The sequence below is a fragment of the Pseudorasbora parva genome, chromosome 25 (assembly GCF_024679245.1).
Source record: "Pseudorasbora parva isolate DD20220531a chromosome 25, ASM2467924v1, whole genome shotgun sequence".
Classification (NCBI taxonomy): Eukaryota; Metazoa; Chordata; class Actinopteri; order Cypriniformes; family Gobionidae; genus Pseudorasbora; species Pseudorasbora parva.
Genome location: NC_090196.1, coordinates 9,367,587 through 9,423,599, shown reverse-complemented (window position 1 = coordinate 9,423,599; position 56,013 = coordinate 9,367,587). Strand labels below are relative to the sequence as shown.

Here is a 56,013-nt window from a genome sequence, read left to right as displayed (position 1 = left end):
CGTTTTAGCTGAGGGGGGCTCTGGGCATTAACTGTAATAACTCCGTGTTGCAAGCACCAATCAGATTTTTTTTTCTCTATAGACCAAGATAAACTTAATACCATTACAACTTAAAAATCAAGTTGATTCTTGTGTAACTATTAAAAGAAAGTTGAAATTACTTAATTTCTTTCTCCGTTTTTCTCCCAAGATTTTTTCTCCATTCTGGCCCTGAAGGAGTTTTGGTTCCTTGCCACCGTCACCTTTGGCTTTTGCCTTGCTCAGTTGGGGACACTTAAATTTCAACTATATTACTGATCGGGCGCATTGACACTATATGATAATTGAAATTAGGTGGATAACGTCACAGTTTTCACCAGAGCGGCTGTGCAGCCAAATCAAAGCTGTATATAAATAAAGGTGATTTGATTTGATTTAAATAATTTTTATTTGTTAATGTAAAACATATGCCATGACTTAGTTATGAATCATATATTTTATTACAGTGCATGAAAAACAAGTATATACCAGTATATACTTAGACATTTCTGTCAGTATATGTCAAGTAGCCTATACTTAAATGCCTTTTTGAATATATTTCTGAGAAGTAGGCTACATAACGTATATGTCACGGTTCTTCACTTCATTGTCTCCTTCTGTTGTGTTGTGTAGTGGTGTTGGAGGCGTGGTCACTTTTGTGGAGCTCATCGTCTCCACTTTTTTACGGTCTATGGTCTCCACCTGCTGCACTCATTACCAAGGAAGTTCTTGGTGGTGTTCCGTGTGTCTTCACCTCTCGTGTTCCCTGGGTGTCCCGTTCCGTTTCCAGGAGGATTTTCAGCCGTGATCCCACTGCTTTCCCTGCATCGACCACTGAGGTCTCCACTGCATGTCTGCTTCCCTTTACCGCGACTGTGGTAGTTTGATCTCTGTGTTCACCGTCTGCTCTGCCTGCTGTTTCCTGCCTTGTTCACGAGTGACTTTCTGTGGTCCTAGGACTTTTCATGAGTATTTTTGCAGACTTGTGTGTGCTGAATTAACCGTCATTCTTTGCTAATGGATTCTCCTGTCTCTTTATAGTGTGTGACAGTATATTTCTCAGAATTATATAAAAAGTAGACTGAAAGTATACTTTCTTATTTTTAGTTTAAAAGAAATATAGGTAACACTTTATAATAACGTTCAGTTGTAAGTAATTTATAAGTGGTTAGTTAATGATGAACTAATTCAAAACATTAATAAATGATTATCAAGTGATATGCTAACATTTTATGAATTTTTTTGTAAATTCTGTTACAAGTCATTGACAAGTGATTAGTAAATAATTAACTAATGATTTATGAAACATGACTACGCGTTCATTAATGATTAATGAGTGATTTGTTAATTAGTTTACATATATTTAGTAGATTCAGTTATAAGTAATTTAGAATTGATTAGTTAATGATGAACTAATGATTTACAAAACAATACATTGCGTCGAAACGATGTGAGAACGCCTCTGCGTGATTGCGTCGTGAAGCGCGTGTAGAACCAGTCCAATCAGGAGATAGAACGTCATAGGCGGGTGACGTCATCGACCGGAAACTATAAAGCATCCGCGAACACAAACAGAAACTAGCTTCTGAAACAGCCTGAAGTAAGTGATCACGGGCATGCCGGGAGTATGGCCGGGCGATGCAGCGTCTCGTTCCCCTCAGGGAACTAGGGTTACATACGTAACCGAGGCGTTCCCTATCTGGGAACTCGAGCTGCGTCGAAACGCTGTGAGAACGCTTATACCCACATTGCCATAGGACCAAGTGCTCGTATGTGTGAAACCGTAGCGCACATGACCACGACAACACCTGTGCCCCAACTGTAGATGCTACGTCCAGTTCGTAGAATCTCACAAAGGTTAGCGGCGAGGACCACCCTGCCGCATTACATATATCTTGGAGGGAAGCCCCCGACAAAAGTGCTTTAGAAGCAGAGACTCCTCTTTAAACTTCAACAGCTGTTCTTATCTTTAGACACCACCATGCCTTCAAATTCTCCGCTGCCATATCTAATGACCTGCAGGATTAAACTCATGATATGGAAATATTAGTTCAATATCACAGTTTTACTGATTCAGTTAATGCATTTTTGTTCTGGTCTCCACAAAAGTTAATGACAATCACCTCATGGTCTCAGCTGGCTCTTGAATGACCTTTACCATCATAACTTTCACTCAGGGTCTTCCCTGGTATTCACAAACCGGTACGGTACTTGAGTGAGCGGTATGGAGGAGCCATTATTAGGGCAGGCCCTGCTGTGTCTTGTCTGGACTCTCGGCCCCTACAACCACAGCGTCCCCCCTTACTGATGCTGCTGGCCTCACAGACATCGGTTCAACTCTCATACACACCTCACATAAAACACCTCCCTTCTTGGAAGTGCCCAATGGCGGTGACCCCCATGTCTTAGGTCGTCCCCCGCTGGCCAAAAGAGGATCTTACCCGTCTTCGGCGAATCACCCTCATTCACATTGGTCATCGCTTGAGATCTTTGATCCTTAAAATGGATCAAATGTTTTTCTGGAGCCTTGGGGAAAGTGCATTCAAGAGTCACCAGCGCCATTTAGTCTGCTTACTATAGGTAAAACATGGAGACAGGTTAATCATAACACTATTTAATCACTGATACCATTTTACATCCTTCAAACCGCAACATATTAGTGCGTAGATTATACTCAGTGAATTTAGCCATAACAACTGTCCATTCAATTTAATGTCCTGCATGTTGACTCTGACCTGATCAATTGGTCCTGTGCATGGTGGCGGCTAAGATTAGACAAAGATGTTACTGGTCATGGGATAATTTATTTTAAAAATTTCAGTTCATTAAAATTATGTATTTGAAAACATTTGATACCTTTATTAGTGCCCTCCTAATGGCACTTTCAATCTTTTTAACAAATCACTGTCTCTATGATTTTCAACTGATGCACTGTGCTTTTACTAGAAATATCTTATCACCTCTGACACAGGCTCAGATAACAGCATTGAGCTGGTTTTGAATGAGAGAGAGACTCTGAGTTATTCAGGATGGTACACTGTGTTTTCATAAACTTTATACTACTCACACTAGCTCAGCATAAGATCTGGCTAGAAATTAAAATTGTTTTCAAATAAGACATCAAACATTTCCTTTAAACTCTATCCTTAGACAGAGATCACATTTTCCATTAATCATAAGTTTATATTTGTCTTTTTTTTTTCTCCATACAATTAATTTAGAAACTACACATTTCTCAGATTAAATCTCTGTTACTGTAGCAAGTTCGGCCATAGCACCAGAAATGGTGGGGCCAGATTCAGATAAGCGAATTGTTTTATTACAGCTCTGCACAAGCTTATCTTTTTGAAACCAAAACACCAGCCTCTAGGTTTTTAACATATTAACTCCAATTTATCTTACAAACAGTGTTTTTACCAACATTCAGACAAATTAACATTATTAGAATTTTTCTAGAGTTAGAGGAACAGGAACCACCTTTTTCATAAATCTGTCATTTAAACCTCTATGTCACTATTTATATATTTTCTCGCCTCACATGTTTTTCGGTCATTGTCTTTAACTTTACCTCAAAATTTTAATTAATTTTCATAGATCTTTCCTTCAAAAATACTTAAGATGTTAAAATCATTAACATTATTATTTCTTATTTTCTTAGACAGAGTGTAAATCTTTGTTTCTTTTTACTTTGTTTTATCTACAAAATTTAATCTGATGGGCTGATTTGCCACCATTTCTACACCTTATGGGTGGGTGGTTACAGTTACATACAAAATGGCCCTGCTGACCACAATTAAAACACTCTGTCATTTAGCAACTGGCATCTTTCAGTCTAGTTCCCAGTCTGTAAGGCAGTGCCTAAAGCGGCACTCGCTCGGACAGTCAGAGAAGAGAAGATTACGCGAGAGAGGAGGGGGCAGATAAGACTGGCTGCTCACACATCTTGGTGTTTTCGCTTTTTCAAAAACAATCTCAAGCCCTTTTTTCAGACTACAACTCAATACCAGTAATTTCAGACAATTTATTACGTTTGGCAATTAGACTATACCATCCCTCAGTAATCTTCTGGGATTTTTCGTTCAGGGGTTAAACCCCACCCATTCTACAAATTCATTAATACTCTTTGTTTGTAGCCAGTCAAGTTGCTATTTAACTTTTCAGTCTGAATTAAAACCTTGCTGCCATGTTTTAATTTTTTTTAAATAAATATGCTCTGCAAATTTCTTTTAAGTGAGGGCTTCAGAGCAAAGCTAGTTACAGCATTTGCTCTCTTTCATTTCAATATATATTATCAAGAACTGATCAAGTTACTGATCATTTCACAATTTATCAGCCATATTTTAGTCAAAGTTCATACTCACCGAAACAGCAAGAGATGGAGGTGGCGATCTTTACCCAACACAGCTGTGGCTTCTGCATGATGAAACTGCAAAGGACACTTGTACAAAAACGTCACATACTGGTCCGTGCCAATTTGGGTCACAATTAACAAAACTAGTAGCAACTTTAAGCCTGGCTTACTAGTGACCTCATACCCTTCCATAGGTATGAGTAGGAGTTATTCTGACACCTTCTGCCAGTGATGGCTTCCAGTGTCCCTCCGACCCTTCAATGGGTGGAGTCCTCCGACCCCTAATGGAGTGGAGTTATCTTCACTATAACTCCACCGTCTGCCTCTGAAGGCTTTCGGCGTTACACCAGCCTGCCAAGGATCTGGTGTTCCACACTCACGTCTGAGTGTGTACGTATACTCACAGTCTCACTTCCCAATTCTCCAAACTCTTCCAACCAGACAGCCCTAACCAAAAATAATTCAAATCTGCCTACCTTGTTTTTAGCCAGGGATGTCACCTAAGAATGATTGCTCGCGCATCCTCCACCAAAACTGTTAGGGGTTAACAGCTTATGACCCAGGACCAGTAGTGAAGAAATGAAGACAGAGTCAGGATTCCAATTAAATAAAAGAAAAATTTACTTAAGAATAGTTTGCAGTTTCAAAAGCAGAAGCCAGCTTCAAGTCTCACAAGGAGTTTGTAGGCCGCGCTCCCTCTCACACCGTCTCGTTGCCTTGCCCTATCGTACATACAATTGTCCCAACAGTTATACCATTTTCAAGGTCTTATCCACGTCATTACTGCAATGTGGATGGTTCTGATTGGCTCAGAGACAATGCACAGTCATGATAATTTCCACTCGAGTCAGTTAATCTGATGCATGTTTCCACTGACGTGTCACTTGTTGATGCTCTCACCCAGAATTAGGCCTGTAGTGACCTTCCAGATCTGGAGCAGGCGCCAGCTTGCCCAGAACAACAAGTCCACCCATCTCTTAGGGTGCCCATTGTACACCATTCTGATCTGGAGCATAGAATATTGCGCACATACACAGATACACAGTCTATCCAAGGTTGGAGCTGATTAAGCTCCAGTTCTAACCAGTTCTTACCAAAACATACTGATAACATGTGCTTTCCTTTAGTGAGAGGGACACACAATAGTGCAGGCAATATTCATCTTGAGTCTTTAGTGTTGCAGTAAAATGAAATATAAAAGGAATAAAACATAATAAATTAAATGAAAGACAAATCCATATTTCATCTCTGGAAGCCGGGCTAAGTGAGCAAACGCTGTTACTGCACTCCTGACATGTTAGGGGTGTGTGATACCTCCAAAATCCAAACACATGACCTTGTTGCCAGTGTTTAGTGACACATCACACATCTCTAGGCCAGACCCTCAGTCACTCCTCAGAGACCAAATACACACTTTAGAAAACAAGAAACTAGAACAAAATCATAACTGGATAGAATCATTATAATAATATAGGTAATATAGGAAGAAAAATATTAATTAAGGTTTTGATTATGAAGTTAATAAGGATATAAATATATACAGGTATATTGAAGCGGCAGTGGATTTCAAAATCCCCCCTTCACTGGAGCCCCCCTTTTTGGGGCTCCAAAACAGACAAACAACTGATCAGTTTTCCTCCACAGGGCAGCTCTGTGGACATAAGTATCAAGCGCCCTAACAGGGCAGAGCAGATTTAATCTTTCCTGGTCTGACGTCACAAAAGGAGGAGGACAAAAGACTTGTAGAGTAATAGGACCCCTAGGGCTCGTAGGAACCTTGGGGATATAACCTGGTCTGGAGTGAAGAAAAGCCTTCACCATGCCAGGCGCAAACTCTAGACATGAGGGCCCTACCGACAGGGACTGAATGTCCCCAATTCTTTTTAGGGACGAAAACGGCCAGCAAAAAGAGAGTCTTGAGTGTCAGGAACTTGTCTGATACTTCTTCGATGGGTTCAAAAGGGGCCCCAGATAGGCCCTGGAGAACAATGGCCAAATCCCAGATCGGGACCCTCGAGTGTACCACTGGCCTCAACCTTAAAGTGCCACAGAGGAAATGAGTAATTAGCGGGTGTCTTCCCAAAGACACTCCACCCAAAGGAGTGTGGAAAGCAGCTAAGGCCGCCACGTAAACCTTTATTGTGGAGGGGGTCAACCCTGCTGAGAACCTTGCCTGCAGGAACTCCAGCACTGTACCAACCTGGCAGTTAACTGGGTCCAACTGGCGTCCAACAGTCGAGAGACCCTCTTCTAAGAGCCTAGCCCCCTCAGAGGCCAGGCCCACAGTTTCCATAACTCTGGGCGGGGATGAAGGAATCTCCCGCCCGCTTGAGAGAGGAGGTCCCTCCTGGTCGGAATCTCCATGGGAGAGCCTTCCAGGAGCGATCAGTTCCGAAAAACCAAACTCTGGTCGGCCAGCATGGAGCCACTAATAGCACACGGACTCCGTCCCAGCGCACCCTCTCCAGAACTCCCGGAAGCAGAGCAATCAAGGGGAACGCGTACAGAGGTAGCCTTGGCCACTCCTGTACCATGGCGTCCAGTCCAGCCCCAGCTGAACTGCCATCTGCTCTGACTGAGCCAAGATCAACCAATCGTCGATGTAATTGAGTATGCGGATGCCCTGCAGATGCAACGGCGCCAGAGCTGCATCCACACACTTGGTGAAGGTGCGGGGTGATAGTGCCAGACCGAAGGGAAGTACTCGATATTGGTATGCCTCTCACCCGAAGGCAAACCTCAGAAACTTCCTGTGATGTGGAAGGATGGAGACATGGAAATACGCGTCTTTGAGGTCTATGGTCACAAACCAATCCTTGGATCTGATCTGTGACACGATCTGTCTGAGTGTAAGAATCTTGAACTTGAGCTTTGCTACAGAGCAATTTAATCAGGTGCAGCCCTCCATCCTTATTTGGTACAATGAAGTAACGGCTGTAAAACCCTGTCTCCCTGCTGAGAGGAGGAACACTTTCTATAGCCCCCTTTTGCAGAAGTGTCTCTACTTCTTGTGCCATAACCAGAGCCTGCTCCGGGCCCACCTCTGCGGTTAGGATACCGCTGAAAGGAGGTGGCCACCTTCTGAACTGAAACGCATACCCCCTTTCTCCTATCTGCAGGACCCAAGGAGATATATTCGATAGACGTTTCCACTCGTCTAGAAAAGGCTGGCCTCTCGAGGCTGGCCTCTGGTGTACATTGAGCAACAAGTGCAGTGCCCTAAAGCAGCAAACCGGCAGGGAACACCTAACTTGACTGCTCGGAAGCCCCCCGAAGAGGGAGCGGACCACCCTCGGGTGGCCCGCGGGGACCGTCTGCGCCCCGGCATTGCGGGTACCGTGTGCTGAGGTAAGCACCGTCTTCCTGCGAAGGGGATCACCCTCAGCGTCATGACTCATCTGGCATCAGGATCGCTTTGACGAGGCCTTCTTGGCGATAAGGACTGTCCTCAGATCAGCCCTACCCCTCGAAGGCCTCGTCTGAGAGGGCCCCCCCGCCTCCCAATCTCTCTGTGGAGGAGTACGGGTGGCGACGCTCTGCTTCTGCTACGCCCTGTGTGAGGAGCTCGTACTCTGCTTTTCCTTGGGCTGCTGAGCTGCAGCAGCCACTGGGACTTGGACCCGGAGAGGGAGGAATTGTTTCAGTGCCGCTGCCTGCTTTCTAGACTCCTGGAACCTCTTGGTGACAGATGCAATGCAGCGCATCGAGCAGAAAGCTCTTCTCCCTCTCCTTAATTTCGGTGGGGTTCAACCAGAGATGCTTCTCCGTGGCCACCAGGGCTGCCATAGAACGGCCCACACATCTGGCCTCCTTGGTTGCCCGGAGAGCAAGATAGGCAGACTGTCTTAATTTGTTAATGACATATCCTCCCACATCATCTCTACCGTCCAAGTCCCTGAGCAGGTCGGCCTGGTATGCCTGCATGATTGCCATCGTATTCAGACACGTCGCGGCCTGACCTGCCGACGAGTACACTTTACCCACCAGCGCTGAGGTTGTCCTAAGCGGCTTGGTGGGTAAAGTCGGGACCTTAAGGGACGATGCCGCTGAAGGAAAGAGATGGCTCGCAAGCATCTCTTCGACCTTCGGCATCGCCCCATAACCATACTGTTTTAGCCCTACGATGTTACTGTATGTCGACGTTTGAGGGCTAAACACTCTATATGAAGCCGGTTTCTTCCACGACCTAGACACCTCGGTGTGCAGGTCGGTGAAGAACGGCAGGCCCCCGACGTTAAGGCTCTGCTGCACGAGAGGGCAGGAATCGCTCATCTAATATACTCTGTCTTCGATGGGATTCAGATCTTTCTGCCGGCCAGTCAATATTTAACCTGGCCACAGCTCTTATGAGCACCTTAACGAGCTCCTCACCAGCGGGTGACTGAAGTCGCGATGCTCTCAACGTCCACCTCCTCAGAGCTGTATAGTCGGAGCACCAGTGCCCCGCCTGGGGAGGAAGAAACCGCAGGGCGGGCTTCCCCGAGACGAGGCACTGGACAGTACAGGTGAGGGCGGAGATAAAGCTGGGCCCATCTCAAACCCCTCTGTAAGGTCCATCTGTAAACCCCAGGACTGAAGCCGCCACTCTGCCTCAGCAGCAGCGGGACCCGAGCCGCGGGGAACACGAGCCGAAGCACCCTCTTCGAAGAGTGCCCGGCGGGAGCGCAGCGTTCTTACACCGCTCACAGTGAAGCCGCTCTTTATGTTACAATATATATATAGATAGATAGATAGATAGATAGATAGATAGATAGATAGATAGATTTAACAAAGGTGGAAAATTCTCTCTAATAGACAGACAAAAACACCAAATAGGCAGACACGTTCACACAGATCGCTTGCTGAAGGCACAGAAGCTAGTTTCTGTTTGTGTTTGCGGATGCTTTATAGTTTCCGTAGGTGCAGTGCTCTCGAAACGCCATGGACAACCAGGCAAGCTGTTCCCCTGTGCATATTTTTCTAGGAAGCTCACCGATGCAGAGTGCAATTATGATGTCAGCAACAAGGAGCTTCTAACCATGAAAGCGGCCATTGAAGAATGGAGACATTGGCTGGAGGGTTCCATTCACCCCTTCCAGGTCATTACGGATCACAAGAACCTAGAGTATATCAAAGGTGCAAAAAGACTAAATCCCCGCCAAGCACGCTGGTCACTCTTCTTCACAAGGTTCCAGTTCACCGTAACCTACCGTCCGGGTAGCAAGAACAGCAAGGCAGATGCTTTATCCAGAAGGCATGATCACCCACAAGCAGAATTCAGACCATTGCACCAGTCATGGGATTTGAGGGAAAACATTCAGCGGGAACAACAGAACGAGCCCATACCACCAGGTTGCCCACCAAACAAGCACTATGTTCCCTCAAATCTTCGAATTCAAGTCATGCAGTGGGTCCACACATCACTTTGCTCTTGGCATCCAGGTATTTTGAGAACCCTTCACCTCACACAGAACTCATTTTGGTGGCCGTCCATGGTCAAGGACGTAGCTAGTTACATCAAATCCTGTTCAGTCTGCGCACAATCTAAAACACCCAAGGAACTACCGTCTGGTTTGTTACATCCTCTGCCCATACCTCAAAGGCCTTGGTCACACCTCTCAATAGATTTTGTCACTGATCTTCCCCTATTGAATGGATTCACGACCATCCTGGTTATTATTGACCGATTCTCTAAAGCCTGCCGGCTCATCCCTTTGAAAGGTCTCCCCACGGCCATGGAAACAGCCCAAGCTGTTTCATCATGTCTTTCGAGTCTATGGTTTACCTGAAGATATCGTGTCTAACAGAGGGACACAGTTCACGTCACAGGTATGGAAGGCTTTCAGTAAGCAACTAGACATCAATGTTAGTTTGACTTCAGGTTACCACCCTCAATCTAATGGGCAAGTTGAAAGACTGAACCAAGAAATCGGCAGATATCTCAGGTCGTACTGTGGTCGTGAACAGCATCGTTGGTCCGAGTTTTTACCTTGGACAGAGTATGCACAAAACTCGCTAAGGCATTCGTCTACAGGACTCACCCATTCGTCTACAGGACTCACCCATGTACCAACCCCCCATGTTCCCGTGGTCAGGAGAACCATCTCTAGTACCAGCAGTGGATGACTGGATTCAACGTAGTGAGAGGGTGTGGGACAGTGCTCATGTGCGTCTGCAAAGAGCGGTCAGTAACCAAGAAATCCAGGCCAATAGACGACGACGCCCACATCCTCCCTACCAACCTGGACAACGGGTCTGGCTCTCTACACGGGACCTCAAGTTACGACTGCCCAGCAGGAAGCTGAGCCCAAGGTATGTCGGCCCATTTAAAATCTTGAGACAGATAAATGAGGTTACTTATCAGTTGGAGCTTCCTGCTAACTATCGTGTCTCTCCATCCTTCCATGTTTTCCTCCTCAAACCGGTCCACCCGGATGCTGACCCCAACGTCGAGAACCGGGAGCCACCTCCACCGCTGGACATTGATGGAACTCCGGCATATGCGGTAAAGGAGTTGTTGGACTCTAGACGGAGAGGGGGTCAGCTCCAATATTTGGTGGATTGGGAGGGATACGGACCTGAGGAGAGATCATGGGTAGCCACTCACGACATCCTGGATCCATCGCTAATCAAAGAATTTCACCAAGCCAGACCCGACCGTCCAGCACCACGACCACGGGGACGTCCTCATAGAGCGCCAGGAGTCCTGGGAGGGGGGGGGGGGATTCTGTAATGCCACGCCAGCAGAGGGAGCCCTCTCCCGAGTACTGACTTTGTGCCACTCCCTCTGCTTCATTGGTTACTTCCTATTTGGTGGACATTTAAGCATGGCTATGCCATCATTCCTGTGCGAAGTATTGCCAGTTTACCTGCCTTACCGAGCGTTTCCTTCTCTATTGTTCTGCTATCTTGTTTTTGGCCATTGCCTGTTTATTCTGTTTCTGCCTTTTGGATTTCCCTTTGTATAGTTGCTTGGATTGGACTGCCTTATTGTGTTTGAACCTCTGCCTGCCTCACGTTTATGCCCATTGCCTGCCGATTTGGATTTGTTTGCTCTAGCCTGTAAATAAACACTGCATATGGATTCTAACGCTGCCTCAGCGTCATTACACAAACAGATCCTTAGTAAATGGGTAAGTTACTAGTTAAAATATTATTAATCACTGAAATGTCCAAATACCATTATCTCAATAAATTGTTAATCATGAACAAATGATGATCAAACCATTAATAAATGATAAGCAGCCTATATAATGTATTGATGCGTATCCCAATGATCAAGACACATTTAATTCTTTGCATTTGTAAAAGTAGACATGATTTTATAAATATAAATAGGTTTTTATTGCAAAAACAGTATAAAAGTATTAGCTCATGTTGCATTCCAAGTTTTCTGAAGTCATACGATATCTTTATGTGAAGAACAGAGTTGATCTTAATGTTTTAATCATTGAAATGATGATCCCTTCATGAACGCATATTTCTTATATTTATAATTCAAATAATACTCCTGACTCTAGCATGATGCAATCGGTCACATGACACATGAGAGCCAATGGCATTTTACAATCAAAGCTAACATAATGACGCAATTGGTCACAAGACACACGACAGCCAATGCTGTCAAAGCTGACGTGACATTTCTTCTTGGCAAATTTTGAAATGTGTTAATCATTAATCGTCGGCCGGTGGATGGACTCGACGCTGCTGATCGCTTCTGGGGATTTACTTAACACAAACCAATCGTTTGGCCTCGGGACACTTGGAATATTTGTACTTTTTGAATAAATTGTTCATGCAGTCGTATCTGCCTGTTGTTTTATTATATAAAACACAAACGGGTAGCTTTAGGGAAGGGATTGGTTATGTGATGAATACGAGTTAAATGCTTTTAGTTATTAGATCAATTACATATTTACACATTTCTATTGCAACAGGTGAGGAATAGCAGAATTTAATTTTCACATTTAACGTAACATTTGTTGTAGCAATCAATGGACGCATTTGTAACGGGTGAGAAATATCTATGAATGATGTGTAAAACATTTACAAGTGATGAATAGTCTACACTTTAGATTAGGGAACGCAGAAAGCGGTGTAAATGCCTTGTATACGTGTACAGATCATTTGTAACTGGTAAGAAAGATCTGCGAATGATGTGTAAAACATTTACAAGTGATGAATAGTCTAGACCAGGGGTATCAAACCTTTTTTCATTTGAGAGCTACTTTTTAAAAATGAAAGTCGCAGAGAGCTACTCATGTTCTACAATACTTAAAACTCTTAAATAATGCATCATAATTATCATATTAACAACTATCCAAACTGTTTTATACTTGAAAGAGTGTAGTAGAAGTTCCAGTAGCCGGTTCCAACACGATAAACATTTTACGGTACTCATTATTTTGGTACCACAGCAAATTGTTTTTTATTTTTTTATTTAAATATTTTAAAAAAATCAATTCAATGTAATATGTTTATTATTTACGATAATAATCATTATAAGTAAATCATACAGAAACATTTAAAGGCTGTATGCTGTTTAAAAAGTAATCATTGTTTATACATAAAATATCAAGTGAAAAATAAGGAACCATCTAGATATAATTATTAATATTAGTAGAGACGTATTATTACGTAGAGACGTAGTTAAATCTACTGTAGGCTCAGCAGTAGCCAAATATATTCGGTCAATTTCTCCACGTTAAACTTCACGTGAAACCAAGCTTTTATTATGACGGGTTGCTTTTACCTTTGAGTGTCTGTGTTCATATGACAGCTTACTTAAATGAAACGTTAAATTCTCATGAAGGGACAGTTTATGCATCCATGTGTCCTCATATAGTGGCACACGGCAGAGACACGCGCCCTTGCTTCTGCGCCTGTTATTCACATAGAGAAGCAGAATTTGCAGGAGTAATATTTAAATAGTAATTTGCAGTTTAATATTTACAGACACTAGTATATATTCGGCTACAGTCTGGAGCCCTGCGCTTGGATTAACACAGAAGCTGCGTGTACCGAATATACTCGGGAGTCGGTAGGCCTACTACCGGTAATACAGAAATGCTGGTATCGTCATATTTTTTAAATTTCACTACCAACATGGTACTAAAGTAGCTTACTTGTGACAACCCTACATTTGCATGTTTACATTTAAATTTGTTCATAAATAAAAAATTGTAAGTCAGTCTAAATTAGCTCAATCTGATTAGATGCAAAGTACGTTCCCTTTCGGGGAACTCGAGCTGCGTCGAAACGCTGTGAGAACGCCTCTGCGTTAATGCGTCGTGAAGCGCCTGTAGAACCATTCCATCGGAAAAAAGATCGATCGTCGGCGTGATGACGTCATCGACCGGAAGCTATAAAGCGTCCGTGAAAACAAACAGGAACTAGCTTCTGAGCCTTCAGCAAGCGATCTGTGTGAACCTGTCTGTCTATTTGGTGTTTTTGTCTGTCTATATCAGAGATTTTCCACCCTTTTGTTAAATATTTCAGTATATATTAACAAACAAAGAGAAAATAAAATAGATAGAGTAAATATGGCAAGTGAAAGCAGTTTTAAGAGGTGTGTTCATCCCTGCCCACGCTACATCACGAGCGGGGATACACACTCTCTTTGTGTAGCCTGCTTGGGAGCGCAGCATGCCCAGGCAGCCCTCGAGGGGGCTGCTTGCGAGCACTGTGAGCGATTGCCATTGAGAACGCTGCGCTCCCGCCGGGCACTCATTGAGGAGGGTGCCTCGGCTCGTGTTCCCCGCGGCTCTGGTCCCGCTGCCGCCGAGGCGGAGCGAAGGCTGCAGTCATGGGGATCACAATTGGATGTTGCAGAGGGGTTAGAGACGGACGCTGCCTTATCTCTGCCCTCACCTGCTCCATCCAGCGGCTCTTCTCGGGGCATGGAAGCACGCATGGCGGTTTCTTCCCCCCCGAGAGAGTCGCCGGTGCTTCATCTGTCCAGCTCTGAGGAGGTGGACGTTGAAAGCATCGAGACTGAAGACTCGCCACTTCAGTCCCCGGCTAGTGAGGAGCTAGTTGAGGTTCTGACGCGAGCAGTGGCCAGATTAAACATCGACTGGCCCACTGAAAGATCTGAGGCAGGAAGAAAGCGTCATAGCAAGCTAGACGAACGATTCCTGCCATCTCGCGCTTCAGAGCCTCAGCGGCGGGGCCTGCCGTTCTTCTATGACTTGCACACCGAGGTGGCAAGATCATGGAGGAGACCGGCATCATATCGTGTTTTCAGCCCGCAGACCTCGGTCTACAGCAACATCAGCGGGCTGAAACAGTATGGTTATGGGGCGATGCCAAAGGTGGAAGAGACGCTTGCGAGCCATCTCTCGCCTTCCTCGGCATCGTCCCTTAAGGCCCCGACTTTACCCACCAGACCTTTAAAAACAACGTCGGCGCTGGTGGGTAAAGCGTACTCGGCAGCGGGTCAGGCGGCTGCATGCCTGCACACGATGGCTATCGTGCAGGCATATCAGGCTGACCTGCTGAGGGATCTGGATGGTAGTGATGTTGTGGGGGGAGATATTGTCACTGAATTAAGAACTTCAGCGGATTTAGCTCTCCGGGCCACCAAGGAGACGGCCAGATGTGTTGGCCGCTCCATGGCAGCATTGGTGGCCACGGAGAGACACCTTTGGTTGAACCTCACAGACATCAAGGAGAGGGAGAAAGCTTTCCTGCTTGATGCGCCGCTTTCTCCTGGAGGCCTCTTCGGTGACGCAGTCCACACTGTCACCGAGAGGTTCCAGGAGTCGAAAAAGCAAGCTGCGGCGCTCAAGCAGTTCCTCCCTCTCCGGGTCCAGGTCCCTGGGGCTGCTGCTGATACCACCAAGCAGCCCAAACCGAGTACGAGCTCCTCACATCGGGCTCAGCAAAAGCAGAGCGTCGCTGCCCGAGCTCCCCCTCAGCGCGGGGACGAGGGGCGGCGCTCTCAGACGAGGCCTTCGAGGGGCAGGGCTGATCTGCAGACAGTCCTGATCGCCAAGAAGGCCTCGTCGAAGCGTTCCTGACGCCAGAAGCGTCAGGACGCTGAGGGTGGTTCCCCCCGTAGGGAAACGGTGTTTACCCCTGCCAACGGTACCCGCTTCCCTACGGCACCCTAGGGGGGCCGCGCTGCCAACCCCGCCGCAATGCTGGGGCGCAGTCGGTCTCCGCGGGCCACCCGAGGGTGGTCCGCACCCCCTTCGGGGGGCCCCCGAGCAGTCAAGTCAGTTGCACTGGCACATAAATCGGCTAGAGATGCTCGCAGTGTTTCTTGCATTGAAACAGTTCCTGCCCGACCTCAGGGGCCACCATGTACTAGTCAGGACAGACAACACGTCCGTGGTTGCCTATATAAATCACCAGGGGGGTCTGAGGTCTCGTCCATTTGACAAACTGGCACATCGGATCCTCCTGTGGGCCCAAGGGAAATTGCTGTCAATCAGGGCAGTATATATCCCGGGGGCCCTGAATCAGGAAGCAGACAGCCTGTCGAGACAGGGGCCGAGGCCCGGGGAATGGAGACTCCACCCAGAGGTGGTGGAGCTCCTTTGGAAGGTTTATGGGAAAGCAGAAATAGATCTATTTGCTTCGGCGGAGAATTCCCACTGCCCGCAGTGGTTTTCTCTGACCCATCCGGCCCCGCTGGGGCTGGATGCCATGGTACAGGAGTGGCCGAGGCTGCCTCTGTACGCCTTCCCCCCGATTGTCCTGCTTCCAGGAGTTCTGGAGAGGGTACGCCGGGACGGGGCCCAGGTACTTCTAGTGGCTCCGAACTGGCCGACCCGAGTATGGTTTTCGGACCTGATATCTCTCCTGGAAGGCTCTCCGATGGAGATTCCGACCAGGAGGGATCTACTCTCTCAGGCGGGCGGGAGATTCCTGCACCCACGCCCGGAGATGTGGAAACTGTGGGCCTGGCCTCTGAGGGGGCTAGGCTCATAGAGGAGGGTCTCTCGGCCGAGGTCGTAGAGACCATCCTACACTCCAGAGCTCCGTCCACAAGGAAGCTGTACGCTTTGAAATGGAGACTTTTCTCAGCATGGTGCAGAGAACGCCAGTGGGACCCAGTTAACTGCCCGGTTGGTACAGTGCTGGAGTTCTTGCAGGCAAGGTTCTCGGCAGGTTTGACCCCCTCCACAATAAAGGTGTACGTGGCGGCCTTGGGTGCCTTCCACGTCCCTTTCGGTGGAGTGTCTTTGGGAAGACACCCTCTATTTACACGCTTCCTTCGTGGCACTTTAAGGTTGAGGCCGGCTATGCACTCGAGGGTCCCAGCATGGGACTTGGCCATTGTTCTGAGGGGCTCGTCCGGACCACCGTTCGAACCTCTGGAGGAGGTTTCGGATAAGTTCCTCACTCTAAAAACCATCTTTCTATTGGCCATTTCGTCTCTTAAAAGAATAGGAGATATTCAGTCCCTGTCGGTAGGGCCCTCATGTTTAGAGTTTGCGCCGGGGATGGTGAAAGCATTTCTGCATCCCAGGCCGGGTTATGTCCCCAAGGTTCCTACGAGCCCACGGGGCCCCATCACTCTATAAGCCTTTTGTCCTCCTCCGTTTAAGACGTCAGACCAGGAAAGGTTAAATCTGCTGTGTCCTGTGAGGGCACTGGATACATATGTCCACAGAGCTGCCCTGTGGAGAAAATCTGAGCAATTATTTGTCTGTTTCGGACCCCCTAAGAAGGGGGCTCCAGTATCCAAGCAGAGGATGAGCAAGTGGGTGGTCGAGGCCATCTCACTTGCTTATGAGGCGGCCGGGCAGCCGTCTCCACTGGCTGTCCGGGCGCACTCAACCAGGGGTATGGCTGCTTCAAAAGCACTCTTGTCGGGGGCTTCCCTCCACGATATCTGCAACGCGGCCGGATGGTCGTCTCCGTTAACCTTCGTCAGGTTCTATGAACTAGACCTGGCATCTACAGTTGGGGCACAGGTACTTTCGTAACCGTGTGCGCTTCGGCTTCACACATACGAGACACTTGGTCCTATGGCGATGTGGGTATAAGCGTTCTCACAGCGTTTCGACGCAGCTCGAGTTCCCCGAAAGGGAACGTCTCAGGTTACGTATGTAACCCTAGTTCCCTGAGGGAACGAGACGCTGCGTCGCTCTGCCATACTCCCGGCGTGTCCGTGATCACTTACTTCAGGCTTTATCAGAAGTTAGTTCCTGTTTGTTTTCACGGACGCTTTATAGCTTCCGGTCGATGACGTCATCACGCCGACGATCGATCTTTTTTCCGATGGAATGGTTCTACAGGCGCTTCACGACGCATTAACGCAGAGGCGTTCTCACAGCGTTTCGACGCAGCGTCTCGTTCCCTCAGGGAACTAGGGTTACATACGTAACCTGAGACGTTTTGGTGAGCTACCTCCAATCAGGCCACGAGCTACTGGTAGCTCGCGAGCGACGTGTTGGAGACCCCTGGTCTACACTTTAGATTAGGAGATGCAGAAAGCATTGTAAATGCTTTGTATACATGCACAGATAATTTGTAACGGGTGATAAAGCTTTGTAAATGATTTACTCATGCATTTACAACATCATCTCTAACAGGTGATGAACACTTTAGTGTGTAACGTTACTTTAATGTAAATGCTGACTGGTGAGGGTATAGACAGCTGTCTTCCCTGACACGTGCACCTGATGTGGAGGGTAAAAGCAGTTCACATTATCACTAGACCCCTCACAGAACACAAGTCTGCACCATTGAGTGAAAGGATTTAACTTAACACTGCAATCCCCTGACTTTAAGTCATTCTAAAATGTTTATTAATTTGACAACTAGTAATTTATCATTCTTTAAAATATAAATGCATACGTTTATAAATGCATTTTGTGGGTTTTAACAGACCAGCTTACAAATTTAATGATGCATCAATAAATTAAATATTCATTGTTTACTAATGGTTTGATCATAATTTGTTCATGATTAACAATTGTTTATTAAGATAATGGTACACTGACATTTCAGTGATTAATAATATATTAACTAGTAACTTAATAACCATTTACTAAGGATCTGTTTTATTATTTTATGATATGCTATTTTTTTAAAGATAACTTACCACAGATTTGCAAATTAGTATATTATACTTAATCATTTATGAATGTATAATCATGATTTGTAAATTATTAGTTTATCATAATCTAATAACTTGTAAATAATTTATAACTGAATCTACAAAATATACAAAAAAGTAACAATTTAGTTACATTTATGAAATGCATTGTCATGTTTTGTAAATCATTAGTTCATCATTAACTAATCAATTGTAAATTACTTATAACTGAATCTACTAAATATATGTAAACAAAGTAACAAATCACTCATAAATGAACACGTAGTCATGTTTCATAAATCATTAGTTAATCATTTACTAATCACTTGTAAATGACTTGTAACGGAATTTACAAAACATTCATAAAATGTTAGCATATCACTTGATAATCATTTATGAATGTTTTGTAAATGATTAGTTCATCATTAACTAACCACTTATAAATGACTTACAACTGAACGTTATTATAAAGTGTTACCGATAAATGTAATGATTTATTTTAATAGATGAATAAATGATAAGGTTGCACCTGCTTAAAGTATTATATATTATATATGAAGACGTCTAAAAATGTCTATCTCTTTATCCCTGGGGGACAGTATGAGAAAGTAGCTATTCCAATGCAGAGATTTATGATTGTGTTAAAATAACTTGTGTATTGAGCTGAGAAAAGTTTAAAGAAAAGTTTCAACATTTATAGATAATTTGCAACAATCATAGGACCTTAGTGAATGGGACTTTGTGGTTCAAATTAAACCAAAAAAGAATTCCTGTTGGTTGAGAAATTTTTTATTTACCATTACCAGATTATTTTTTATCCCAGAATGTGAATATACACTCAAAAAATTACTCTTTAAACTAACTTAATTCAATTATGGACCATGATTCCACACAATAAAATTATTTTGTATTAACATTAATACATTTTTTTGAATCTATGTAAGCTCCTTGTGTTGTGACAACACAACTGAAAGAGAAAGAATCTATGTGAAATGGTAATGTCCAACTTCATCAATGGAATTGCTTCCCTGTAACTTAAACTGGTTAAGTTTAGTGAACATGCTTTAGTTTCTTTAAAGCTGGCTAAATATGTTTCACTCAACCAACACAAGCAGATTTGTCTCAAATAACAAATTTAAATTATAGACAGTGGTTCCATCCAATTAGTTCTTGTTACTTTAACTCAGTGGTTTCTATTTAAAGTTAAGCCATTCAAAGCAGCATTTTGCTTGTGTGTGATTGTCTTGTAGAGTCATAAAAAATCAAGATATGAAACAGATTATCAAAACTGTATTTGTTAAACGGTTGCAATACAACAGTGTTTTAAACAGCTCAGTGTGCAAATGCATTTACATTAGCTAAATCATGTTTTACAACATCATACTTTTAAGAGCCATTCTTCTGCAAACTCACTGAAAGTAAAAAAAAAAGAAGTCTATAAAACTTGGTAAAGAATAAATACAATTAAAATAAATAATAAAAAAGAAAAGAAAAGAAAAAGAAAAATAAATAAATATATTAAAAAAGAAAAAAAGAAGAAAAAAATATATGTCTAACAATTGCAAAAAACATATCTCTGCTAAAATGTATCTAATTCTTTTACAGAAAATGTCAGATGCACTGAGTTAAAAGGGTTAGTTCACCCAAAAATTAAAAGTCTGTCGTTAGTTCAGCGGCTCTACAATCATTTATGAAGACACCAGAATAGAGTTAGTGCGCAATAAACTAAATAACGACTTATATAGTGATGGGCCGATATCAAAAAGTTTAGAACCGCTACGAATCAGCGTATTGATTCATGATTCGGATTGCGTGTCAAACTGCTGAAATAACGTGACATTGGCGATCCGAATCATGAATCGTTACACTGATTCATAACGGTTCGAAGCCTTGTTTTGAAATCGGCCCATCACTCTATAAGTCGTTATTTAGTTTTTTGCGCACAAAAACTATTCTGGTGTCTTCTTAAATGATTGTAGAGCCGCTGTAGTGAGATGGGCTTTGTAATGACGTCTTTAGTGCCTTTATGGGTCTTGAGAGAGGAAATGACATTGGTGTCAATGAAGGCCTTTCTGAGCCATCGGATTTCAACACTAATATCATCATCTGTGTCTGAAGATGAACGGAGGTCTGACGGCTGTCGAATGACTTAAGGGTGAGTAATTAATGACAGAATTGCATTTTTTTTGGGTGAACTAACCCTTTAACAATTTTGAACATGGACAAATACAAAAACAAGTGTAACCTGCAATAGAACAATTTAAATACTGCCCTTTTTTTTTAAACATTAACATTTTGGCATGCCAGGAACAGTCCTTATGCAAACATATCAGAGAAGAGCTTGGTCTTCAATGTTTGCACTTTATTGGTTAACTTGTTGCCATCCAGCTCCAGAATTAACTTTTGCAGTACCTCAAATGTGTACCTGAGTTCAGGAGGGCAGCTCAAGTTCAGTCCATATATCAGTCCCAGCAAAATGGCTGTTGCATATGGGACACTGCTAAGGTCCTGAAGAACTTTTTGACCCTCCAACACCACTCCGACATCTGCTGGGCTGTTATCTATGTCTGAACCCTCAAGTCTTACGACATAAATTCCCATCACAGTCTTCTGGATCGCCTCCTGAGTGCTGGCAATGTCTGCATCCTAGATGGGATATTTAAAAAGAATACAGTTCTCTTAAATTCCAGTGTATTGAACTTTAACAAAGCATTTAGCATCCTGAAAAATACTGCAAACGTTTAAAAAGCACACATACTCACCATATACTCCCAAATCAGACTGCTAGGGTCTTCATTCAGATAGACACATAGAGATTTGATTATGCATTCTCTCTTCACTTCAATGTCATCAGTCTAAAGATACAAATAACAACGTTAACAAAATATAGCCTCTACATTAAGCTCCCTACAACATGTAATTGGTGTGCAAAACATTTAAACAATTTAATTTAGGCAAACTGATGACAATGTATTTTGATGCACAATGTACAATAATAATTTAACAAGTTGATTAGTCCCTTTTTTATTATTATTATTTTTATAACCCATTCAACCCTCGTCACAATAACTTTTTACCAGATGCTACACCGATCAATCATCCTACTTGTACAATGATGAACAGCAATGGAGAAGTTAATATTGCTAGTTGTTACTGCATTTTTATGTTCAGTAATATTTTTCAAAATGAGATGCTAGTAACACATTACTGCCATGAATATTCTATATTATAGCAACCAAAACATCTTAGCTGGAAACACACTGCTCTTGCAAAGCAGGCCATTTTCATTGCTTACATTATTCATATACACATACATAAATACATACATACATACATATATATACAGTCTTGTTCAAAATAATAGCAGTACAATGTGACTAACCAGAACAATCAAGGTTTTTAGTATATTTTTTATTGTTACGTGGCAAACAAGTTACCAGTAGGTTCAGTAGATTGTCAGAAAACAAACAAGACCCAGCATTCATGATATGCACGCTCTTAAGGCTGTGCAATTGGGCAATTAGTTGAAAGGGGTGTGTTCAAAAAAATAGCAGTGTCTACCTTTGACTGTACAAACTCAAAACTATTTTGTACAAACATTTTTTTTTTTTCTGGGATTTAGCAATCCTGTGAATCACTAAACTAATATTTAGTTGTATGACCACAGTTTTTTAAAACTGCTTGACATCTGTGTGGCATGGAGTCAACCAACTTGTGGCACCTCTCAGCTGTTATTCCACTCCATGATTCTTTAACAACATTCCACAATTCATTCACATTTCTTGGTTTTGCTTCAGAAACAGCATTTTTGATATCACCCCACAAGTTCTCAATTGGATTAAGGTCTGGAGATTGGGCTGGCCACTCCATAACATTAATTTTGTTGGTTTGGAACCAAGACTTTGCCCGTTTACTAGTGTGTTTTGGGTCATTGTCTTGTTGAAACAACCGTTTCAAGGGCATGTCCTCTTCAGCATAGGGCAACATGACCTCTTCAAGTATTTTAACATATGCAAACTGATCCATGATCCCTGGTATGCGATAAATAGGCCCAACACCATAGTAGGAGAAACATGCCCATATCATGATGCTTGCACCTCCATGCTTCCCTGTCTTCACTGTGTACTGTGGCTTGAATTCAGAGTTTGGGGGTCGTCTCACAAACTGCCTGTGGCCCTTGGACCCAAAAAGAACAATTTTACTCTCATCAGTCCACAAAATGTTCCTCCATTTCTCTTTAGGCCAGTTGATGTGTTCTTTGGCAAATTGTAACCTCTTCTGCACATGCCTTTTTTTTAACAGAGGGACTTTGCGGGGGATTCTTGAAAATAGATTAGTTTCACACAGACGTCTTCTAACTGTCACAGTACTTACAGGTAACTCCAGACTGTCTTTGATCATCCTGGAGGTGATCATTGGCTGAGCCTTTGCCATTCTGGTTATTCTTTTATCCATTTTGATGGTTGTCTTACGTTTTCTTCCACGTCTCTCTGGTTTTGCTCTCCATTTTAAGGCATTGGAGATCATTTTAGCTGAACAACCTATCATTTTTTGCACCTCTTTATAGGTTTTCCCCTCTCTAATCAACTTTTTAATCAAAGTACGCTGTTCTTCTGAACAATGTCTTGAACGACCCATTTTCCTCAGCTTTCAAATGCATGTTCAACAAGTGTTGGCTTCATCCTTAAGTAGGGGCCACCTGATTCACACCTGTTTCTTCACAAAATTGATGACCTCAGTGATTGAATGCCACACTGCTATTTTTTTCAACATCCCCCGTCAACTAATTCAACTAATTGCCCAATTGCACAGCCTTAAGAGCGTGCATATCATGAATGCTGGGTCTCATTTGTTTTCTGAGAATCTACTGAACCTACTGGTAACTTGTTTGCCACGTAGCAAAAAAAAATATACGAAAAACCTTGATTATTCTGGTTAGTCACATTGTACTGCTATTATTTTGAACAAGACTGTACATAAAACAATGACATTTTTGAGAAAAAAAACTGTTTTATAATTAGATTTAGAAGTTAATGCAAAAAAGCATAAGGCAATGAGGCAATGTGAAGTTTATGTGAAGTCAATGTTTGCACACAATGAGTTATTTGAGTGTTGATTATTATATCTATAAATACATAGCAACTGAATTTATGCTAATAGTTTGGCTCTGTTTGAATTAGCTCTGTTGTTAAAGGGTTAGTTCACCCAAAAATGAAATGTCTGTCATTAACTCCTCTCCCTAATGTCGCTCCACACCCGTAAGACCTCTGTTCATCTTCACACACAGTTTAAGATATTTTATATTTAGTCCGAGAGCGTATGCAAGTGTATCCACACTATACTGTCCATGTCCAGAAAGGGAATAAAAACATCATCAGAGTAGTCAATATGAGACATCAGTGGGTTAATTAGAATCTCTTGAAGCATCGAAAAAACATTTGGGTCCAAAAATAACAAAAACTACAACTTTATTCAGCATTGTCTTCTCTTCCCGGGTTTGTGTTCAATCCTCAAATAAAGATTCAAACGGTTATGAGTCAGTGAATCGATTCATGATTCGGATCGCGTGTCAAACTGCTGAAATCACGTGACATTGGCGATCCGAATCATGAATCAATACGCTGATTTATAACCGTTGGAATATCTGTGGCCTTACAGGTGTCCAACAACATTAGAGTAAGTAATTAATGACAAATTTCATTTTTAGGTGAACTAACCCTTTAAAGATTATTCCTTACGAAACATACAAAAGTTATTCAATCAAGAGCAGTGAGTAATGTCCTCGTCTTTTGTTGTTTGACATTAAACAGACAGCAGTAAAGGCTACCGCGCCTTTAAGACCTAATGCACAGATATGCGTTGTCTTTCTCGACTGTATGAAGTTCTCTAAAGGCATATACACACTATGTCTGCTAGGTTACTCATCAAGAGGGACATGTCATACTTTTTGTGTGAGTTTGTCCGTTTAAACGCAAGACTTGAAAGATAACTCAATATTATATTACACATTTTTTCACAGCGAGTGTGCGCATATTTAAATTGGCAAGACTTAAATGAGTTTAATTTAAACACAGGTAGCAACGTGTGCTAATCAACATTAGCGGAACTGTCTGTTTTATGCGTTATTTTCAAGTTACACACCATACTATAGATGCGTCATCAGATTTGAGATGAAGTGCTACAGAACCATTGGATGAACAATAGTGCGGTTAAATTTTTTTCAGGCACATTTTACCAATTCCAAACCACATTAATCTTAACTACTATAAATTTTGTATTTAATCATTTATAAGTGATATATAATTGTTCATGAAGGCTGGAAATGAAAAACACCTTAGATTAAGGTGTGCTGAATTATTAGGCACGTTTTCTTTAACAGATAAAATGAGCCAAAAAAGAGATTTAACTCAGACTTAAAACTTATTAAATGCCCATGAGAAGGATGCAATACTAATGTAACACTAGACATTGCAGTTAAGACATGACCAATGAACAGTGAAATGCTCATTGGGTCAGACAAAAACAGGTGGAGAAGAAAAGACACAATAAATAAAGAAAAATTAAGGTGAAGAATTGAGTGTGAAACCATCAGGAAACCTTTAGTCTCCAGCGCCATCATTTTCCAGAACTGAACCTACCTGGAGTATCCAGAAGTGAAGGTGTCAGGAACTCAGAGACTTAAGTTAGGTAAAGAATCCTATAAAATGAACCCATTTAAGAATCACAAGCTTATTTATTTATTTATTTTCAGTCAAAATGTCTATTTTCTTCTCCACCTGTTTTTGTCTGACCCAATTAGCATTTCACTGTCCAATGGTCATGTTGAAAGAATCCAAAATAATCAAAGATATTTGATATTTTTCTTTGAACAAAGACATTTGTTTTACTGTGTTTCACCCCCCTCTCTCTTATCAGTGGGGCTCTTTGGGATTCCTAAAGACAAAGAGATGTTGAGGGCCTGTAGGCCAAATGGTGCCACACCTGTAGTACAGTGGGGGAAGTTTGGTCTGATTGGTCAGTTTGAATGTCTCAGGGTTTCAGTCACATGGTCACGGGATGGCTAAAAGAAGATTGCAACTTTTGCTCGGGGTCTCTTTTTCTCTGGGGGTCTCTTTCCTCTGACGCTGTCTTTTTCTCTGGCTGTCTCTTCTAGGGCCTTCTTTGGCTCTTCTCTTTGCTCTCTCTCTTTCTATCTTTCTATCTCTCTCTGTCTCTCCCTATCTCTCAGGTAACATTCTATACATGCTGGGTATGATTAATGGTATAAGTTTTATCATCTCATTCATCTATTTTGTAACTATTTTAAGTGTAAACCATAACCGGATTTTGTCATTAAATTCTTTCAATTATAAATGAATTGCTAACTAGTTTTGGTTTGGTATTGCCTTTGAAGTGCTCCCTATTGCAATACAATATAGTAACATTAAAGCAATGCTCTCCCACATATTTTGCTATTGTAACTGCGCTTATTTCCGTCGTTGGTATAAGTTGCAGTGGGTGGTTATAGACAAGAAATGTACAGTTTTCTACCATCACGCTGATAACTTTTCTTTAGTCGTTCGGCAACCCTGCAGTCAGAACCACTGTAGGCGATCCACCCTTACAGATGGTGCCGAAAACCCGGGATCCCTTGCAGTGAATCTTCTGAAATTCGTCAGAATGAGGACATTTTTCCACAATTGATTTTGTGTTTGGATTAAAGCTGGCCTTCTGACTAAGGAATGGGTAAGTCTGTTTTCATTGTTTATGAATTGCATGAAACAGAACATCCAAGAAGAAGGTTTTAAACAGCTTCAATAGTCCCATTACTGTACAATCCGAGAATATTCAGAATATCACCTCGGGATGGAAGGGAACATTTTTGATAAAAGTGAGATATTGTTTGCTTTATGGAGCGAAAAAGTTGAGCCTATCTTGTCCAAACTTAAGAAAGAGTATATTGGAATTAAAAGTTCAGATGATGAAATGCTTAAATGGTGGGACATAATTGGCAAACACCAAAAGAAATCAAAACATGGTGAAATAATTGAGGCTTTAAACTTCATAAGTTGTAAAAGGCTACATAATGTTGTGACACCATTTCTATTATCAAGTCTAGAGGCTAAATGTAAAGCAATTGATTCTAAAAATGCTGAAGCAGAAAAGTCTGAGGCAAAGATTCAAGATCTTCAAGCACAGCTAGATAAATTACTAGCTGATCAGTTAACCCTGACTGAGAAGTGTAAAAATCACAAGGAGACCATTACAGATCTCAAGGCTAAGCTAATAGCTAAAAAGTCCATCTCCAAAACGCTTAACAGCGATGGGACTAAAATGCATGTTCACTTCTTAGATGAGGTGACTTGCTCTAATGAATCTCAAACGTTTAGTTCAGAAAATGCATGTGCAACTCAAGGAAGTGTGCCTATTTCAGTTCTTAAGGTGATGCAGCACCGCAATAGCGCAGAGTCGTACCAGTACGCTTCGTGTTCAAGCATTAGAGAGTCATAAAAATCCTCCAACTCCAGGAGAACATAGCAGACAAACATATGGCAAAGGGAACAGGTTTTGCAGAAAATAGGCCATTCAGAGGTAACATGCTGGTCACTGGGCAGAGGTCGACCTCCACCTTACTTTCAGTAAGATAGGAAATTCCTTTCTAAGGGCAAAGATCATCGCTCATTTGCAGGTAAAACTCTCAGTGAGTTAACCGCATTGTTCATGCAAGGCCTTCAACTATTAACCTCGCTGGCTAGTGGGCTAGCAGCCTAACAGCCTAACAGCAGTGAGTTTAATAGTTAAACATCCAAATTGCAATGATCCTGTTTGTATTTTCAAATTTGTAATTGTATCAACGCATTGTGCGCATTGAACACATATTATAGTTGTTTGTGTTAATACACATAGACTAGTTACGTTTAACACATGATTGCTTTACTGTAAGTGTTCTATGAAACACTTAGGATAAAGGTTGTAGATGCTATGCATTCTAGACCATGTATCTTGTGAAAATTGGAATAACGTTAATACTTGAATTGTAAAGCAATATCAAGTTTCATGTGTTTCTATGTTGAATTTGTTTGTCTCCTAAGTGGAAAACTCTGCTATTTTCCATATAGCTGAAGTAAAACCATGTACAGGAGCATAGAATTGCCATTTTGGCTACAGTGTAATTTACAAATGCATTAACCATGAAAATGTTTTCATCACAGCAGGATTCAGTCACTCTGACTTTTGCACTTTATCATGCCCTCTAACTCAAACATTAGTGGGGGGAGATGTTGAGCCAACCACACCTCACTCACATTCTCAGCTGGCTGCCTGTTCAACAGGACCAAATTTACATCACAATTGTAAACCCTTCTCACCATGTTTGGGACATAATTCACACATAGCCACAGCTAAATGCATTCACATAGATTTGATCTTCACACACAAAGTCAAATCTATATCTGCCTCATAAAAAAATATTTACATCTAGACTGTATTATAACTGTGAATTTCTTCCAGTTATTGTTTGTTTTGTTTTTCTTTGATTTACTAATTCAGTTAGTTATTATTTGTCTCACCAAGTTAAATATCAAAATTTACGTTAGTATTTCTCATTCTTACCTAAGTGCAAACATTTATTTTATCATTGTATTGTAACAATGAATTTGATTTGAAACATTTCTGAAACTTATATGATTATGTGTATTTTGTCCATTTGACTTGCAACAATGTTTTTGATTTTGAACTTTTTTGATTATTTGAATTTTGTCCATTTGACTTGGAACAATGTTTTTGGACATCCATTCAATTGAATCTCTGTATTTGGTTACACTGAATACTTTGTTGATACTCTTCATGAAAAAAGGGTTTAAAACCAGCAATGATTGTTGTTTTGTTATAATGTAAATTATTTTTAATGTTTCCAGAAACAATGTAAGAGCTTGTGAGATCTTCTTTTATTCTCAACCTTGACCACTTTATTAAGTATATCGATTTAATGGCTTATTGCCAGAGACCATTTGAATCTGACCATAATAAACTTCTGACCAATGATAAATGCCATGTATGCTTTTGCTCTTTGTTGTGCTATATGTTCTTTTAATCACAGGATACCTGCTGGACACATCCTGTTCACATCCTGTGTCCTCAGAAAGAGGGACAAGCGTTTGCTCTAACCTTCAATGACTGTTCTCTCGAGGTGTGAGGTATTCAATGGACGTTTTGCATATCAAAGAAGGATGCAACACCATTTGATGGTGCCTTCCCTTTGCAGGACTGCAATGAGAACAAAGACCGAACTGGCAAACTGCTTTTGCAACATTTCTGGACGACTGAAGATGACATCTACACACAACTGGAAGAATGTCTTTGTGTTCTGTGTCACCTCTGGACACTTTATGAGCGTGGCCAAAGGTGCCATGGGAGGACTGAAAGAATCCAAAATAATCAAAGATATTTGATATTTTTCTTTGAACAAAGACATTTGTTTTACTGTGTTTCACCCCCCTCTCTCTTATCAGTGGGGCTGTTTGGCATTCCTAAAGACAAAGAGATGTTGAGGGCCTGTAGGCCAAATGGTGCCACACCTGTAGTACAGTGAGGGAAGTTTGGTCTGATTGGTCAGTTTGAATGTCTCAGGGTTTCAGTCACATGGTCACGGGATGGATAAAAGAAGATTGCAACTTTTGCTCGGGGTCTCTTTTTCTCTGGGGGTCTCTTTCCTCTGACACTGTCTTTTTCTCTGGCTGTCTCTTCTAGGGCCTTCTTTGGCTCTTCTCTTTGCTCTCTCTCTTTCTATCTTTCTATCTCTCTCTGTCTCTCCCTATCTCTCAGGTAACATTCTATACATGCTGGGTATGATTAATGGTATAAGTTTTATCATCTCATTCATCTATTTTGTAACTATTTTAAGTGTAACCATAACCGGATTTTGTCATTAAATTCTTTCAATTAGAAAGAATTGGTTTGGTATTGACTTTGAAGTGCTCCCTATTGCAATACCATAATAGTCACATTAAAGCAACGCTCTCCCACTTATTTTGCTATTGTAACTGCGCTTATTTCCGTCGTTGGTATAAGTTGCAGTGGGTGGTTATAGACAAGAAATGTACAGTTTTCTACCATCACGCTGATAACGTTTCTTTAGTCGTTCGGCAACCCTGCAGTCAGAACCACTGTAGGCGATCCACCCTTACAATGTCTTAACTGCAATCTCTTTTTTGGCTCATTTTATCTGTAAAAGAAAACGTGCCTAATAATTCTGCACACCTGAATATAAGGTGTTTCTCATTTCCAGCCTTCATGAACAATTATACATCACTTATAAATGATTAAATACAAATTGAATAGTAGTTATTAAGATTAATGTGGTTTGGAATTGGTAAAGTGTGTCTGAAAAAAAACCCCCAACATACTTAATTCTGCATGCGGCATATATTGTTACATATGTAACATCTGTCAGTTTTTTACAGCAATACTTTGCATTTATTGTATATTAGGGTTGTGCCGATGGACGATGATGGCTGTGCGACATCACGATGGAGAAACGTCCCCGGTTACGTATGTAACCTTAGTTCCCTGAGAACAGGGAACGAGACGCTGCGTCAGCTGACGCTATGGGGAACGCCTTCAGCGTGACAGGTGTCTGAAATCGCTATCAAATCACAATCCTACTGACCGTCGGCAGCTGGTGATGTCATCACCGTGCGACCAGGAAGTATAAAAAGGCACCGTGCCAACATGACAACATCCGCTTCGTCTGAAGGGACTGTGGGCAGGCACACCTTGAAGCATGGCCATGTGACGCAGCGTCTCGTTCCCTGTTCTCAGGGAACTAAGGTTACATACGTAACCGGGGACGTTCCCTTTCGAAAGGGAACTCGCGCTGCGTCAGCTGATGCTATGGGGAACGATATACCCACGCCGCCATGCTGAGGGGAGTGCACGCCCCTTACTGGCAGTGAGAACTGCCTGGACGAGTGTTCGCGGAAAGTCTGAACCACTCCCCCTCTAGTCACACAGGCTGCCAGTGACATCATTCCCTACGGTCATAGCCCAAGCTATATGCCTAAGAGAGAACCTAAACAAGTTCTAACTGAGGTTCCCTACTCTCGGCTTGCTCGAGGGCCTGGGACCTACTACTTCCGAAGGAAGGAGTCCCTTAAGGGAATGTGGCTAGGGGACCCGAGGGCGCCACCAGCCGTCACTAATTCGGGAAAAACCTTCACCGAATGCCACCAGGGAGGCCTCACCTGGCATCACTTCTGTGGGACACCCCAGCTTGGCCAACCCTGTCTGTCAAAACAGAGCCTCCGGACATCGCTCTTACTTATGAGCATCCAGACTGAGGGACTGCAAACTGGCAATGTCCTCCTCAGACCGGAACTCGGAGACGGGAATCCTGGAGAGCAGTACTCAGCTTAGTGCTTCTTACCCTTGCCATCGAGGGGAGTCTCTTCTGCTCGATCCTAGGATCTACTGAGCACATTTATTACAGGGGTGCTCAGGAGGCCTAAAAAAGGCCTATTGACTGATCTACCCAGGAGGCCCCGAGGGGGGCCTGCCCGTCTGACCAGACTCAAGCGGCCGTAAGCTTGCAGACGACCCTCAATGAGGGGAGCTCTTAAGCCAGCTTGGTAGGTAACCCATGCTGTAGGCTAGCCAGTCCCTGTCCTGAAGGGACTGCGCAGCAGAAACTGAGTCTCGTTGTGCTAGGGCATGAGCCCGCCCTTGAGTTATACCGGCGCAGGCCGGGACCCACCGGCGGGCAGCCGCTAGCTGTCAGCCCAAAGCCAGTTATACGTTCCTGTTCCAAGGAACCGTTTCCCCTTCAGGGAGGCCATGAGGCGCCTCCACCCAGCACCGTTAGTGTTAGCTGTTTGCTGTTAGCTGTTAAAAGCCGCAGGAAGGTGGCTTTACTGGTTCCTCAGGGGGCTCATGAGGCTATAACGCCAGAAGCCACCCACGCTAATGGCTAGCGTGTCACCGAGACCTTGGTCCGGGAATCCTCTCCCAAAAAGGCCAAAAGAGGCCTGACAGCATAATACACTGGCCTAATGAGCGTCCCAGCTCGGGGCTCACCCTCAGGCGGCCTGCAGGCAGGTGGCTTTACTGGTTCCTCAGGGGGATCATGAGGCTATAGCGCCAGAAGCCACCCATGCTAATAGCTAGCTTGTCACCGAGACCTGGTCCGGGAATCCCTCCCAAAAAGGCCCAAAGAGGCCTGACAGCATAATACACTGGCCTACCGAGCATCCCAGCTCGGGGGCTCACCCTCAGGCGGCCTAGAGCGGCCTTCTTCCTGCCAGCCAACGTGCAAACTGTTGGGAGCTGTTGTGTTCCCGGGGCTCGCCTCCAGGGAAGCCTGTTTGATGCCTACGTACAGTCCGGTCTTTTTAGGGCGGCCCGGAGAGGCCTATTGCCGAATGGCAGTTCCCTATTAGATTGGTGACATACGGTGCTAATCCTGATGGCAAATCCCACGGAAACCCCGCAGGGCCGGGAAACGACCATAGGACGGCCTGAAGCGGCCCGTCCCTGATAGCAGACTATGCTAGCCGCCTGGCTAGCACCCGCACACTGTTGCAAGACCTGGGCTCACCCTACAGGAGGCCTCAAGCGGCCTAGATCCTGTCAACCAATGGTCGGAACCCTAGGTCACCCCCTCAGGGGACGCCATGTGAGGCGTGCTGAAACTCAGCGAGCCCTTAAAGTCGGGCTGACAGTGGCTGTCTGCTGGCTGATGAGGACTGGGTATCCAGTCACTACCTGGGGACTCATCCCCAGGGAGGCCGTTAGGGGCCTACTTATGACGAGGTTTCTGCTGCAGCCGACATCGTTGGGGAGAACTCACCTGCAGGGAGGCCTGCTGAGGCCTACCACCTGACCCAGAGTTAACTGCCCGGACTGCCTCGGCTGGCGTGTCCCGCCAGCCAGCCTTCTATAGTCGGTCCGCCCCAGCGGCCCATAGCAGCCTTCTGCGACGGCGCAGTCTCTCAGGCAGCGCCTACCAGCGTGGACCTAAAACACAATGCCCACAGCAGTGCACTCAGCATAAAACGCCTTGAACCCTCTAAAGCGAGGGGAGTACAACTTACGCCACCTGCCTCCAGGGCGGCCGTCTGATCGTCCAGCGGTCCGCCGTCCGCGCAAGGGCGTCAGCCGTGACAGTGTTTCGACTCCAGGGGAGCATCCTACCAACCGATGCTTTCAGATGGTTGCGAAGTACAGCTCGACCCGAGCCTAAAAGGTGAAGCAGAAGACACAGAGCAAAAAGTGAAAGATATTGAACACACACATCCGGCCATTTCCTGAACCAAGCCGGGGGGCCGCCCAGAAGTGGCGGCCGCACTAGCTCTGGGGGACCCCACGACCACTGGCTGAGTCGCGTTTCATTCTGCTATACACCTTTTTGCATTAATAACAACCCCCAAATGCAGAAGGGGGGTGGGCATTGGCCGGACGACCCTACTACGGGGAGGCCGGGTAGGGATACAAAGCTCCTGCGGGGATACCGACAGGAGCCCGGGGCAACTGCCAGGGCGATATGCCACCGCGAGACGCCACCGTCATCCCATCAACAGCCTAGGCCAACCTGATGCACTAGCATCGGTCTGATAATCCCACAACAACGGCCCTAAAAAGGACTGGGACAGACCTTACTGCAGTTCATGCGCTAGCCTAACCTCACAAATTCATCTAGGTATTTCACTAGCAGAGGTGCCAACGCTACCCAGAGGTGGCTACGGCTAAAAACGTTCGCCAGGAGAACATACGTTAGTTTATATCGCCGCTACATGCCCGGGGCATGTGCGGAGGCCTCAACTGCTCATATTACACATCCAGAAGAGAAAACAGCCTTATAAACTACTGTTGCTACACTAGCAAACATACAGCCTACATAAACACACTGTGTTTATCACAAACATCGTTCTAGCCACCTTTACCGGGGAACTACAGGCCCACTTCTCCAACTGTTATCACTTTTCTTCATCTTTTGTAGACAAAATATCCCTCAGGGAAGCATAGAGTCCAAACATATGGCAAAAAAGAAGAATGTTTGCCCTAAAAGGGGACTCACCCGCTGTTTTCAGTGCCTCATCGCTTCATGTAACATGCATGCTTCGGCGCACTAACCTGAGGGCGGGGCGCTTTATTCTCACATGTAAGGCCGATTTTGAGGCGGCCGCGAAATCCCGCTTTTCCCAGAGACGATGCACTGTGTGCGGGCAGAGCACACACTGGCCTGGCAGGCTTTCGTCAGAGTCTCACCTCCGCTCATCATCAGCCCGCGCGGCCTGGTGTAAAGCGCGCCCGGGGAGAAAAAAGAAAAACAACAGAACAACAAAGGAGGGGACACAACATCACTTCCGCGCCCTCGGGGGCGGAGACTCACCACCTCGCTTTGGGCGCTGGAAGCGGATCTTCTCCCCGATGTGCCTCCTCCTGTTGCGGGTGTCCCGCCTCTTCCACGTCCTACTCCTCCACGGAGGGGGCGCACGAGAGGCCACGCTACTGCGTTGGCCCATTTATTTATATATATATATATATATATATATATATATATATATATATATATATATATATATATATATATATATATATATATATATATATATATATATATATTTTTTTTTTTTTTTTTTTGATGATCCTCGGATCTTGATGGGCCAGGGACACCCTCCTGCCTGGGCGCCGCCCCAGACCTCAGCGGAATACACGTTCTATACGCCGCTGAGCGCGCCCTCGCCTCTCTGAACTTTCCCACCACCGCCTCGACGGAGGTGCCGAAAAGCCCAGAGGGCGAGACCGGGGCATCGAGGAAAAAAGCCTTTTCTTTCACCCCGATGCCCACCAAGTTTATCCACCGATGCCTCTCCGTGGCGACCCTAGCCGCCATCGACCGTCCGATGGCGACTGCTATGTTGTTTGGCCGCCCGGAGAGAGAGATCCGTGGTGCGCCACTCAGCCATCGCATCAGGGGGTAGGCCAACTGGAAAAGCACGGGCTGACGAAAAGGAGGAGTCTCCATCCGACTCCTCCTCCGTCCGCCTGCTCTCGCGACCTGGCTGATCGTCCGCGAGCACTGTGTTCCCCAGACGATGAGCCAGATCCAACTGGGAGCCCCAGGACAAACGGCGCCGCTCAGCCTCGGCATGAGCGGGACCGCTCCCAAATGCTGGCTCTTCTTCCCTCGAGAAGAAGGCCAAGCGAGAGCGGAGCGTCCTCAGTCGGAAAAACGCTCGCAGTTTGCGCAGGAAGCCCCCTCGAGAACCTCCCGCGCGTGCTCTTCCCCCAGGCAGAGCACACAAAGGGTGTGCGTGTCCCCAGGCGTGAGAAACCTGAGACACGGATCAGCGCACTTCCTGTACGCTCCCTTCACTTTGCGTGTGCACTTCATTCCACTTTAGAAAGACTTTCTAGCGAACCAGACAAAACAGTCCCTGAAGACGAAAGGATGTTGTCATGTTGGCACGGTGCCTTTTTATACTTCCTGGTCGCACGGTGATGACATCACCAGCTGCCGACGGTCAGTAGGATTGTGATTTGATAGCGATTTCAGACACCTTTCACGCTGAAGGCGTTCCCCATAGCGTCAGCTGACGCAGCGCGAGTTCCCTTTCGAAAGGGAACATAATTTTTTCAGTCTTGCGAGTCAACAGACCAGAGTATGTGAGCGGAGTGGAGCGGTGGCACTGATATCAGAAACACCGCTCCGTCTTCGCTCCGAGGAAATTTGCGGCTAATAACTGCTAAAGTATTTTAGTAAGCTCTGAAATATCACTATAAAGTTCGGTTTATAACCTGCATTAACTGAAAAAAATTATTAAATATAAACAATTGGAGATTAAGAGCCTTTTCACCAGTTATTTTATCTACACATCAATACAGATGTCTGCTCATTCAAAATCATATAATAGAATATAATAACTGTATAGGCTACCTACTGGCTACTGATAACTGTAATAATAATAATAATTCATTACATTTATATAGCGCTTTTCTAGACACCCAAAGCGCTTTACATATTGAAGGGGGGAATCTGCTCAGCCACCACCAATGTGCAGCATCCACCTGGATGATGCGACGGCAGCCATTTTGCGCCAGAACGCCCACCGCACACCAGCTGATTGGTGGAGAGGAGACCGAGAGATTAAGCCAATCAGGATATGGGGATTATTAAGTGGCCATGATGGACAGGGGTCAGTGGGCAAATTTGGCCCGAAGGACATCCTGGGATTTTTAACGACCACAGAGAATCAGGACTTCGGTTTAACGTCACATCCGAAAGACGGTGCTCATTGACAGTATAGTGTCCCCATCACTATACTGGGGTGTTAGGACCCACACAGAACACAGGGTGAGCACCCCCTGGCCTCACTAACACCTCTACCAGCAGCTACCTGGTTTTCCCAGTTGGTCTCCCATCCAGGTACTGACCAGGCTCAGCCCTGCTTAGCTTCAGTGGGAAACCAGTCTTGGGCTACAGGGTGATATGGCTGCTGGCTGTAAAATGATAAGTAGGTATGCACTACAAGATGTTTTTGAATGCATTAGAGAGAACGATTAGTTTGTGTGTGAATAAGTGCTACCTGTTTAAAATGTGCTTTCACCGGATCATATTCAGTATGAGGTAAAAATAAAAAATAAATAATCCCTTAAACTTTACCATCCCGCTCATGCCCATCGCCGTGATCATCTGTATCAAGCTGGTGGTTTACCGTGAGTTCTGAACACTGCACTTTATGCTTAATTAAATCTTTTCGTTTCTACACATATTAGGCTACATATTTCTCATGTCTGTGAGGCAAGCCTGCTGAGTTTCAGTTTATTTGAGACGCGCTCCAGTACATGATCATTGAAAGCATTCGCTTCCGCGACCTCATAGTCTAGGCCAGCCTTTCTCAAACTTTTTTCAGTCAGGGCACCTTTCAAAAGTGCATACAATTTCAAGGCACCTCAGTTTAAAATATAATTTAAAAACACTGCATAACCCAAATTTAAATGCAAATGTCCTGTTTATTTAGATAGGACAGTAATGAACAGAGTATAATCCGCTAATATGTTTAACCCTTTCACATGTAAATTTAAAACATTCTGTTTTTCAAAGCTGTCACTTTATGGTTTCCATGGTGACGCGTCATTGCTTGTCACGTGACACACCAGCACCAACAGAGCTGAATGAATGATGATCTGCTTTTATGTCATTTTTCCTTTTTTATTCAAAATATTCACAAATTTTTTAGATATGGCCTGAAATATCTGATATTCCGATTGTCAAATATATCCAAGTGGCAGTGTTTTGTTGTTTTAACAACTTTATAATGATCGCGTTAGTTGAGCTGTATGCACGATGGGCGCCGCCATCGCCGCCGCAGGCGCAGTTCAGAAAATCGGATCTGTTAGATTTAAGTTACAAGATGTGAATTCATCCACTTCTCCCAAAATACATAAAAGTAAGTGGCAGGTGAACTGGCAGAAGAATAGAGTAAACTTTAAAGTTACTTACACAATGTGTATCTGATATGAATAAAACTAATTATAATGAAAATGATTATTAATGCCTCTTCATTTTTCATCATTGTGTATTTTACAAACTCTAAATGTATTGTTTTTTTAGTACGTATACATTTGAAACCTAAAATAAACATTATGTGGCTTAAAACACTGAAAAGTTGTGATATATGACAGCTCTGAGCGCGCCTGTCTCTGGCTCAGTGCAAGCCAACGCGAAAGCACATTTGAATGAACGTGATGCACTGACCATTCTAATCACATGCGTGAATGTGATCATACGTGCGAAAGGGTTAAAAAGAAGAAGAATGTATTTATGTAAATTCAAATATATTCTATATATGAAATTTCAGATTATTATTATTATTATTTATTTTTAGCCAACGTAATTTTTTGGCGGCACCCCAGTGTGCTGCGGCACCCACTTTGAGAAAGGCTAGTCTAGGCTATACTTATTTGCTTCTTATTAATTAAATACATGCAATTGACCGAAGAAACCTTTATTAAAATTAAGATACAATTTGTACAAAACGAAAGAAAGGCTTTTTACAAAACAAAACTTAAAAATCATTTCTGACCCCCTCGCATCTTTGCACTTATAACCTATCATAATCAGATGAAATTAAAAAATAATATTAGGCTATAATATTTAAACATAAATTAAAAACATTGTTTAATGGCTACAACAAGTATAGTAAGCTACAGATTTATGTCATGTCTGAGCTGGATTTGAACGAACATCATTTTACCGGCGGGTTCATGAGCGCACGCCTGCGGATTATTGAGCTGATCACACCGGCTGCGCTCCGCTTATTAGTCATTACAGTCTCGTTCTCGACAGAACGCCCACGTATTCAAAAATGGTCGGGTTTAAATGGGCCTCGGGCTCATAATTACAGTTAATGTGTTGGGCAGGGCCGGTCTCTCGGGTGCATTGGCTTGGGTAGGGTCGGTCTTGATTTTTTTTAACTGATCTAAGCTCTAGTTCGAGAAAACGAAACGAAAATATTCGTTTTTCGTTTTTCTCTGATATCATCGTCCATCGCGATGTTTTACTGTACCCATCGTCAGCTGCCGATTTAAGTGACATCGCCCAACCCTATTGTATAACATTGTAATACACCTAATCTTATTGCATAAAACCAAAAGTGGCCAGTGAGAAAATAATTTTTTATACAAGGTTTTGTTGAGTGCAGTTTTTCATACCTGTGTAGTTGGCACCAAGAGGTTTTTAATTCTCTGTCCGAGGACTCCTCCTCGGTTTGCAAACATCTTCATCAGTTTTCCAGTGTATCCATCCAGCTTGCTAAAAAATCTTGACATCAATGGGATTGTCGTAATTCTCTCAAATTCAGCACAAATCTACAAACACATTAAAAGAAATCGGTTATCAGATGTCTAACAGTAAACAAAATTCACTTAAACTTTCACTTACCTCTTCTGTTCTGACAAGAGCTGGCCACCTGGTTTTGAAGTCTTCAATAAGTGGTTCATTGATCACCTCGTGCCTCCTAATTGAAAAACTCTTGTCCATCAGCACATTTTTCTCATTGTTCTTCTTTTTCACTTCAGTCAGAAGTGTTTGTCTGACTGCCTCAAGAGTTTCTTCTGTTTCCCCTTGTGGATGGGGAGGGCAGTAGTTCACCTCAGCCTTGCGTGGTTTTTTTACATGGTACGCAGGACTGGATATACCATCTGGCTTGTGCTTGACAGAGTTTACGGTGACTTCTGTGCAGCCAAGATTTCTCAATTGTGTTCTACAGTTGCCAAGTTTATATTTTAAACAGGCTTTCCATCCACTGTATCCAGTTACAGAACCTCTCTCTTTCAAGCAAGGGTGCTTTTGAACAAGCGCTGCAGCTACCTGTTCATATTCGTCATCAGAAGGGTACATTTTGTGCTTCACAATATCTTCTGCCAGTCCATCTAAAATTGAGATTTTTAGTTTCGGGTCAGGACTGAGAAAAGTGCTGTTTGTTTTGAAAGCTGCATTACCCTGTTCCAGTTTGATTTCTGCGTCGTATGTGAAACGAGGCATGGTGAAGACAGTAGGCCATGCAGATAACTTCATGCAAAAGGGCGACTCAAGAGAAAAACTTGCAGAAGAATCAGAGTTTGCTGAAGTAGATGGAGGAGATGAAATAAGCGTGTCACAGGATGATAGTGACAGAGCTGGTGAGGTGCACACGCTTCCACTTTGAGATGAGTCCACATGTGGTGTCGGTGGGTCATTGGATTCTGTCAAAAATACCACTTTTAGGGTACTTTTATTTTGAATTTCTGATATGGACATGAGATTCATAAACTCATTGTCAAATTCTGGGTCCATGAATTGTACTCTAAAACTTCTCCAGAGATTACACTGCTTTGCAATTTAATTTGTCAGATCACCAACAGAAGTAGACAAACCATCATGAATGATGACCTTCTGAGAGTTGTTGTCTCCAAGAATAATTCTTAGCCAGATTGAAGTTTTCATTGTGGTAAGTCTGTGAAAAAAAGGGGGATCAATTTGTTCCAAGTTAAAATTTAACAAAATTCAACACAATTAATGCTTCAAAAAACACAAACATAAGTAAAAATAAAAATAAACAAACATGTAAATACAGCACTTCACCTTTTATGCATGTACTTGTCTTTTCAAAGTCACCAAATGCAAAGGACCAACCATATAGTCAGCCAAAGGATAATCGTCAGTTAAATCACCATGTTCAACAAAGAACATCATGCACTTTCCACAAGCACATTAAACTCGCATCTTTCAATCGAATGTGTAAGGCCGCCCAAATCGTCCCAATGAAGGCTAACGATCGGCGGGTGAAGGTCGTTGCGCGTTCGTCTTTTCAGCGGGGAAAAGGGGATTTTATTTCAATTCCGCGTTATCTGACTCCATTTAATTATAATTTAGAATTTGGGTTAGAATGCCAATTGGTTATTTGGTCATTCATTTTTAATAGTTTAACTACACATTTAATTATTCCGTTTAACCCATTGTTGAAATTATACCCAACCTGAATAATTCCAGAGCAAGTCAGAATCAATCAAAGTGTAACAATTTATTTAACAGTCAGGTAAATGTATAAAGCCAATTACATAGTCAATTCAAAGGTAATCCATATATAACATCAAATACTCTGAAGTAAAGAATGAAATGTATACCTGACTTCTGAAAATAACATAATGCTGGCTATCTTGAGACATCCAACATTACGGGCTGACCGGTTTAAAGTGTCAAGCCCTGAGCTCTTTGCAACATTTCCTTAAATACCCAGAAACAAATGTAGAAACTCTTTCAAATGTAAACACAAGTTCACAATGGGAATTTGCATTGATCAAGACTTGTATTGATGCAAAGGCCAAATGGCTGAAAGCCACACCCACCATACACCAAGGAAAGATATCTTTAAACTCTTAAAACTTTTATGATGTTCTAGTTTACTTCTGTGGAGTAGAGATATTTGTACCAGTCGCACTGAGACATTTCAAATGATATCAAACACATATAATACTGTATCGTGAGGATTGATATTGTAACAAAGAGATTTCTGGTGCATTTCAGGTGATCTCAAGTTTGGGGGAGCAGTAGTTTGGGGGAAGTTTCATGTGAAAGGAAAGGCATGTAAATTAGAGTCATTCATAGATGGTTCACTCAGTGTGATGTCGTCTCGGACAGAGACGCTAACTGTATGAATGAGTTCAGATGCTAATTTCCTTTGTTTTCTCAGAGCGATTAGACATTTCCAGCATCTACTAGCTTTTTCCAGCCTTACAAATGAAATCACCCAATAATGGCGCAATAAATACATTCACACAATACTCGATAGTAAAACAATATATTAAAAGCATCCCAGAACAGATTTTCCAAAATATTAACAGAAATGAAAGACTTTGCCTTTAGATTAACTTTATATTTTCATACCTGGTTGATACTGTTAGACCCCATGCACCAATTGCCACCTTCTTTCGCACGTCGTCTACATCCAATACGTTGGAAATCGTTACATCCGGGTTTTTTTTTGAATCCTGAAATTAAACACTTTACATTAGTTTAACGAATGATAATTAAGTATAGTGGGAAATTATACAGGTTAAGTGAATTAAACCCAATACAATAGTGTTTTGGTGGTAAAAGAAATATGTCACAGGCCGGAGCGGACCGCCACTTAGCGCGAGTCCCGCTCCTCCCTTAGTTTCCACCCCGAGGAGGTCCCAGAAACACCCCAATGACCAGACGGACGAGGCACGAGGAAGTTAAAAACCAATATTTATTTATCTTTAAAAGAGATTTATGAAGAGGGGAAGGGGGAGGGGATACTAAAAAGGGGAACACCAGTCCTCCAGGACTGGGGCCTTGGTTTCTCGAGTCGATCCTGGTTTTCGACAGATCTTCCCAGCTCTCTCTCTCTCGTCGTCGTTCACGCCTAGGTTTACAGGTGAGTGTACAGGCGGTACACTGGGCTCTTAGCTTTGGGGCATACAGGTGAGTATACAGGCGGTACACTGGGCTCTTAGCTCTGGGGCATACAGGTGAGTATACAGGCAGTACACTGGGCTCTTAGCTCTGGGCATACAGGTGAGTATACAGGCGGTACACTGGGCTCTTAGCTCTGGGCATACAGGTGAGTATACAGGCGGTACACTGGGCTCTTAGCTCTGGGCATACAGGTGAGTATACAGGACCATACACTGGGCTCTTAGCTTTGGACGTGCAGGTGAGTATACAGGACAGTACACTGGGCTCTTAGCTCTGGGCATACAGGTGAGTATACAGGCGGTACACTGGGCTCTTAGCTCTGGGCATACAGGTGAGTATACAGGCGGTACACTGGGCTCTTAGCTTTGGGCATACAGGTGAGTATACAGGCAGTACACTGGGCTCTTAGCTCTGGGCATACAGGTGAGTATACAGACGGTACACTGGGCTCTTAGCTCTGGGCATACAGGTGAGTATACAGGCGGTACACTGGGCTCTTAGCTTTGGGCATACAGGTGAGTATACAGGACAGTACACTGGGCTCTTTGTTTCAACTCACAGATCCGTAGTCAGGCAGAAGTCGGCCTTAGTGCTTCCTCTGATACAGGGCTTTCTCTTCGACCTAGGGAGGGATCGCTGACAACGTTTGATAATTCTTCGGTGGACACACATCAAAGGAAAGACTCACCCACTGCACTCCACACACACTCACGGTGAATTAGGGTCAGGATCACCACATTGGGCCGGGAGACAAGTCCTGGGTAGTAGAACGGATCAGTGCAAAAGATGACCATATGAAAACGTCAAGACCACGATCTTTCCACTCGCTCCTTCCTCTTTTCAATACATTCCCAATGCCTTCTTAATGTAAACAATTTCTCCAAGGCAGTAACAATACATATCAACACAGTGGTTTCAACCATGAATGCTTCCAACACTTAGCTCATGTTTTCTTCAGCCCAATACTTCATTCTCGCTTCGCCCGGTCTGTATCATCCGCCTCGGGACATCCCTCTGATCCACCGGTCGCTCCGTCTCACCCACCGCGATCGCCCAGATCAACTGCGCTCACCCTGCAGCGTTGGCCCGAATCAACTTCACCCCCCCGCCCCCGTTTGCCGGGATCACTCCACCCTTTGCAGGGATCAACTCCCTCCTTGCCCGAATCAACCCTGCTCTTCCTGTTCTCCCAGTGCCTTCTTTATATGCCTCCTTTGCTCTGATTTGTCCACCCATCGATCGCCACGTCCAATACACACACCTGTTCCCAATAACACGCTCTTGTCGTTGCCCGGAGTTACCGGAACTGATCGTGTGTTCCCTGTGCAATGGTCCGGGCGGAAAATTTCCGCCATTTTAGGTTCCGCCATTTTAAGTTCCGCCCTTTAAAGTCACTCCGTGACAAATACATGTGTGTTATTTTAACAAAACATATTTGGGTAAAATGAACAGTGCCACAAAAACATTTTTTTGAGTGTAGAAGAATGAAAAGTATTTAGCTGTATTACACTTAGTATCAGTAAGATAGATTATTGTCTTTCTTTTCTGCATACTGCAACGAAGAAATTGATATTACTAAAAATAGAATGAAGGAACTGCTGTAGTCAACCAGTGACATTTGATAACTAGTGAAGAAAATGGTTAGAGAATGGAATTTAGAAAAAGAGCTGAGTGCTCAGATACAATTGGAATTAGAAGATATAAAAGTTCAATCTACTTCATGCAGATCTCTGAGTGTTCAAATTTCAGATGGCTTCAATGGCAGTGTCTTGACCACTGGAAGCAAGTTGGGAAAAGGTGAAGACACGGTTGCAGAGAGAAGAAGAGAGAGTGGGTGATGGGCTTTTTTCAGCTCCCCTTATGAAAGGAGAAGATGACACTTTCCAAAAGGTCAGCATGGAGAAAGTCTGATTTATTGCAGGGAAAGGTGAATCTTTCACTTGAGGCTTTCCCGAGGACAGAGACAATATCCTGACATGCAAAACTTTGACAAGATCAGTCAAAAGCTAAAATGGAGAAGAGGTTGAGAAACGTCTCGGTTACGTATGTAACCTTAGTTCCCTGAAGGGGGACAAGACACTGCGTCGAAATGCTGTGAGAACGCCTCTGCGTGATTGCGTCATGAAGCGTGTGTCGAATCAGTCCAATCGGAAGACGGAACGTCCTAGGGGGGTGACGTCATAGACCAGAAACTATAAAGCACCTGCGAACACAAACAGAAACTAGCTTCAGAAAAGCCTGAAGTAAGTGATCACGGGCATGCCGGGAATATGGCAGGGTGACGCAGCGTCTCGTTCCCCTCCAGGGAACTAAGGTTACATACGTAACCGAGACGTTTCCTATCAGGGAACTCGAGCTGCATCGAAACGCTGTGAGAATGCTTATACCCACATTGCCATAGGACCAAGTGCTCGTATGTGTGAAACCTCAGCGCACACGACTACGACAACACCTGCGCCCCAACTGTAGATGCTACGTCAAGTTCGTAGAATCTAGCGAAGGTAAGCAGTGAGGACCAGCCTGCCGCATTACAAATACCTTGGAGGGAAGACCCCGACAACAGGTCTTTAGAAGCAGCCATACCCCTGGTAGAATGCGCCCGGACAGCCAAGGGAGACGGCTTTCCGGATGCCTCATAAGCAAGCGAGATGGCCTCGACCACCCACTTGCTCATTTTCTGCTTAGATACTGGAGCACCCCTCTTCGGGGCTCCGAAACAGACAAACAACTGTTCAGTCTTTCTCCACAGGGCAGCTCTGTGGACATAAGCATCTAGTGCCCTAACTGGGCAAAGCAGATTAAATTTTTCCTGGTCTGACGTCATGAAAGCTGGAGGACAGAAGGCCTGAAGAGTTATAGGACCCCTAGGGCCAGTCGGGACCTTAGGGATGTAACCCGGTCTGGAGTGAAGAAAGGCCTTCACCATCCCAGGTGCAAACTCTAAACATGAGGGCCCTACCGAGAGGGACTGAATGTCTCCAATTCTCTTAAGAGACGAAATGGCCGGCAAAAAGATAGTTTTAAGTGTCAGGAACTTGTCTGATACTTCCTCAATAGGCTCGAAAGGGCCCAAAGATATGCCCTGGAGAACAATGCCCAAATCCCAGGTCGGGACCCTCGAGTGTACTACTGGCCTCAACCTCAAAGTACCACGAAGGAAACGGGTAATTAATGGGTGTCTTCCCAAAGACACTCCACCCAAAGGAGTGTGGAAAGCAGCTAAGGCTGCCACGTACACCTTTATTGTGGAGGGGGTCAACCCTGCTGAGAACCTTTCCTGCAGGAACTCCAGCACTGTACCAACCGGGCAGTTAACTGGGTCCAACTGGCGCTCTCCATAGGAGAGCCTCCCAGGACGGATATTAGCAGCTCTCCAGCAGAGCAATCGGGGGAAAAGCGTACAGGGGTAGCCTCGGCCACTCCTGTACCATGGCATCCAGCCCTAGCGGTGACAGAGAGAACCACTGAGGACAGTGAGAATTCTCTGCCGAAGCAAACAGTTCTACTTCTGCTTTCCCATATTTCAGCCATAGGAGCTACACCACCTCGGGGTGGAGCCTCCATTCCCCGGGCCTCAGCCCCTGCCTCGACAGGATGTCTGCATCCTGATTTAACACCCCCGGGATGTAATCTGCCCTGACGGAGCACAGTTTCCCTTGAGCCCACAGGAGGATCTGACGTGCCAGCTTATACAAGGGGCGAGACCTCAGACCCCCCTGATGGTTTATATAGGTGACCACCGAAGTGTTGTCCATCCTGACCAACACATGGTGGTCCCTGAGGTCTGGCAGGAAATGTTTCAATGCAAGAAACACAGCCAGCATCTCTAGCCGATTTATGTGCCATAGCCGCTGATGTTCCTGCCATAGACCTTGGGATGAGCGACCACTCATGGTAGCCCCCCACCCCGTGAGAGATGCATCTGTTGTTAGAGTGACGCAACGATTATGAGCTCCTAACACGGGACCCTGGGACAGAAATCGAGGATCTTTCCACATGACCAGAGCATGAAGGCAACGCAGCATGACTTTGATTGTGCGAAGCAGGTTCCCCCTCGGGGAAAACCCCCTGGTTCTGAGCCACCACTGCAGTGGCCTCATGCTCAGCAGGCCAAAAGGTATTACGTTGGATGCAGCCGCCATGAGGCCTAACAGTTTCTGAAACTGCTTTACAGTGACAAATCGGTCTAGCTTCGGTTCTTTCACTGTCAATAAGATTGATGTTATGCGTGTTGGCGATAATTGCGCCCGCATAATTATCGAGTCCCATATTATGCCTAGAAAGGTAGTCCTTTGAGCTGGAGAAAGCACACTTTTCTTTGCGTTTAACCTCAAACCCAGCCTCGTCATATGCGCGAGGACAACATCTCGATGCTGAACCGCCATCTGCTCTGATTGAGCCAAAATCAACCAATCGTCGATGTAGTTGAGTATGCGGATGCCCTGCAGGCGCAGAGGCACCAGAGCTGCATCCACACACTTTGTGAAGGTGCGGGGTGACAGTGCTAGACCGAAGGGAAGTACTCGATATTGGTATGCCTGTCCCCTGAAGGCAAACCTCAGAAACTTCTTGTGATGTGGAAGGATGGAAACATGGAAATAGGCGTCTTTGAGATCTATTGTGACAAACCAGTCCTCGGACCTGATCTGTGACACGGTCTGTCTGAGTGTAAGCATCTTGAACTTGAGCTTTGCTACAGAACGATTTAATAGACGCAGATCTAATATCGGGCGCAACCCTCCATCCTCCTTTGGTACAATGAAGTAACGGCTGTAAAACCCCGACTCTCTACTGGGAGGAGGAACCCTTTCTATAGCCCCCTTTCGCAGAAGAGTCTCTACTTCCTGTGCCATGACCAGAGATTGCTCCGGGCCCACCTCTGTGGTTAGGACACCACTGAAAGGAGGTGGCCGCCTTCTGAACTGAATCGTGTACCCCCTTTCTATTATCTGCAGGACCCAACGAGATATATTCGATAGACGTTTCCACTCATCTAGAAAATCTACTATGGGAACCAGCCTCTCGAGGCTGGCCTCTGGTGTAATTTGAGCAGCAAGTGCAGTGCCCTGAAGCGGCGAACCGGCAGGGAACACCTGACCTGACTGCTCGCATGACCTCCGAGGAGGGGGCGGACCACCCTCGGGTGGCCTGCGGAGATCGTCTGCGGCCCGGCATTTCCCCCTGAGGGCACCGAAGGAAGACGGGTACCGTGTGCTGAGGTAAGCACACGGGTCAGCTCTACCCCTCGAAGGCCTCGTCTGCGAGCGCCGCTCCGCCTCCCAGTCTCTGATGGGGAGCACGGGCCGCGCCGCTCTGCTTCTGTTGCGCCCTTTGTGAGGAGCTCATACTCAATTTTGGCTGCTGAGCTGCAGCAGCCCCTGGGACCTGGACGCGGAGAGGGAGAAACTTCTTGAGCGCCGTCGCTTGCTTTTTGGACTCCTGAAACCTCTCGGTGACTGTTTGTACAGCGTCACCGAAGAGGCCAGCAGGAGACACCGGCGCATCGAGCAGGAAGCTTTTCTCCCTCTCTTTGATTTCGGTGGGGTTGAGCCACAGGTGTCTCTCCGTGGCCACCAGGGCTGCCATAGAATGGCCCACACATCTGGCCGTCTCCTTGGTGGCACGGAGAGCTAGATCAGCTGACTGCCTTAGCTCAGTGATGACATCACCCCCCATCTCATCTCTACCATCTAGATCCCTCACCAGGTCGGCCTGGTATGCCTGCATAATAGCCTGACCTGCCACCGAGTACGCCTTACCCACCAACGCCGAAGTTGTTTTTAACGGCTTGGTGGGTAATGTCGGGGCTTTCAGGGACGATGCAGCTGAAGGCGAGAGATGACTCGCAAACGTCTCTTCGACCTTCGGCATCGCCCCATAACCATATTGTTTCAGCCCTAATATATTACTATATGTAGATGTTTGTGGGCTGAACACTCTATATGATGCCGGTCTCCTCCATGACCTAGACACCTCGTTGTGAAGGTCTGGGAAGAAAGTCTAGGCTTTCCTGTAGCTCAAACAGTAGAGCATGGCGCTAGCAATGCCAAGGTCATGGGTTCGATTCCCAGGGAAAGCAAGAATTGACTAAAATGTGTACCCCTTAAATGCAATGTAAGTCGGTTTGGATAAAAGCGTCTGCCAAATGCATAAATGTAAATGTAAATGCATAACCGTAGGAAGATGTTGAGGCTCTGCCGCACGGGACGGTAAAAAGTGCTCATCAAGTTTGCTTTTCTTATGATGAGCATTCTTATTGGAATGCGCTCACAATGCTCACAAGCAGCCCCCTCAAGAGCTGCTTGGGCATGCTGCGCTCCCAAACAAACAACACACATAGAATGTGTATCCCCACCCGTGATGTAACGAGGGCAGGGATGAACACATCTAGTGAATTGCTGTTCACTCGCCATATTCTTCCTTTTTCTCTTTATGTTATATATATATATATATATATATATATATATATATATATATATATATATATATATATATATATATATATATACCATGGTCTGTTTTAATACTTGATTCTGATTGGCTGGAAGGTGTGCAGTAAAACCGTTTAATGCACAGGTAGTTCCAGTCAGTTTGATTACAGTTCGAAATTAATCCGCCACTATAAACACTGGTAACCATATTAACACAGTTACACTTGCAAACAGAGTGACAGTGGCAGCTGGCATGCAGTATCAACCACAGATGTATACATATCAATGGCAACATTAAGTGACAAGTTTCATTGCATTAAATTAATTGTATAACATTTCAAGTCTACTAAATGTCACAGATTCAAACCAACTTAACCAGATCATTTTAAACCAACTAGTGGTTGAAGATTGTCCCAAAGCACTTTCCGTATTTGCAATTTCGCACATGCACGGGAGGACGCATCCATTTTCGACCTGCCCTTGGCCAACTTTTGCAAATCCGTTATCATCCATAAATTATTTGGTAAGTAGAACATTTTTGTAGTCATATATTTTACAATTGTACATTTGTGAAATGTTTTTTGTGCTTAGTAGTGTTAGCCAGAAAAGAGACTCTGGGTGTGCCACATTTATTGTCAGATTACTGTGCAAAATTATGGGTTAGGCCTTGTGTCAGGCTGTCCATCAAGCCGAGTTTTTTTCTGGCTAAAAAAAAAATTAAGAAAGGAGCTTTAGCTCGCAATGTGCAATCAAAAATTATCCGTTTATCATAGACGGTTTATATGCGCGCAAAGATCTCTGGGGAGCTGCTGGGGTCACAGTCAGTTGCTGTTTGGTTGGCAGTCTAAATGTCGGCAGATATATTTTAACAAAATTAATTTAAAATGTAAATTATACATTTTAACATTTTTAGCATTATTGCACCATATATTGGATTCTTATTTCTGTGCCCCTGGCCCTTAGAGTCTGATCTAGAATGTTCAGTGGCGTCACAGAACTGCCAGATTCAAACAGCTTTCGCGCGTTGGCTGGCACTGAGCCAGAGACGGACGCACTCAGCGCTTGTCATATATCACAATTAATATTCAACCACATAATGTTTATTTTAGGTTTCATACATTTAAATATACATAATCACTCGTAAAACAATGCATTGGTAGTTTGCAAAATACACACTGATGGAAGCAGCAAAAATTATCTAATCAAATGTAATTTGCCGACTGCGTTTTATTCATATATCAGACAGACATAGCAGAACAATAAAGTTTGCTCTATTCTTCGTCCAGTTCAACAGCCACTTACTTTCATATATTTCGCGAGAAACTGTGGAATTCAAGTGCTGTAACGTTATGTTAAATCCGGCTGACAGGACTCTGCAGCGCTCATCTCGTTATAGATCAAGATAATTTATAAAGGTAAAAACCTTTATAAATTAAAGGTAGATAACGAAGACTCGGAATATCAGATAGTTGAAATTACCGAAATATTAGAATTCTGTGTAGTTATTTTAGTTTAGTTTAGTTGTGTTGTAATTTAGCTTAAAACAATGCGCTTTTTTATTTTTATTGATATTTAACATTAGCCTAATATAACATGGCTTAGCCATGTTCTTTTTTAATGTTTATATATATATATATATATATATATATATATATATATATATATATATATAGCTCCAGTAAGCTAAAGTTTTAAACTAGTATTGTTCTTGTTTTTTTTATTTTTTAATCCATTATAGTATTAAATTAGTGCTGATGTCTGTTATTAAGTGGGCATACACTGCACCCATCATGAGATGAGCCAGTCAGTGGGTCAAATATAATTGCTATAGATTTGGAAGGGATTCTGTATCATTAACACTTTCATGTCTTTTTTTAGGCTCTGAATGTGGAGGTGCAAACAGTGTCCTGAAAGTGAACCTACAAGGTACAAATTACTAAATCACCAGATATCCATGCACATACTATGAATGCCCATGCTCATTCAAAACATGGAATGCACTTAAAACTCATTTGAGTCGATGTCATGTTGATGTTTTTTTACATTTAAGGACTGCAGAACAAGTAATATTGAAATGCCCTTTGGATCCCTACGAATGGTGACTTTAAAAAGATTTGTACATGTGAAAGGTAAACATTTTTAAAATTCTATGTGTAGGCTCTACTTTTCAAATTAATTGGTTAATCATATAATGTTGTGTTGGAAAAGTGTGCTCAAATTCATAATACAATAAACGAATGACATGAATTACAATTTATTATTACATAGGGCTATCATAAAAAATATGTTAATCGGGGAGAAAAGGAGGCATATAGGCCTTTTGAGACAAAGGGAATTATTCTTAAAGAAACTTTCCTTTCCTTTTGTTTTGCAGAATGAATTCAAGATGTCTGCAACTCTGAGAGTCATATTTGGAGTAGATGACGCTTCAAAATTAATTCTGCCCAATGGAATACCCAATTCCTTAGAGGACCTTAAAGGAGAGATTGTAAGACACTTCAGCCTGTCTGGAAATTTCAGGCTGCAGTATAGAGACATTGATTTCGACAATGAGTTTGTGAACTTAACAGAAACTTCAGAAATCAAAGACAAGAGCACAGTTAAAGTTATTAACTTGCCAGATGAGACAATTACACTCACACTCACTAATGTTCCGCAAGAGGAAGATGATTTTTTGCTGTCCTCCGCATCAGACACAGACATACTTTCCTCCACTGAATCTACATCTTCAGGTACTTCCCTTAGATCACAGCCATGGCCCACAAACTTTGAAATACCTCAGTTCAGTTATGAGGTACAGATTCAGTTAGAAAAGGCAAAACAAGCCTTCTGCAGCAGTGGAACTCTTCTTACAACAAGTAACAAACTGAGGTCCGATATACTAGACGGTCTGGCATCAGAAATCATCAAATACAAAGTTTACCCTTCTAGTACAGAGCTTGATAATGTGGCTCAGGCTCTGATAACAAAGTATCCCTTTTTAAAGGAGAAAGGATCTGTCACTGGCTTTTATGGCTGGAAAATTAGTTTAAAGTACAAAATGGCAAACTACCGCACCAGACTAAGGAGCATTGGCTGCCCCGAGTTGAGCATCAACGCTATAAAAGAGAAGCAAGGTGCCATGAGTCATGGACCTAACCAGGTTAAGAAGCCACGTAAAGCCGAAGTCAACTATTGTCCTGATTACCCTGCAGGCGAAACTAAAGAGAGCCTCGAGGAAGAAAGGAAAGCACTGATAATGGAGGTGAAAAAGAAGAACAACCAACAGCTAATCAAAAGTAAAATGGAAAGAACCTTTGCCTATAGAAGACAGGAAGTCGTTAAAGATATGCCCTTCATAGCAGAGTTCAAAAACAGATGGCCAGCCCTGTTTTCTGAGAGCCAGGTAAAGTATTATTCATCATCTGTATTTAATTTAAATACGTGGAATTAATGTCTAAATACTGTATTTGGGTATAAAACAAATGAGCACACATTTAATTGACAAAGGTTTGGAAGCAATGTGGTAAGAATCCATGCATGTGGTTGTTCTACTCTATATTACAATGCACATTACACATACATCCATATACATTGGTTACAGATACATTGAACCACCAACTAAAAACATTTAGCCAAAAGCAAACTCATGTTCCCTCTACCAGGGGTGTCCCACTCAAGTTTCAGAGAGGGCCAAAATTAAGAAATGGTACTGTCTCATAGTGCTGTATTAATATAATTATTATGGACACGCCAGCTCCACTTTTGAGGCAAACTGGATATAATTGTACCACGGCCAGATGTTGCCCACAGAGTTTGAGTTTGACATGCCTGCTCTACACCATATGTGATAATTTTAAATATATGTTTTAACTTAAGAGACTCATAGTGAATTTGTGTTTTAATACGAGTAAATGCAGAATTCACCCTCATCACCACAGTCCCCCTGTTCTCAACCTTTATGTCCCGACTGGATCATTACTCTAGCCAGCTATTGAGGGTATTCAAAAAGAAGGGGGGAACAGCAAGACGTGATATCGACGTAATCATTGCAGAAATGGACATGGTATGTGTTTTGGGTGTATTGTGCTATGACCCCTGGGGGTTTAACATTTATTCTAAACATAATTATGCTTTTTTTTTGTATTATGGTCTTTAACCTTTCTGTGGAAAGATAAATTATTTGCAAATACTACGCTATTTACAAATATCATTTGCTATCCACAAATACAAAATTCTATGATTTGTACAAATAGATGTATTTCTGTAAATGGTTTTAATTTATAAAAAGGATACTTTATATTTTGTGCTTATTTACCATAAAGTGAAGTTAATAAACGTAATTTCGGGAGGAGTACGCCCATCTAATCTTTCAATTAATACCAAGGTATAAAACCAGCAGCTTACCTCTTCCCCTTTTTGGTTTCTGAAGCATTTGGCCTGCTCAACTCTGCTTGACTGGCTGCGCTGCTCATTTCACCTGTTGATCTCCAGACCACCGGTCTCTCCGCTCCACATAACACCTCGCTCAAGAAAACCTCTCTCTTCTTCCATCTAGAATCATAACGGGGCTCGGTCGATCCTCATCGCGATGCATCGAGGCCTTCATCATCATCAACATCATCCTCTTCAGCAGTAACGTTAAGCCTCGTACCTCCTGCTGAGGAGTCCGTCAACGCGCTCAAGCGTTATCCAGCGCGGGTTTTCCATTTCACCCAGAGGAATTCAAAAGCGCAACTTCACGATCTGCTCGTGTGTTTTCACCAAAAACTCTCTCTCACGCCGCATTCAGCGTTCTCGCAGCAACACGCAAACATCAACACAAACAACTGCACGATCTATACGGTCCGTTTCAGTTTCAGCCAAGGGGGTAATCTAGCGCTCGGAAAGCGTTCCACCCCTAGGGGCTGCCATTGCTAACCAAGCCATCACCTGCTGTTAGCATCCCATTGACTCCCATTCATTTTTGAGTCACTTTGACAGTGAATAACTTTACATCAGAGGCGTTTAAAGACTCCATTTGTCCATTGTATATTTCTAAAGAAACACGACAATGTATAAAAGGCTCCATTACCTTGTATCTTACACTATCGCCCCGCAGAAGCTGTTTTTGTAAAAATAGGCTAACGATTGCGTCATAACCAACGCGACCCTGTCGCACAGTTGAGAAATTACCGTATAGACCTGAGGAGACGCTCGCAGGCAATCTTTTACTGTCTATGAGACAGTCGGGGGGACGTGGAGACATGTCCTGGAGACTAGTCTGATAAAGTCAAGGGGGAAGAATGGGTAGAAGCCCATAGTGAGCCAAAAGCAACGGGAGAAAATATTTAAACAACGTGATTCAGCTTTCGCTTTCCACATCTACTAGAAGACTCACAGCTGTCAGACAGGAGGCTCACGTCACATCTACGTCGTCAAGCTCAGTCTGAGCCTGCGCAGTTCGCTCAGCCATCAGGAAGTGAGTGCCCCTAGGTTGACTTCATTATTTCGCCGTAGACGTCAATGGGGTCGCTGTGTCCATTTCTTTTACTGTCTATGGTTTCAGCCGGCAGCCGCAGCTGCCGACGCTTTCATGTCCGCCCCTTAATTCGGCCGGCACTATCGCGGCCTCAGACATTAGTTCCGCATCTGCTCGCAATAGTTCCACGGCCTCTTCGACTGTTACCTTTCACCCTCCCACAGGTAAGTATAGCTTCTTCTGTTCTTCTTTCCACGCTTCCTATATTTCTGTGCTTTCTGGCTTTTATTCTCTGTTAAATCAAGAAAAGCTATATAATACATTTCTCCTCTGCTATTGGAGCAGGCCCAAAGCGTGAGGCTGCCTCCGCAAACGGTCCTGCCCCCCTCCCTTAATTTCTTCTCTGCTATAGGTGCAGACCCAAAGCGTGAGGCTGCCTCCGCAAACGGTCCTGCCCCCCCCCCCCCCTTTAATTTCTTCTCTGCTATAGGTGCAGACCCAAAGCGTGAGGCTGCCTCCGCAAACGGTCCTGCCCTCCCCCTCCCCTTAATTTCTCCTCTGCTATAGGTGCAGACCCAAAGCGTGAGGCTGCCTCCGCAAACGGTCCTGCCCCCCCCCCCCCCCTAATTTCTCCTCTGCTATAGGTGCAGACCCAAAGCGTGAGGCTGCCTCCGCAGATGGTCATGCCCCTCCCTCTCTTTTCTTTTCTCCGTCGCCATTGGAGCTGATCCAAGCATGGGGTTGCTCCCCAAGCTTTCTATTCTCCAACCTTATTCCATCCAGCTTCTGCTTCCTCTACAGTTTATTGCCTCCTTCTCAGCTGCATTGCTCTTACAGTTCCTACTACATCATTGCTATGGATCCATCACCTGTCTCCACCAAGCCTCCGCGCCTCAATCACCCCAGGAGGTTGTTCCCAGTATAGCTCATAAGCCCCGCCCCTCCGTGGTTTCTAATGGATACGAGTTGAACTAAACAATCAAATTACACTATATATTTTCCAAGATGTTTTCTGTCTTTTAAGGCAGTTTTATCACTATGATTTTATTTCAAGTATTTGTTTTAAATAAGTTTAGCTTAGTTAATTGTTTGACGCTGAGGAACCAGCAGACTTTTTCAGGAGAAGAGTGGAGTTTTTATCTTAATTTCTATATTTCCCAGATTTTGGCATAAATATTAAGAGCATTAGCCCGAAGGTGGACACCGTCCCAACCCCAGCATTGCAATCCTACTGGACAACTTGGAGAGCTTTTTCAAACAATTCCTACAACCAACTTGTTTTCCCAAATTCTCCCTATTTTTCAATTTTTGATGTCATACGAGATGTCCACCCAATCTAGTACCATCAAAGTCTATCTCTGCTGCTTTAAATTTCTAATCTACAACCATCCATCCGACCATCTATGATCTCTAAGTTTTAAACAAGAACACTATCCGTTTCCTCATCAAAAGCAATAAACGGATCAATTTAAAAAACTGCCTTTTCATTCCTATCTTCAATCTCCCGACACCCATCCAGCAATATCAATATCTTTCCTTCTCCCTTGCCACAGGGAGGTGCTGATCTCCTCACTTCTCGACCCGCTGTTTTCTGATGAGAACAACCTTCCTGTCACCAGGCAGTGAAGTTCATAAAAAAAAAAAAAAAAAAAAAAAAAGCTTCAGCAGATCCCCACCCACTCTGGTAATTAGGCTTACTTATATTCACCTCACTTCTTCCGCAATGGAGCAGACACCACCGCAGGCCAAAAAAGACTGCCACACCATCAATTAAACTATTGGGTTGGTGGTCCTCAGATGCCTTTCGATTTTACTTTGTTCGGACCTCAGCCTCATCAAACAAGCCATCTTCGCTTGACGCTGCAGTGCTCTGCCAATTTGATACTGCTGCTGCAGTATTTGGATTTACTAGATATCACCATTGTAGTCCTTCACTTAATGCCACAGTCCCTCGCTTGATGCTCCAGGGCTTCGCTTGCCACTACAGTGCTCCTCCAGTTTAATGCTGCCACTGCAGTGCTCCGTCATTTTGATGCTGCCACCGCAGTGCTCCTACTATTTAATGCTGCCTCTGCAGTGCTCCTCTTATTTGATGCTGCCACTGCAGTGCTCCTCCAGTTTGATGCTGCCACTGCAGTGCCCCTACTATTTAATGCTGCCACTGCAGTGATCCGTCATTTTTGCCGCTGCCGCTGCAGTGCTCCTCCTATTTGATGCTGCCGCTGCATTGCTCCTCCAGTTTAATGCTGCTGCTGCAGTGCTCCTCCTATTTGATACTGCCACTGCAGTTCTCCTCCTATATGATGCTGCCTCTGCAGTGCTCCTCCTATTTTGATGCTACAGTGCTCCTCCAGTTTAATGCTGCCACTGCAGTGCCCTTACTATTTAATGCTGCCACTGCAGTGCTCCTACTATTTAATGCTGCCACTGCAGTGCTCCATAATTTTGATGCTGCCACTGCAGTGCTCCTCCACTTTGATGCTGCCACTGCAGTGCCCCTACTATTTAATGCTGCCACTGCAGTGATCTGTCATTTTGCCGCTGCTGCAGTGCTCCTCCTATTTGATGCTGCCGCTGCGTTGCTCCTCCAGTTTGATGCTGCCGCTGCAGTGCTCCTCCTATTTTGATGCTACAGTGCTCCGCCACTTTGACACTGCCGCTGCAGTGCTCCTCTTATTTGATGCTGCCGCTATAGTGCTCTTCCAGTTTAATGCTGCCACTTGCAGGGCTCCTCCCTTTTAATGCTGCTGCTGCAGTGCTCCTCCAGTTTAATACTGCCACTGC

At 43.9% G+C, this 56,013-nt stretch overlaps 1 protein-coding gene and 1 pseudogene across 1 annotated transcript; one reads left to right on the top strand and one right to left on the bottom strand.

Moving 5' to 3' along the window:
- Window positions 1-35,760: 35,760 nt before the first annotated feature.
- On the bottom strand, window positions 35,761-35,877 carry LOC137065618 (5S ribosomal RNA; annotated as a pseudogene).
- A 13,789-nt stretch (window positions 35,878-49,666) lies between these two features.
- On the top strand, window positions 49,667-51,313 carry LOC137065517 (uncharacterized). Its single transcript, XM_067437183.1, has 3 exons — window positions 49,667-49,715; window positions 49,840-49,918; window positions 50,164-51,313. Exon 3 carries the CDS (start codon window positions 50,176-50,178, stop codon window positions 51,220-51,222), a length of 1,047 nt encoding a protein of 348 aa, XP_067293284.1. The 5' UTR covers window positions 49,667-49,715; window positions 49,840-49,918; window positions 50,164-50,175; the 3' UTR covers window positions 51,223-51,313.
- Window positions 51,314-56,013: the final 4,700 nt, after the last annotated feature.

What these genes read in the sequence shown, in the direction of transcription:
- LOC137065517 (XM_067437183.1), top strand. Translation starts at nt 50,176, where the DNA reads ATGTCTGCAACTCTGAGAGTCATATTTGGAGTAGATGACGCTTCAAAA.